At 33.2% G+C, this 72,089-nt stretch overlaps 1 pseudogene; it reads right to left on the minus strand.

The window, feature by feature from the left end:
* Nucleotides 1-7,646: 7,646 nt before the first annotated feature.
* Nucleotides 7,647-33,744, minus strand: LOC149531796 (rop guanine nucleotide exchange factor 5-like; annotated as a pseudogene).
* Between the last annotated feature and the right edge of the window lie 38,345 nt (nucleotides 33,745-72,089).

A 72,089-nucleotide genomic window follows, 5' to 3' on the forward strand; every position in this document is an offset into this window, starting at 1 on the left:
TTTCATCATTCAACTAACTCTACCATTCAATGCAACATCTAGTACTTATATTTTTTTTGAAAGATCTGTAAAATATTAGGGACCAACCTCCCAAAATCAAGAGTAGGAAACCACTTAAACTATAAGAAATAGATTCAAAATAGGAATAGTCTAAAAGGTTTTCAAGTTCTACTATCAATTATAATTTCTCATTTGCTCATATTTGAAATTATTGCACCTAATTTTTAGAGTGAATTGATATTTATTTTTATATGCAATATATCAACTTTTAGTTTCTCAAACACAATGTTAATGATAAATATGTCTCACAATGCTAATGCTAATGATAAATGGTTCATTCTCCCCTGCAAAAAAGAGAAAAAAAAATGATCTCTACCTGAAATCTGAATTTTTGGACAAGAAAATCAATAAAAACTAATTAACTGAGACTCCAAGATGCAAATCCCACCATGAAACAAGGAATTCCAATTAATTTTTCTTCATTTGATTGATTTTCCATTGGACCAATCTTAGATGGCTCAAAACTATTTTGTTGCCTCTTGAATGAGGAAACCAATGATCAACCTCCCAAGCAAGTGGGGAAGCAGGGTTTGCATTTTTGTATAGAACATTTCCATAAGGATCTATCCTAAATAGAGTAGGATCAAATATTGCATTTCCCAAATGATCAAGTTGCTTCTAAAGAGAATATGCAAATCTTTTGGCGCTCAATGGGTCTCTTTCTTTTGATTCAATGATTGGGAATAACTAATTGAAATCCTTCACCTTGGTAATATATTTAGGTTGTAATGCATGTGGTGAAAATCTCTAAGGAGGCCCCTCAATGTATGGTGTGATGAGACCCTGCGTATGAAGATGGGCATTCCTGCAGAGTTTGGCATATCCTCTTCAATAACCCAATTCGAGACCTATTGTTGTCTCTGCTTCTGTCAATGTAATCATAGAATTATTATGTCTCTCATTCTCTAAAAAATATTTTGGTTACCTAAATTCTTTGTTAGCTACTAAATTCTCTAGCATGTAACTTAAAAAAGGTGGATGTCACTTTGCCACATCGATGTTACATTCTAGATGGAAGGGGTACTTTGATTTGTGCTTTGAATATTCTATACATCATTCTTTTCTTTTTGTTTATGTAGTTGATCATTTTATGTCATTAGATGATTCATAATATTATGTTATATGTTACTTCTTAACCATATTTGTAATAATAAATTATATTATTTAATATTATTAACAATATTTTTTTTCTTTACTATAATAATTCGAATGATAATATTTCATAGTGTATTATTATTTATTTGATTACCATGATTATTATTATGATTATGATTATATTTAACTTTTTTTTTGTTTAACTCTGAAAAGGGGACACTATGGTAAGGATATGAAGTTTATGGTTATGATCAACCATCTCAAGATCCATAAATTTATGGTTTTGGGGCTTATCCTATAATTGGGGTTATCAACAAGTGAAGCATAGCCATTGCCTACTAGACTTTACTAGTTCATTATTTTCTTTTGTTATAGGTTTTTAAAAATAATTTATCATAAACACATTAATTAGTTTATTGTTACATTTGTGAATTGGCACCACTTTCCCTATTACTAGGAATAACTTAATTATAGATCATTGGTAATTTTTTTTCATGTGTCTTATTTTTATCAAATTTCTATTTTTATGTTGTTTGTAGACCTAAGGTTCAATAAATGTCAACATCTAGTGTAATGAACACTTTTAGCACCCACCTAAGCATACATAAGAGCAAATATTTGATCCTTTGGCACCTCCATATGTTAAAAAGTGAGTATTTCAATTAATTGTGATTTGTAGTTTTTAATAGATGTGATTTTTTAATGGGCTTTGATGTTTTTATTTAATGCAAAGGTCTATTTGCTTGACATAAATTGCATAATCATTTGTATCTTTTTCTTAGAAGTTAGCACAAGAAACAATACTTTGTGTGGCCAAAGTGCTCCAAATTATATTTCATAAGAGTCTATCATTACAAGAATTTAGAGAAGTTTAATTGACATGAAATATAATTTTAAAATGTTTGAACATAAGAATTTAAAATTGTTGAATTGTTATTGATAAAGATTTAGATTTTTGTTTTTCATAATAACTAAAATTTGTGTTCTCTAAGAAGAGTATATCATGTTACAGTGATCATCATCATGGTAGATCTAATGTTGGGAAGATAACTTTGTCAAAATTTTGCATTATTTTTTAAAGGGTACTAGCTCAATGGAACAACACTTGCTTTATAAGTAGGAGGATGGTGGTTCAATTCCATTGTGCCCTAATATGACTAAATTAATGATTAAATAAACTACCAAATAAACTACCAAATATATTACCAAGTATACTACCAAATATACTACCATATACACTACCTGAAAAACTACCAAATATACTACCAAATCAACTACCAAATATACTACCATATACACTACCCAAAAACTACCAAATATACTACCAAATATATTACCAAATAAAATACCAAAATTACCAAATAAACTACCATATAAACTACCAAGTAACAACAATAAATAACTAAATAAATGACCTAATCAATGATTAAAATAATTTAGTCATAAATTTGGTTGGGAGATAAATGTCCAACAATAAACTACCATTTGTCACATGATCAAAATTAGTCACCTATCTACAATTTTTAGTAGTTTATTTAGTAATATATTGTTATTTTTTCTCTTCATTTTCTATTTTTTTTGGGCTTCTTGTTATTTGGTTTATTCTATTATTAGCATGCTACATGGCTTAAATATCACAAAGTTGAATTGGGGAAAGAAGGATGTGCAAACCCACGAACATTGATTTTCAATTTGGAAGTTCAAATAGGTAAAAAAAACCTATCATTTTATTCATAGTAACTTAATATTTGATTTTTAAGTTATTTCTTACAGGGAGTTTTGGTTAAATCTTGTCCATCTAAGCTTGTTGGTAGTAGGGTTTCTAATAATTGTTACTTTGTTAAGTTGGAACAGGTCAGTTTTTAATTTCTCATTTTGTAAATATTATTTTTTCCTTATTGGATGGTTCTATTGAATGTCTTTGTAATTCTAAAAATTTTATCTCCAATATTTGCAATATTGTAACATGTCACAACCATAGTTACTACAAATCTAAACAACGGGGTCTTACTGATACATTTATCTTGCTTGGCGTGAAGATTAAAACTTGAGATGTTAGACCTTGACATTAAAATTTGCTTCTTAATGACATTACTTTTTACTGTTTGTGTATCATGCATGTTATGACAATGGAGACTTTGTTACCATCATGATATGATTATTTTCTATCATTGGATCTAAATATTTTTTTTGCATTGATGTAGATATATGCACTATGATAGTAAAGCCCTTCTTTCAATAATTCCTTATTATACTTGATAAGATTTCCATTAATGAAAATCCTTTATGGCCATGTGGCTAACCTCCAGCAAAATTCATTGATCTTGAGTACTCTTTGAAGGATTTAAGCCCCATTTAATGTCACTAACTTAGACTATCACCCTTTTTAATTAATTTTGAGAACCCTTTCAATTTAATATCTTAAAAGAAAAGGAATTCATTTGCTCCCTTAGATAATTAATAATTACTTTTATTAATGACATGTAAATCTAATGAAAATGACACAATCTAGGGTAGCCACCCTCCTCAATTTCATTTCTCTAATACAATAACTATTGTCCTCAAGAGATTTAATGGCCTTCATATGACCATGATATTTTCTCTTTATCTTGACCTCCACTACTACAAGGTCTCTTGGATATCTCCTAATCAACACCCTTGACTTTTTTATGCTTATCACACACATTCATTCAAGCACATTTGAACATTGGATTGCAATTTTTGCTAGTGATTATATCACTTAATAAATAATTTATTGGTAAGATCAAAACCTACTATCACTATGCATAACTTCATTTTTTAATGTATTGTATGTCAATTTCTTTAAAGCATATTTAAAACTATCCAATTTATCTTATGTGTCCTCTAATAGTTCTTTCCCATGATCACTATTTCTTTTGTGTAATTATCATTTTAAACCACTACTTAATGCACTTGGAAATGACCAGTCAAAATTTTGAAATAACCTTTCCATCATTGCCTAATTACTTATTCTTGTCTTCTTCACAATCTACTACTCCTCTCTACACTAATATTGATAGTTTTCAATGGGTTCAATAACCATTATTACATATATTACTTGGTTGCTTGCTTCTTAAAGGTTGTCGAGAGGTATTTCCTTAGGATTGCATTTCAAATCTTAGCTCCTTCAACAATGGGTTTATCTCTTAATGTTTAGTTGTGACATTCCTTTTCTTTCCTTACTCTTTGAACTTTCACCGTTTAATTGTCTATTAATTCTACTTTCTCCTTATTTTAGTCACATGAATACCTTTTCTCATAGTAGGATTGATCTATGACTATTTTAACACCATTGGGGAAGCATCAAGCTCTATCATTACTGTAACTTGTAACATAGTTGTACCATTATTTTTGAACCCCATTTAAATTAAAAAATTAATAAGTAACCTTTCATGAAATTAGTGAGTTTATGTTAGTATAGTTAGCTATCTTTGATTATCTTTCATAAAATAGTCACTGATCTTTTTGAAAGAGTACAAAAGAACTTCTTTATAAATATTTCAAAACTATGGATACCCACATTGTAATGCCAAAGAGAATAACAAATGGATGGCCTTTAAAGTCAAGAATCTAATCAAATGAGTTCTTTTTGTTAAAATTTATAAAGAAATCAAAATATCAACGAAGAAAACAATGTGGAAGAAAGTGGGAACTGAGATAACATTATATGGGAACAGGAAATGCATTATGGGAGGATACTATAATGTGATCTTGGATCTTAATAAAATATTGGGAAACCCAAAATGAGTCAATAGGTTGCACAATTTTTTTTGAGTTCACATAAATAAATAGTTTGGTTGATTGCATTACTAAAAATGCTCATTTAATTAGATAATTTAATAATATATTTGAGAGTTCCATAGATTTCTCAACACACATGTAATGATGGAGACTGAGATTTTACTGGTTTTAATCTTTGATTATAATTTGGTCAAAATGGAGCTAATAATGGATGAGGGACCACCTATAAGCTTCTTAAGTTTGATAATATATCATATAGTAAAGAGAGCCTTAAAAGAATTGGTGGAATAATTTCCATAAAAATGAGGTCACGATCATATTCCATTTTTTCTAGAGATTAAAATTCATCGAGTAGCTAAAATAATGAAATAATGATAAGGTCAAGAATATCTTGTAGTAGATTAGACAAGATTGGTAGTATATGGAGATTGAGTCTAGAGAGTCTTAAGTAGTTTAGGCTTAGTACTTGTGAACTCTAAATAAACAATTTCTGTTCTTCCTTATTACATGTTCCTTTCTCTTTTATCTATTATAATCAATCCATATTATATATTAAATCCTCATCAAAAGATTATTTTTCTAAAAAAGTTGGCTACTGCATATGCCTTACCTAGAATATTACATGTATATATCCAAGGATGCTATATATGACTTCTTGAGCAAGAGACAACATCAAAGACACAAGGACACTATCATCACCAATTATAACTTGGTAACTTATTATAATAAAAATTATTGAGAAAGAAAAATAAGACCCATCATTGCCTTGAACAAGAGGGATCTAAAATGATGTATTCTCATTAAGTAGCTAATCTAGGAATAAACTTTAATGAAATATATTTCATATGAATCCATTCTTGTGCATTTCCATGTGCTTTGCAAGACATGGTTATTTCATTAAGTGCAACCTCCATTTATTTTGATAGATAATGGGCCGAAGCCTACATCATTTATTATTTATTTATTATTATGTATTGAGATTAATTATTGTTATGTGTTAGGTTCAATTAGATGCAAACCCAAGGCCTCCCACACGAGAGGCTCACAATTTATCGTTACGTTGTAGGCTCTTTCCTAACAACTTCCAAATTATTTCTATTTAATAGTCTATTAGCAAAAAAATTTATAGAGTTTTATGGATGAAACACGACCTAGAACTTATATTGTTGGAAAGAGGTATGAGCTATCTTTCAAATGAAAGTGGTTTGACTCACTTTCGTTAAGTTTTATCAAATTTACTATATTTTTTTGTGAAAATGGTCAAGCTCAGATTTTAATAGGGTAACAAACAAACAAATTATATATATTTCATTTGTATGGTTATAACCCTCTACATGTTGGTATAATTAAAGGTTTATTAGGTTATTTAGGAGGGGATGGTTAATGTAATAAGTTTCAATATCCACAAAATGGAGTTACCCATATATTTTTATTTTGATAGTTATAATACTTAGTTTGCAACATTTCCTAATGATGTAGATCCTATTATATGGTAGAGAAATTGATTATAGATGTTAGATCACTGAATTCTCTATGTTTTGGCTTTTGAAGCATTTCATTTGGTTAATTTTAGACAAAGATATTGGGTCTTGTATTGAAAATGTTCACACCTTCAATTGGGGTATGCTATGGGTATAGATAATGTAGTTCTTTCTTGTCTCATGTGTACTAAGAATCCATTATTGGCTGGAAGAAGGGGAAGGGTGTGCACTACAATACCTTAAATTTTCAAGGAACCATGCAAGTAGGTAACTTATGTATTGGATTAAGAAAGATGCCAAATATTTGAAGGTGACTATATGAATGTCATAAAATACATAGTCTTCATGCGAAGGCAATATCTCATAAACAATTGGGGATGTAGTTCTTTCTAGTCTCATGTGTACTAAGAATCCATTATTGGCTGGAAGAAGAGGAAGGGTGTGTACTATAGTACCTTAAATTTTTAAGGAACCATGCAAGTAGGTGACTTATTTCTTGGATTAAGAAAGATGCCAAATCTTTGAAGGTGACCATATGAATGTCATAAAATGCATAGTCTTGGTGTGAAGACAATATCTCATAAACAACCAGTTGGATTTTTCTCATTTTTTTAATACGATGTTCAAGACCAAGTTTTTAAGAATCACACTAAAATGATCAAGGAAATTTAATTGGGTTCAAATGTTATGGCTGATTGTATATGGGTCTATCAAAAAGATAAGTAGCCTCTTGTTTTGAAAGGAAAGAATATGAACTATTGCTATGTAGTTGGCCAAATTTGTTGTTTTCCAAGGGAATAGTATATTAAGAAGGTAGAAGGGGGAGTTTTTTCTATCATAGTGTATGGGAAAGATGATGGTTGTAGATGTAATAAATTAAGAGGGCTACATTTAGTCAAGAAAGGAGATGTGATCAGTTTAGGTATGATTAGAGATTTGTGGAACTAAGTGCTTAAGAGGGTTATAAGGGAATGCCTATTACTTGAAGCCTGGCCATTAAAGGTCATTTGGAATAAGCTCAAGAAGTGTGCTTAATCCTATGGACTTGTGAGTTAATCCTATGTTAATGAGACAGGGATTGTGTGAGAGGGTACAAGAGGGTCAAGTTTGTGTTTTTAAGAGTCATAGGAATGAGTTAATGTTACTAAGAGTCATAGGAAAGAATGGATGGAGTTGTGAGTTATTGTGAAAGGCTAGTGAGGAAAGGGTCTTTAATGGTGCATGAGCCTTTTCCCCCAAGGCTTTGCATCAAAGTGGTATTGGAGCTAGAAGATCTAGGATTTTGTGGTTGAGAATCCTAGATAGGGGAAGATGGTTTTGACCAATTCTAAAAAGGAAGTAGCCATATATGATGTCTCCAAGATTAGCACTTCCATTTTTAGAAAGAGGGTCCAAATAGATGCTAGGAACCCCCATCTTAGAAAAAAATTATTGTTGATTTCTATTTCATATTTAATAAGTTGGTTAGTTCAATCACATTGATGTTGCAAATATTTCCTTGCATCATCACATAGACCACATGGAGGGATTGGAGGAATAGGAAACCACCAATTTTCTTCTTGATGTTGAGGAGGGCACCTAAGTAGGCCACAACCATCTACATCTGGCACCAATAGTCCTTGGTCCACATACTAGAACTTAGTATAATTAAAACTTTCTGAAGTTTCAATGAGCATTGCATTGAGTTTATGCAAGGCTGGAAGATTGATATAAAGATCTAATTGAGGTATGCTTACCATTACCTCTAAATTATTACCATCTAGATAAGCCTATAAAGATGGGACTAACTCAACAATATATTCACTAACACATAGTAATGTGTCCATCTCTCTTCACTACATTAGTTTCTTATCTAAAGCCAATGCTACCAACCTCTAGAGTTGTTCCAAAATGGTTTCTAAAAGATTAGTAATGGCATTGGATTGTTAGAATAATAAGATTTTTCCTTATTAATTAAATCATTTTGATTTAATTACTTAGTCACTTATTATCTCTATTTTACTTAAGCTAAACTTTGGGCATATAATAATTAATTATTTTAATAATTGTTATCATGTAACCTTGGATTTATCTGCTAGGGTTTTGATCTCCTTTTATAAGGATTGATCTCTTTGTAATTTTATTCATTCACTTTTGATAATAGAAATCTCTCTTTTTGCTCATCAAGAATGTCTCATCTATGGATTTGGGAATTCTAGCCTCCCTAGCTTTTGCTTCTCTATTTCTGTAATAGATGTTTGCATGCAGGTGATTCCTGGGAGATGTGGGGTTCATCTTTCATCAACTTCAACATGGTATCAGAGCTCCAAATCTTCATGTCCTTGTTCTATTTATGAGAGGTCTGGCTTGGCTTTTAGATATGTGTTTTTCTTTTCAGAGGGTTTCATTTTTTAGAGTTTTTTAGTATTGAATCTAGGGGGTCGCATTTTTTGGTGCACTTTGAGCCCAAACAGACATCATTGTTGAGCTCAGAGTGCCCAAAAACCCCTATTTTCATATAGATTTTTTCCAATTTGGACATAGTTGGAATTTGAGGCTTAAAAATATTGCTCCTAGATTTGGCACGTTTCTTGATGTGGTGATTTTTTGTAAGAAAATCAAGATTTTTGGGTATGCAAATCGAGATGTTTATATGAAAAATTAATTTTTTTCTGAAAATCAAGATTTTTTTTAGCACACGTCCTGAGATTTTTTGGGTGTGAAAATTGAGATTTTGTACACAAATTGAGACAATTTGGTACAATAATAAAAAATGACACAAATCTCGAGGTAATTTTTGGTACTAGTGGGCACACTTCCCAATGTATTCTAGCACAGATCTTGAGGTAGTGATTTAAAAAAAACTTTTCTAATGCTTTTGTGATCTGTCTATGGTTTTTTGGCTATAACTTGCTCATCTAGACTCCACTTTTTCATAAATAAAATATCACCAAAAAGCTGGTTTCAAGCCTGTAATGATGCTACAATTTATTTGAATTTTTGATGTTGTTTGGTTGCCAATTTATGCATTCAAATTAATAGGTTCTATTTTGCACTCTAGGAGACATATTTTGAGACATTCTATTTTCAAGATTCTATCCATCCACATCCCATTTAGTTTTAATCTTTTTTGCATTCTGGTGGATATCTTGGTTGTTTCAAATTAGGAGATCAATTTTTTAAAGATGATTTTTCATGGGTTGTACTATCTATTGTATCAGCTTTATGTCTCTTTTGATGTTTTTTGACATCCTTTTATAGTATTTTTGCAAATGCACTAAGATAAAGTGCCACTCTTTTACATTTTAGGATCTTGGACATCTTTGTGTTTTATTGTACTTGCACTACATTATAAAGTGCCTTGGGGGGTTTCATGTTGGCCATATTCACCATCTTCCTTTGTCAAGTGAGTGTTCCTTCTACAATATTATCTTCATGATGTGTCAATGACATGTGTCATTGTAGGTGTTTGTACTTCTTTTGCACTCTTAATGATCCTAGTTCTTCTTTCTATAGGATATATTACATTCAATTTTAGTGTTCATGTCTTACCTCTCAACATTATAGGGGGGTTACATTGGCTCTATTTCTTTCTTGGTTTGATGGAGTGAGATATGTATTTAGTATTTGATCCTATGTACTAGGCGATTATAGTGGCTGGATACCTATGCATTTCAATGAGATGGATCATTTACCATATAGGCATTCTTTCATTCCTATTTTTGGAGGCCATGAAGATACCTTTCATCTTTGATTGATCAATTTGTCAAAATTAGTCTTCTCTACTTGGTCATATTCTATACATTGGAGGTTCTTTAGATCAACAGTTTGACAGTGTTTGCAACTTCATGCTTTAGTGGTGTTCTTCATGATCATCCTTTTGTTCCTATCTTCTAGAACATTTTATTTCCATCTCTTTTTGGAGTAGGGTTTTTCCCATGTGGTTTTCTCCATTTCTCCTCTTTATAGAGATTTGGTTGTGCTTGGGTACCTCAATAGGGCTTGTTGTCAGGACCCAAATTTTTTTTCAATAGTAGTTTCTAGGTTTTAGCTACTCCCTAAGTTTATCTTAATGGGGGGGAGGGTGTTAGAGTAATAAGATATTGCCCTATTAATTAAATCATTTTGATTTAATTATAAGTCACTTATTATCTCTAGTTTACTTAAGCTAAACTTTGGGCATATAATAATTAATTAATTAATTAATTATTATCATGTAACCTAGGTTTTACCTTTAGGGTTTTGATCTCCTTTTATAAGGGTTGATCTCTTTGTAATTTTATTCATTCACTTTTGATAATAGAAATCCCTCTTTTTGCTCATCAAGGATGTCTCCTCTATGGATTTGAGAATTCCATCTTCCATAGCTTTTGCTTCTCTCTTTTTGCAATAGGTTTTTGAATGCAAGTGATTCTTGGGAGCTGTGGGGTTGATCTTTCATCAACTTCAACATGGATATCACAAGAGTTGTGTGAAATCCTTTACCCCCACCAAACATTTCTTCACCAAGTAGTATCTTTAAAAACCTCTTTTTCATCAATTCAACTTTTGAAAATCTATCTTACTTCTCTTTTTCTCCTCCTATACTACATAGTCCCAACCACCTGCAGTGGCATGAGGAATATTAGAAATACTAGATTTTTCTATTTTTGTTCTTCCTATGGGTAAACCCAAAGTAGATGATCCTATAGAACTACTTGGGATTTCATCTCCTTAACCATGAAAATCTTTCACTTGTCCTATAACAAATCTTAGTGTTTCTGATGTTATTCTATACCACTAACCATTGAGCTTCCACAACTAACACTCTATCTTACAAGGTGAACTCTAATTCTCCAGAAGAATTATTGTCCATTTTACTTCTTTTTATACCTAAATAGGGTACACACAAACCTCTAAAGGAAAAAAAACAAACCAAATGAAGCACAACACTTAACAACATCAACATCCAAATTTCCCATATTAAAATTCAAATTCACCTTACAGAATGGATTTATGTGAATGTAAATAGAATCATTCCCATCTTGCTAAAGTAAAGAGTACTATGAAAATATTTGTGAAGAAAAAACTCATTTATTTTTTCAACAAAGAATCCCTCACAAGTAAGCCTCTTGAGAGACCTTGTACTCTAGTAATCAAACATAGAATGCTGATTGAAAATAGTCCTTTACCTCACTATTATAGCACAAGCATGCAAATTTTCTTCTTCCTTGTCTTCAAATGTATTTTACATTGTAGGATGGAATTTCGATGCCATATATTTGGATTGACTAGTGGAAATACCTATAGTCAATGTCTCACATAAGCTACAAAAGATCAATTTGAAGAATTAACCATGAGGCATTTATTACACCAAAGGATATGTGATTCATACACACACTCAAACTTAAAACTCACAAAACTTCAAAGGAATTAAATAAATTAACTTGGAAATGCATTTATCTTATCAAATTCCTTCAAACTTCCAACTTTTGGGCTCCTAGTTGTTGCAGAGATCATTGATTCTTCAAACCCTTGTTACCATGAGGGTTTCATTGCCATTTATAGAAAATGTCACAAAATCTTCATTATCTCACCTACCTAAATCTTCCAATGGGTTCTTCAACATTATATGAGTGCATGCAAGGTCCCTAACATGCATGTAGACCTGAAAAAAACCTCTATCATGTTTTCTTTAACTCTGTCCTACTATTCAGTGATATTTCTAGCAAGACACATAAGGGATGTCTTGCTTGACACTTGGTTTGGGAAATGGTTATGGTGCAATATTGAGGGAAGTAAAATAAAAATAAAAATAGACCATCTATCTAATACTACTCTAATTTAAAACTCATGAGAAACACAGTCAAGGTGGGTTGAAGACAAAACAATGCATTAAAAGTTCTACTATCTAATCAAAGAATACAGACCCGTGGGTTATTGTAATGTTTAGTTGCCTAAACCAAAATTAACATGGGACTATTTTATATGTACACTACTCTACAAAATATTTAGACAAGTTACATTCATGAGATTAAAAAGGAAAGCACCGTTTTGTAGTCAAAAGGACATTGGTTTACACCATACCCAAAACTGTCAACTTGCCATTAAACATCAAATCACCATCGTACCTCCTCCCCATTCCATTACAATGGATTGAATAATATATTCAATAGAAAATGAGTTTTTAACTTCCTAAAGAATCCTATCCAAGTGTACAAGCTTGATGACCCTTCATATTCTAAAGTTGTCATTTTGCAACAAAGTGTTGTCAGCAACATTTTTAACAACTTAGCAACATTTTGCAACTTAGCAACATTTTTGAAATTTTATGCCTTCTTGGTACCTCAAATGGGTCCAATGGCTCACAATGAGTTATATCCAATACAAATTTGATGCATTTGTGACCTTGTATAGCATTTTATACCTTAGGGGTATTTGACTCACTTTAACATTAACCTTGCACTACATGACCCTGATTGAACACAAAATTACATGAATTGAAATAATCTTTGACTCTAATCCATTGAGACAAAAAAAAACTAAATATGATCCAAAATCCACTGTAGATGGTCAAGGTGCTCCTACAGAATACTCCCTTTGTTGAAAAAACTCAAGTCCCTTGAGTTTGTTGTAGGGACTTTGTTTGATGTTGATGCTACCTCCTTGTTCACCCTTGGAAACTTTGTCCATCCATTATCCTTTTTCTTCTTCATATTCAAAATGTTCCAAATGACTCTAATCTTTTCTATTCTACTTGGAGGCCAAACTATGATTTTTTTCCAACCCTGTCTTGGACTATAGAGATAATCAGAATTGTACCAATATCTGGTGGCTCTTTTGTCTCCACATGAACCAATCTTTTTAAAAAATATTTACACAATATTTACCTTTTCTTGGTGAAATGAACACAACATATTGATTAGTCACCATACTGATTGCCAACAATGGTGGCTTATCCCAATTCATCATCGATTTCTTCTCATTTACTTGAATTTTGCTTATTGCCCACAAAGAATTTATTTCTTCTTCATAAAAGGACTTCATAATTGCATTGCCTAAGGTCATACACTAACCTATCATCATCATTTTGTTACTCTTAACCTCTTTCTCATAGGTTACTAATGTGAATGTAGTCCAACCTGTTTGAGTATAGTTCAATTTTTCTGAAAAATTATCCCTTTCATTGGTGAAGTCTTCTACCTCTATCTGAATTGAGGATTTTAGTCACTCTTCAATTATTTCTCCTTCTTGATACCATTCCCCTTCATACTTATCATCAGTTCCTTTAGCCACTGCTACCTTGGAGTTCATTGACTACACCATGTTGCTTTCCAACTACAGGAGATACACTAAAACTACTTCATCATGGTCAAGTTTTTCTTGACTATCCTTTTCACCATCACTATCCTCTATCTTGGACATTTATTCTTCCTTTTGCTCTAATTCTTGGTCTAATTTAGTGACCATTCCTTCTTCAACTACTTGATACTCTATCTTAATAGGTTCATCAACATCTTAGGATTAGCTTAGGATGACTCCTATTACACATGCAAACAATGTTGAAATAGTAAAGCTCTAACATTGTAATATTAATGTCCATGAGGTATGAGGGTTGATGTGGAAGAGATGTAATGTTGTTTCTTAAGGTGTTGGGCATATAAGTGGACCCTTCAATACAATCTTTAAGCCTTTCTCAACAATGTATAGTACGAAGCCATGATTTAGTCTCCTTCTCAAAGGGCGGTGCAATGCACTAAGGTTAATGAAGCATGCCTTGTAGAACGTAAAGTTGGGCACAAATTACAAAGTATAAAGTGACACCTACAAAATATGTTTCAATTATTTTCCTTGCAAAGTTAAAATTGGAGAGAGTTGTAGTTTATGACCCAAACACCATCTCTCTATCTTCAACACACCTCTATATATGGAGGCTATTATCTAGAGGGGGCGGGGGGCTTTGTTGGGACAGTGTAGAAGATTAACTAGTTCTAAGTAAAATTGAAAACTTGTAGTGATTATGAATTATGGAATGGACATATTCAAATGACTGCCTTGATGGTGCCTTATAATCTATGACTAGTTGGAGTTATAAATAAGACCTTTCATTGTTGAAAAGGACATCTTGGAATTTTGTGTTTCTTGGAATTTGTTTTTTGGAGGTAATTCTAGAATTCTTTTGGCTTTTGAGGATGGAAACCCTCATTTGTTACATTTCTTACACCTATGAAAGACTAGGCCTGAGAGACTAGTATATTTGAATCAAAGTATAGGAGAGATCTGATTTCTATATTGGCACTACAACTATAGTACATGTGCTACACTGTCGTTGTATGCAAAAGATTTTCAAATGCTAGAGATTATTTTGGAAACATAGAAAATCACTGAAAGCTTGGTTTTTGAGGGCTTTGAGGAGGTTACCCCTCCAAGTTTGCATCTTATTTGTTATTGAGATAAATATTTACAAAGATCAAGCACTACATAGATAATTTTTTTGATTATATGAGAACTCTCAAGTCACTTTTACTTGAGTTGTAAGAGAAGTTCAATTTCCAAGAAAGAAGGATTGTGGAAGGTTTAATATTGGTTGAGATCATTGCTAGAGTGGATAAGGTCTACCCTATTATACTTGATGTACTGTTATTATCACTATACAACTACTATAGTTTGTAGAAGAGCATATAAGAGTTCTAGCTAGGTGTTATTGGAACTAAGTTCTTTAGAAATGCTACTTACTCAAATATGAAAGGACTGGGATAGAGTGTGCAAATTTAGAATAATAGATGAAGCCAAACAAGTGTGAGAATTAAAGGATGCAAGTGTAGTTGGTGACATTTGTTGAGCTATTTCTTTTAAGAACTATTTGGTAGTGAGTTTTGGTAGGCTCTCTTACTGTTCCTATTAAGAAAAAGTTAGATATATGTTGTTAGTTAGCTACAGTTGGGCATGAGTGTTGTTGGTGATATCTATAGGGCTGTCTAGTCTGCTAATAACTATTTGGAAATGAGTTTTGGTAGGATTTCTTTCTATTACTATCAAGAGGAAGATGTAATTGGAATGATCTCTTGTACTCTAGTGGGCTCCATACACCAACTACTATATAGAACTAGTGAGGGCTCTCTCTCTAGTAGCCCCATTTTTTGGGGCTTTCAGGAAAGAACTCAAAATCTTTCAAAATCACCTTAATACCTAAAGGAGAGATCGAGATGCCTATTAACAAACTATCTTGAATCTTCAACTCTTCATTAAGGTAGTTAACCAGTAGGCCCTAGTTATGCGCTAATAGGTCTAATTGACACACTCAAACTTCAAACTCACAAACATTTAAAGGACTTAAAGAAATGAACTTAGAAATGCATTTACCTTATAAAATGCCTTCAAAATTCCAACTTTTGGGCTCTTAGTTGCTGTGGAGATCATTGATTCTTCAAACCCTTGCTGTCATGAGGGTTTCATTTCCATTTATAGAAAATGTCACAAAATATTCATTATCTCGCTTATCCAATTCTTCCAATGGGTTCTTAAACCTTATATGAGTGTGTGAAAGGTCCCTAACACACATACAGACCTAAAATAACCCTCTATCACATTTTCTTTAACTCTGTCCTACTGTTTAGTGATATTTCCAGCAAGACACATTTTCTTTAACCTAGTTAATTTGATTGTTACATAAGAATTGTCTATTATGATTTGAAACCAGGAGTTATTGCCTCAAGAAACTAGAATTAGGGTTAAAAGAGAAGTTTCTCTTCACATGTTTCAACCATTTTCTATATTTCATTGTTTGATAAGGATCTAGATAATCTTGATAAGCTTTTTGGGTTAGTATTTAAATGGGAAAAATATACATTCACATGCCAAGGGGCCAATTATGTTAATGTCAAACAATATACACTAAGTTGGAAATTTGAATCTAATGAAAACATAGTCCAACTCATTCTGGTACCATTCCAACTAAAATACATTTAACCATGGAGTTTCCATCCATTTATTCTCATGTGAGATAGGTTCTTGTGAGCTATTCATGAAAATAGGTCAATGAGTTTTACTCAATAACTACACTGTTGAATCTTGATATAAATATCATAATTTGACTTGATGTGGATAATAACACCTATTTATTAATATATCTCATTTGTTATCACAATATTTTGATATTTTGAATTTAATTTGAAATGTTTGAGGTCTCAAAGACTATTTGTGTTCCTATTCAAGGTTTCAATAGCACAAACATGCTTGTAGTGCTTGTAAAATAAGGCATTTGAACTATTTTCCCCATAAAGAGTTAGGTAGACTATAACAGTTTCCCTCTACTTCAAGAGAACTTTTAGACATAAAATCCACCACTGCAAGGAATGATGCACAAGTGAATTCATATTTGATTGGGGAGACTACTTTGCTAGTTCATTAAAAGCTTGCTTTGAGCTCTAGTATACTAACAGGACCAACCATGGTAGATTTTATTATGGTTACATTTTTAGAAAAGATACATTATTACCCACCAACATTGACTAGAATGCCTCAACAAATATCATCATTTCTAGGGCATGCTGTAAGCACTCCTAGTTAGGGGGTAAGGTGGGGAAAATTCTCACCATGGAAAGACCTCTGGGGAAAATGCTAAGGAATCATCAATCTGCAATGAATATAGTTCTATCAAGGTTAACTCTGGATTCATCCATTTCTTCTTCTAGTGTTATGCCCTTATCTCCTCTCTTACCATTTCCAAGTAGTGTTGTTGCCACTAAAAGTGTTATTTTAATAAAAGATTCCCTCTCACCAAAGTATTTGTCAGAAAGAAACTCAAGGAAAAAGACCTCATTGTTAAGTCAAATTAATGGGACAATAATGTTGAGATCCAACTATTTGGCTCACAATGTGCCTATAAAACAAACTTCTGAAATCAATTTGATATTCATCAACACATGCCCTATCCATTTTTTTAGTAGCTTGCTCAATCAGTGGAGTGTGTGTAGAAGAAATCAACGGTACCTCAATAGTATCGTTTCTCCACTAATCAGAAATAAGTAGTTCAACTTTAGAAATAATGTTTGATGCCTCAACAAAATATACAACTTTGGCAACAACTTTTTACTCAAAAAAATCCATAATATTTCAAGACAGTCTCACCAACCTCTAGAAATTTCATCACAACCCCAAACCACACCTTCATAGCACGTGGCAAGGAAAATGAAGCCATAATCTATATAGATGACTTGTCATCTCCAAAATTTTGTGTTGAATCTACAATTAAAGTGGCATGAGATAACATATCTAGATAAGGTGATGAAATTGTACAATTACTATTAACCCACTGCTAAGTTGAAGCCACACAATTCAATGGACCATATTGACTGGTAGAACTATAGGTTCAATCCCACTAGCCTTTTGAAAACAAGAGGATGATTTATTAATATTAGTAGTTAACTTTGTAGGTGTTAATGATCCTACTGCAGTGTCACGTGGTAGTGCAACTCCATTCAAACATTCTTGTTAGAGAAATATCTTTTGAAGTCCCCATGCATAAAGAAAAAGTCATATCATTAGTTGTTACAATACCAAAAGAAGTGTCAAAAATTCTCAACATCTCCTTTTGAGGGATACTTCCATGCTGCTCAAAATAATTTGGATCCACTCTTCAATCAATATGATTCACATTCCCCATCATCAATTATTCTTCAAAGGCACATGGCATTGAGGGGCTAAATAACTATATATATATTTCATATAATAGGGAGCAACTTAATCAACATAAAGAAGGGAAATATTGATGTCAACATAACTATCCCTATCTGATAATGGTGGGACCACAATGGAAACTTTAGTGGTACATTTTCTATTATCACCATAAATTTGAAACTTTGAATGCACATATAAGTGACAAATATGCCAGATTGCATATTCCATATTGTGATGATGTGATCATCATATACATTGTGAAAAACCAATGATATCTTTCTATTCCTAAAGGTGAGATGAGAATTTCTTCCATGGAGGAACAACTATGATGGTTGATACCCTAACGATGTATGATTAATTGTCGATGATGAAAGTTGTAGAAAACCATTATCATCCATGGCTAACAAGGTACATCTTTTTTTACCATCCACTCCATCACCCTTAGATCTTCCATTGAGTGTGAGGTTGCTTGACCACAACTTTGATACCGTGTTAAGTATAGTTTCTCATTTACCATGGGTAATGATTTTCCCTCCCAACCATAGACAACCTCTTCTTGTCAACCCTAAGCATTGCATCTACATGAGAAAGCAGACCGTAGATAATGCTTATGGTTTTTACCAATTTTCTAGTTCACCAATTTGCATACTCCTTATAGGTCAAGTTTCCAACTTTGGCTATGATCTACCTGCATAATAACTTTTACAAATCTACCTTACATTTATCCATCAACTCTTCTACTTCAACCTCTTGAATTGTTGCTCCTTCATCATCACTTATTTCTTCAACATGGATTCCTTTGGTTTATGTTTTTTGCATGAATGATTGGATCATTTTTTACAATAATCAAACTCCAATCAACCATTTTCCAAAATAGTTCTATCTTATTGATGAGACAATAAAAAATAGATTAACAAATATTCAACTTCCAAATCTATAGGTGTTTTAAACTCACAATCAAATATTGATGGGGCTTTTATGCATGCTAATTATTTTATGAAAATCCTACACAAATAAAATGTAACCAAGAAATCATGTGGCCCATGATGACAAATTGGAAGCACTAGGACAAATGACATTTTCTAGTGTCACAATGAGTTGATTATGCTAGCTTAAACAAGCTGGTGGAATTATGTAACAACTTATCTATAGGTATTCTCTAGAGTTAGGGAAACTACAAGCATAGTGAGGAGTTTGTTGTTGCTTCCATAATCAACTGGAATGATCACTTCACTTCCATGATTTGTCTTCTCTTAATACAAAATCTTCTCAGCCGTGTCTATTCTATAGTTTCTAATGATGCAAGATTGCTTGCCTAGATCACAATGACAAGATTTAGGATAATTTTTTTGCAAGGGCCTTCTATTGCCCAACTATGGCCAAGAGATGAAATTCTCATGAGCTTACATATGGTCATAGTTACTCATATTGTTTTGGTATATTTTGAATTGACTAAGGCTTTAGAGTTCATTAAATCCATAAGGAAACAAATGATTGTAGGCATAGTGATTATTTTAAAATTAGAAATATAAATAAAAAATACATATAAAAAGATCTTTAATAAGCCAAAAGGAAATCCATCTCATAGAGGTATCAATGCCACAATAGCAGATACAAATGATAACTCATTCTAGTTAGCTCCTATTACTCATTACTCAAATGAGAAGAACATGATATATGCTAATTAATAATATACTAGTATTCTATATCCTATGAATGTAGTATTTAGATACACTATTCTCTTCAACTTTAATAGATAAATGTTTGTGCATATATAAAAAACAATAAGAAACTAGAGTTCCTCAAAGACAATGGGGATGCTCTAATTATAAAGAAAGCTCAGAAAAGTATGAAATTAGGCCCAATGAATACAAAAACTAATCAAATGGATAATACAGCCTCTTAAGAAACAATATATAAGGGCAATTCCAATTGGGCCACAAAAGAGAGTTAAACAAGGTGGTCATACAAAAACAATGAAAGATCAAAGCATTTTGAGATGCAAAACTTTCGACATTATTTTTCAATTTTAACTCTCTAGTATTTTAAAAAAATGTATCTCTTTGGAGCAATCATCTAGGAGTAAATGAAAACCAATTCTATCATATTTATGATTTTTACTTGATGTTGGACCTCATGACTTATATATAATTGTGATTTTAATGATGCTATGAGATCTCATAGTTATTGTAAATTAAGAAGGTAGCATTACATAAGATCTTATACTAAAAAAAAACTCAATGAGTAATTCCTGCCAAACACTATTGTTGAGTGAACCTTGTTTTGTTAGCCGAATGTGGTAATTAGAATTAAAAATATAGAATCCTATAATTTAACAAAATTTTCCCCGTACATATATCAAGAAGATTGTAAAATTAATGTGTAATAGAGGTAACAAACATCACTGAAATTTGAAAACACTCAAACACCAAATTTTTGGAATCTTTTTAGCTTGAAAATAACATCTTCTAACTTTTAGGAGCTAATTAATAAATATGTACTATCAAGAATGTCCATGATCTTCAATCCATCTATGTCAACAAGTCCATGAATACTTAGTCTCTATTTGTATCATGTTTTTTAATGTTCTCCAATATAATTTGTCCAAGCACAATAAGAAGAGAAGATGTGGTTCAACTGCCTATATAATCAATGTTACTAGAAAAACATGACAGTTTTGGGAAGGTTTTTTTGCAAATTCTTAGATTAATTCAACATTTTGAAGGGTTAAAAAATAAAAGACAATCAACTACACAATTAAATTTAAATGTTATATAGACCAATATTTCTTCTTTTGGAACTTTATTATTTTAAAGATGATAGTAGAGAATTGTATGGTATATTTAAACCCAAAAAAAAACCTTTTTTAATTTCATTCTTTACTACCATTTAGGAAAACTATGTTTCATTTAGTGTTAAGTAAATTGAATTTTATAGCCTTATACTCACGAAAAGTATCTGGAAAAAATAATTAAATAAGAGCAATTATTAAATTAGAAGTAGCAAAAGTGGTTATTTCAACATGTAATTGCTTTCTATTTTATTGCAAAATGTATCATTCTTTCTCCAAAACTTTTCATTGATTTCATAGTTTGAGCATTCCTCTTCTCTAATTGTATGTGTGTGTTCTAATCAACTTTCTGTTGAGACTAATAACCATAGTTTGTAAAGTTTGTGCTAAGAACCAAGACAATGTAGAAAGTTACACATTGTTTGATCATTATTTAAAGGGTGATAGCTTAATGCAAGAGCACCTGTTGTACATGCATATGGATGGTGCTTCGATTCCATTTTGCCCTATTATGACCAAATACACTATTAAATATACTATTAAATATTTGATCAAATATACTACTAGATATACTACTAAATATACCACTAAACATGTGACTATATACTAAATGTGTGACCAAGTATATGATTAAATATGCTACTAAATATATGACTAAAGAAACTATCAAATATACAACTAAATATGTGATTAAATATACTACTAAATAAGTGACTAGCAACATGATTAAAGATACTACTAAATAAACTACTAAATATACCACTATATATACTACTAAATATACCACTAAATCAATGATCAAAATCAATGATCAAATAAATGACTAAAATTGTTTAGTAGTAAATTTAGTAGTGTTATAAATGACTAGATATTAAGTACTATTAGTCACGTGACTAAGTTTAGTCACATATATACAAATTTTAGTAGTTTTTTTAGTCACATATTATTATTTTTGTACTAGTGTTGGCTCCCCTAAGGTTCTTCCTAAATGAAGAACTCCCTAACCCTGCTCGAGAAGCCTAGCAACCTGACATTGGTGGATCAGATTAAATGGTGCAAATGTGCATCTAACTACTTAAATGAATATTTAGCCTACACAGGGTGACAAATAGTAAATGAAAATAACTAACAAAGAATATTTAAGAAACATATGCAATCTAAGCTTTGGCCAGAGTATCTTTTTAATAACTAGATAAAACTGACTGGTAAATACACATCTATTTACCCTTCTCTGTCTTCCACATTACAAAACTATTTCCAATGAAAATTTCTCTTTATTTGATAAACAAAAGTGAAATGTAAGAATAACATCTAATATAATAAATTTTAAAATTTTCTATTTTGAATAATTCCCAACAAATACAAAAATAATTTAAAAAAATTTACAAATCCCCCAGACATTTTTCTCCAAAATGTATAATTTTATTCATTCATAATTCAAAGAATGAATAATAGAGATGATACCAACTCTTCATTTCATTAGCAATCTATATTTTTATGTTACTGAAATTTGGTTTCAAGTTGAATCACTCTTATCAAATAATAAGAGCACATGGTAAAAAAAATGTTAATATGATTTATGTAGGGCAATCTGCAATTCTACTTTCATATTGTTAAAATAAATAAAGAAAAGCTACTCATCTTCAATGTTTCCATTTTTCAAAGAAAAACCTTAATCATCATTTAACTCAATTTAAAATAAATCCAACACATTTACACAACCAATTTGAGGAAAAATATTAGCATGAGTTTATTTCCAAAGTGTATGCTTGAAGGACAAAAAAAATAGTAACTCATTACTTTAAAAATACTAAATTTTGCATTTAAATAATTCTTCTAATTGAGGCTATTTTAGAAATCTGAAAACATTTGTCAGAGTTGAATCATATAAATATATTTTAAAAGAGAACAATGAGGAAAAATAAAAATGGAGCTTGTGCTTTGGTTTTCTTTTAATATCAAGATGAACTTCTGTCTAAATATAATTTGTCTATGATATGCAAACATACCGATCCTTGGTTATTTCCATATCTAATTCATTTTCCATAAAGAAAAAATGTAACACCTGTCAAAATTTATAAATATAAAGAGTCACACATAATGATTTTAAGATGGCTAAAAACTTCTATGCCTCGACAAATAAAAAGAGAGGTCAAGAGAAATTTTAATATTTCTCCATTGTTTCTCATTTTCTACTCAAATATTCTTCCAAAAAAATGCTAATCAACCTATAAGATTGAGCATCAACAGAGATTTAAGATAGTCACAATTGTTGATGCTGATTTATGATAAAAGGAAAAGAAGTAGTAATTTTAGTTTCATAGATTTTCCCAGTTAGCATAAGAAATCAATCCTAGGCCTGTATTTCATTTGCATCTAAAAAGGAAGCCTCTATTTGAACAACCTAACTCACAACCTTTCATACTTTTCTACTAGGGATGAATTATGTGATTATATTTTTCTATCATATATAGATATCAAATATATAGAAAATGGATATGCCATGTTTTTAATGATAAAGAGTGAGGAGTAATCCTCAAGCTTCCAAAAGAGTGAGTAAATTACTTGCTTGGTATAATCAATGATGAAAGTTTCCTCAAAGTGAAAAGAAAGACCATTGACAAGTAGGGGCAGTAGATAAAAAAAATCTAGATGTAATGAGATATGAAGAAGGGAATTCAACATAGGAAAGAGTGTTGGCCATCTTAGAAAAATCAAAGGAGTACTACCTACCAAAAATCATAGATCATCTAGTGACTTATTTCTATAGAGATGTCACTCATTTTGAAGTCCAAACACAAAGGTCGACAATTATAGCATTTTAATTTTTACTATAAGAAGATAACTTGAATGTGGATATCTAACTTAACTCAAAACAAATGTAAGACCCAAGAAAAAAAGGTCTTAAAACTAGATCAGACGATTTTTCATAAACATATACAACTCAAATTGGTGTATCAAATTAGAAGGATATTCAAATTTAATTAAAATTAAAACCTAGAGGCTTCACCAAGATGCTCTAGTCCATGATTAAATCTCCACAACTGTGTATGTATTCTAATTCTCTTCCTCTTTTTTTTTTTGTTACTAAACTTCTTTTTAAAAAGACTACTCCCTCCAATGATCTATTGTTCATGCCTGATTTTTTAGCATCCCAAACCCTAGTTTTATTTAATTGATTGCCTTAGATTAATGACCACTCTATATTTCATTTCAAAAGTTTTAACCTTAAATTCTTGACCTCCCACTTCTCATTAAACTAACTAGTTATTGTTGTTCTATGTTGAGTTTGATATGAATTCTGAGTCTGGTGTCATTAATTAATAGGTAGCTAAAAAATTTGCCAAGAAATTATAAAATCTCCAACACTACTATTTCAACCACCTGTAACATGGTTACAAGGATATCATTATGAAAAATGAAAAATGAAAAATGAAAAATGTATGAGTGTTTAGTAAAGTGAACTGAATTGTTCCTAATAAATCTACTGAGATTACTCTAGTTTATCATTTAAAAAAAAAAAATATTGAATTTGTTTAAAATCTTGTGTCTATTCAAGCAACAACATGAGACTTACAATCTTATTCAAGTTCCCTACAAGAAACCACAATAGAAATAACAATTGGAAGACCAAGAGTCACAACTTAGAATCCACCTTTTACAATGAGATAAATACAAATTATAGAAGACCAAGAGTCACAACTTAGAGTTCCACAAAGATGTCCCTCTTGGGGTTTAAACCATGGTCTCCACATTGAGAACTCATTGCTTCAACCAACTAAGCTAAACCCCTTGGCAATTTTAAAATTTATTCAAAAACTATTGATGAAACATTCAAATAAGTATAAGCAATCAATACTAACAATAGCTTTAGAATGATAATAAATTAGATAGATTTGGTAATTTTCAGTTTATTTTTCTATTTAATTACATATACACACACATATTATTTGCAAAAAAAAATAAAAAATTAGTTAACCTCTACCATAAAAGTAATAAAACTATGTGGTGTGTGCATCACCCATAACTATTTTGATCTCACCCTTATTGAGGAGCTAGCCTCCCCTACCTCAACCACATCCCCTCCCTTTAATTTCCTATCTCACCATTAGAAACTAAAAGTGCCATCAGTAGGTTAGTCCCAAAAATCCAAATTGAAATGAAATATGCACATATATTTAATCATCATTTACACTTTCAATTTCATTCATAAATTTTTATTTTTTTAATGAACTTTTTAATTACATTTTCTAACATGAAAGAATGATAAAATATGGTAATAATAATGTGATATAAGATGTAAAATTATTCAATCAAATGTCTAAATAAACAAACAAAATGGTTTATAAGATGGACATAATGATTTGGGTCGACACATTTGACCAAGTCAAAAGGAGTCAAAACAATGTCTCACTAATAGATACTAACATTATGGAGTCAACAAAGTGAGTTGTGAAAAATCTATGTAGTCAATCATTTTGTAGGAATCTTGTTACATGATTGAAGTCAATCCTAACAACTTGGAGCCATTCCCATTAAAGATGAAGAGCTGATAAATGAAAATTCATGATAGTTATGAGTGCATGTGCTATAATAAAGATGACAATTACACAAAAGATGGCATTAAGAATTATATTAACTATAAAAGAGTTGATCATGATATATAATAAAATATAGAAATATGATAGATTGAACATAAATATTTATTGTCATTTTTATAAACAATCAATGTTCATTTTGATGTGGATAGACTTCATGTGATATTCATACACACAAATATATGGTTTCACATTGATGAGGGATCAAAGAAGTGCTTGATTAGGAAGTGAAATAGTTCAACCCAAGGAGATTCAACAAGATGAAGAAATAAATGTTACCTCGATTAGATATTTGAACATCAAGAAGAAAATTTGTCTTGATAGAGTATCCAAAACACTAAATTTCCTACAACTCTTGCAATAAGATTAAAATAGATTAACCTTGAGAATAAATTTTATTTGAAATGGCCAAGAAGAAGAAGGCATGACCTCAATTAGTAGTATTTCATCAGCCATCCAGACCAATCCCAAAAATAAGCAAGTAATGTACCTTACTGTATCACAATTTTAATAGAGGGAAAATAAGAATCATGACAACCTTACTTTACAATAGTAATCTCAACACTATATCCTATAAATACTTCAAGAATAATCACAAGAACCCTCAAATGTTGTTCTCTAAACTTGGGCTCTGATACCATGTTAAATATTTGCCCATAAATTAAGATAAACAAAAATTAAGAAAAGACAAATCAAATAAAATAAACACACAAAAATACCCTAGGGAAACCCTTCCAAAATGAAGGGAAAAACCCAGATACACAACAAAAGATCACATAATTGATAATAAAATTGAAGTGTGCAATGCCTTCCACATTAAGCGATGTAAAAAACACATGTAAGGCTCTTCACATTACAACTAAAGGTCTCTTGAAATTCTAAAACATGAATATTTATATTTTCATGCTCAATTCATGTTGTATGAAACATGTCTTAAATATTTAAGATTACAATTTATCATGAATTTGTTTTTCAGTTGAAGGTGACCATAATAGTACTCACTTCTAGAGATACAAATATACATGACAGCTACAAAATCCAATAAAAAGAAGCCTAGGAACCTCATTTTTACATCCATCACAATACATAATTACACATACAAGGACACTTAAGCAAGAATATTTTCCTAAGGCATTTCAAGCATCCATCAACCATTCAAAATTTAAGGATTCTTTGTGAGCATTTCCTCTTTGAGATCTAGCATTTTGTTGGTCATCAAGGGAGGAGATCTACATTGTGACATATATAATCTTATTTATTGATGCACATTTACATCCATAGATCCATGATGGTTTTGATAGATCCATTAAATTTTTGGATATTTTCTATATCCTTCATTAAAAATTCAACATTTATAGCACACATGCATTGCAAAATCCTTAATTACAAGGGTTTCATCAAGAACGGTGAATATTTATATTTACCTTGCTTTCTTTCAATATTTACATTAAATTTTATTTCAAGGTTGATTCCTCAATATATTGCTTAACTAAAGCAAGCCCTCCGCCAAGAAATAAAACCAAAATTTCTTGTGTGCATGAGTAGGATAGGCAAATTTTGATTATAAATCTAAAAACTACTCATTGAGACCTTTCTAGAGAAGCTGGGTATATATTGGTTATAGTTCCAGTGGAACATGTCCATCTTGTTGTTATGTGGAGCTTGATCAAACTTAGAGGTTAATGTTTTCTCCTCTTCGTTCGGTGTAGTTTCCCCCTGTTTCTCTTATGGGGGTTTGGGGGCAACATCCCATACTAGGGGTCAAGTGGAAATACCCCTTGCAAATTCTAAGGACAGTTCCCAAGGTGGGGCCTTGGGGTAGCATCCTAAGTATGCTCCCAATCATGATATAAGGTAGGGTTGAGGAGAAACACCCCTAAAACCAAAAATGAATTTAGTATTGGAAAAAGCATTGGGAGTTATTTTTTCATATTCGATGACTTATTCTAGCCCTAATTTTTCAAGTGACATAAGTCTTATATAAAATGGATTAGGGTTAGAGATTTTATGATGTATGATGATTTAGTAGCTACTTGTGATAAAATTGAGTTGTAAGGGATTGGATATTGTAATGAGGTTGAAATTATTGGATAATAATATTCGACTTGTTATTTTGTGGATGTAGTCTAGGGATTGGGTGAATCACATTAAATATTTGTATCTTTTGTTCACTTATGTGTGCTTTGTTCAATTATGATATTAATTATGTTTTTATGTAATTGTTATTTTTTTCTCTTGAATCCCAAAAAGTGATATCAGAGAGACATTGTTCTAGTTATCCTCTACAAAAGGTCTCATAGTTTAGTGGGAGCCTCATGATTGAGTAGGAGCAATGTCAAACAAGGGTAGGATGAAGGTTGATAATTTTAATGGGTATAATTTTTAGCTATGGAAAATTTAAATGGAGGACTAACTTTATCAAAAGGATTTATAGTGACCATTGAGAGTAAAATCCAAGAAGAACCAAAACATGATAGATGAGGGTTGGGATATTTTGAATAGGAAGGCAATCATTTCTTATTATAGGTAGGAAAGTTTAAGTACTAAGACTGATGGGGTGGGGGTGGTGAATCAATACTTAGGTAACATTTTCATTTTTACTATTTAACCTATAGTTTGTTTCAACATTATTTTGATAACCTAGTTCTAACTGATAACATGAGCATTTAATCATTAATAATCCATATGCATGAAAATAAATTAAAAATTCATGAAAGAAATTCACATACATACATAACACATAGTTTTTGATATCGCACAAAAACCTTGGTCAAAGGGAAAAACTATTGTGGTGATGAAACCCACAACTTTTTCACTATAGTAAGAAAGGTTTTCCGATTAGGCATACAATAGTGTTTCCTTCTGAGAAACTCACTTTGTCAGGAGAGATGGACCCTAGATTTTTTTTTCTAGTAGACAATGATTTGAGAATTTTTTTTTTCAATTCAGAGAAAAGAAATTAAGACATCAACAAAAACTTGAAATATCGACATTTTGAAGGTTTCAAAGTATAAGGATTGCAAAAAAGTGATAACTTTGTTATTTTGAATTACAACTTTTCAAAGGTTTGCAAAATCATGATTTTGCTGACAACTAAAAAGACAAGCTCCAAAATCACAATTTTGGAAAAGAATTTGTAGAGGCTTTGTGAAGTTGTAAAAATCACAACTTCAGAATTGATCTAGAGATGAAGTGCGAAAAGGGTTTCATTTAAGTTTTTTAAAGAGACAAATCATTAAATAGTTTAAAGTACTTGAATGCTGTGACAAGTTGGGAAATTTACAAAGTGAATGTATGTGGGAAAAGTTATGGATCATAAATACAAAATGAAAATGAATTAATGGGTTTTGGCAAAAATGAGAATTTTCATGCAAGCAAAGCTGAGATATGAGTTGGTGACAAAAGTTTGGAGGAATCCTATAGAAGTTGCAGAAAATAGTAAGTTCTAATTTCTCTTGCTCTAGGTATAATTTATTTGATAAAATACCTGTAAAGAAGGATACTAGTGCTAAGGAAACAAAGGAAGTACCCATTGAGAAATTGATTCAAAAGATGTTGTTGGAAATGTTTCTTGGTTCTTGTTTTGGAGGTCAAATGATTTTTTTTTCTTATGAATTTGTTTTTGTTATGATATTTATATGAAAATAGAGATTAAAAGGAACCTAGGGAAAATCCATGGAGATTAGATCTAGGAAAAACTATAGTCCAAAATGTGTTTGTAGATACAAAGCTGATAGACATAATAGCTAATCATTATGAACCAACCACTAGGACTATAAGGAAAATGGATGGTATGCCACTACTAGTTATCATGAAATATTGTGTAGAAGAATGCTTTGGATTGAGAACCAAATCCCTCACAAAAATTGATAGGGATTACTTTAGGAATTATTATCAAAGAACCTTGAAGTTTGATAGATACAGGGAAATTGCACATTTCATGTACAAGGGCCACAATATCAAAATAATGTATGTTGATCATATGGGTCCACATTTTGTTGAATCCTTTATGGATTTTTTCAAGTACAACTTGGGTGATTCTCAAACCAAAATATTCATTGATAAGGTTATATGGGTGTAGACAACCACCTCATAGACTTCCTTTGTTTGTCTCTGAAAGATTAGATTTCTTGGAATTTATATGGTAGTTATTTTGGGTTGAGAATATATAGTCTGATGGATATATAGTCTGATACAGTAAGATCCAAGATGTTCAAGAAGTCATCATGAATAAATTTTGGTTGATCAATGATAAAAGAAGAGATTATGATCCTAAAGGGGCACATTAAAACCATAAAATTTAGGTATGCTCATCAGTTGAAAATTAAAGATGACATTATTAGAAATTATGATGACTTACAAGAAGCATACCAAAGGTTGAAGAAATGGAATGTTTTGAATAAGATAGAGAATTAGAGGTTAAGTAAAGGTCTACCTTATTTTATTTTTGAAGAAGATATTGAAATCCTTAGGATTGAGAAGTGTATTAAAGATTTTGAGAATTTATACCATGAATATGTTGAGCAAGAAAAGGTAAGAAAGTTGAGCAAGCATCTCTTCCACCCTCTTAAACCAAAAGAAGAAAATTGAGTTTGATATGTTCAAGTTTGGGTTCTCTTGCTCCTAAATCTCATGAAGAAGGGCTAGAACCCCTTTGGTAGCCTATGATGACTCAGATAATAAGGGATCATTAGAAATTGTCAATATTCTTAAAGACGTGAAAGAAAGAAAGAATGTTGAGGCATCAGAGCCACCTCCAAAATTTTTAGAGAAAAAAAATGGCTACTATGCTCAAACTATGGAGAATGATAGCCTCATTGATGCTGAAGATGAGAGGGAAGCAATTTTTGTCAAGTTCATTGAACAAGATAATTTCACTCAAACACATGAAGTCAAGGACTTTTGGATTAAATATAAGATGAGGGACTTTGAAGATAAAAATGTTGGAATTACAAGAGGAAATGTCAACTCTGAGGAGGGTGAATCAAAGCTTCAAAATTTTACTTATAAAAACATTAACCATACATCCATCTCACAATTTAACAACTAAAATACAATATAAAGAATATACATCTAAAGTATGTAAATAAGTAAGCATTTACACATGTATGAAACAAGATATGATGACCTAGAAACTGTCCAATGAGAAGGTAAAATTGGGGTGGGGATGACACCCACAAATCTTCACTATTGTAGTAACAAAGTGTATCTAATGAAGGTTACAATGTTTGATCATGAAATGTGATCTACCCTATGAAAGGTCTACCCTATTAAAAGCTAACAAAGACTATTAGGTCTTACCCTATTAAAGGATTTCAACACCCTATTAGAAGTGTGCTTGATTAAAGGACTTTAACTCACAATTAAGTAAGCACCTTGTTAGAGGATTGTAATATAGCCTATTAGGACTACTTTGTTAAGAGATTTAGCTAATTTATCTATTAGAATGTCTTAGCAATGATCCTGAGATTAACACTCTATTGTGTGATCTCAAATCACCTCTATACTAATGTGGACTTGAATCTTTCTGATCTAATGTCTCTCTATTGTCCACTGTTTCCTTCCTTTTTTCTCCTTTAACTCATTCTAAAATATAACTCAAATAATAATACCTTGGTCACCATGAATGTCTTGTTTGTGCATGCAAACTCTCCTTCTCTCCTTAATCATTCATAAAAAGTTTAGGGTTTATCCTTTTTAAGAAGACCTAGGTGACTTAGGATTAGGTATGAATCAATGGCTGTGATTCATCCATATTGCCACTAAAACCTTCCCTTTATTTGTTTGGATGCATGCAATACATAGGGATTCACACTTAAGATTCATCCTTATCAATAAAAGATCATAAATCAATCCTTAAGTCAGCTCAAAAATGGTTTACATAGTAGTTTTTGCCAATACAAACAACTATGTCAAAATTGTGTTACTCAACATTTGAAGTCCTTGGTGCTCAGCACTAACTATGACTTCAATGCTGTCACTTGACATCTAAATGACTCGACATGCAGTGCTTGATTGACACCTGAATCACTCAGCACATACTATCTGCACAACACTTGAATGACTTAGCACATGAGTGACTTGACAAATATTACTTGTTCAACATGAACTAAGTAAATGTCTTAAGTGTATAGACACTCACTTGTCAAAACCAATCTAAGATTAACAATCTCCCCCTTTGACATGAGTGTCAAAAACACTTGGTCATGCATTAATGATCTTATCCTTATGAGCATAACATAGATATTTGTTTAGCTTCTATAAAAAATTGCAAAATATCAAAATTTTGCAACACATGACTTGTACCTCAAAATTTCATAACTCCCCTCGAGTTGAATGTTCATTTTTGTTCTGTATTCTATATCAAAATCTTTCTCCTACTAAGTATATTTGCATCAACTAATACTCTTTCTCTGTGCTTGTCTGAACTGATGTTTGCATCTTGTTGTTCTCTTACTCTCCTTTTTTCTTTGTCTCTTACTCCCCCTTGGGTATGGATATATTTTTGCTCTGCTTTCTTGTTCCCCCATTGCTCTTACTCCCCCTTTTTGATACTTATGTCAATAGATTATACACTAATAGCATATTTATCCAGAAAAGGTTTATGGACCTCAAGTATAATCTTTACAACTGCATCCCAATTATCACAAGCTACCTCCAAAGACTTGATTTGGATGGCCAACTTGGTAGCAAGGTGTACTAAGCCATCCAATGTAGAAATATTGGGGTCTTTCTTCATAAGTGTTTCTACATAACCTAGTTCCTTGTGTAATATCTCCATGTGAGGAGTCAATATTGATTGGATGCTAATTATTTTAGCCCTTATGTTGGCTTCATCTACTTGTAATGATGCTAACTGACTCTGGGATTGCAAGAGGTACCTAAAATGTTTCTTACTTTGAGGTGGAGACTTGGGTAAAGTAGCACCAGATGATTGCATATGGTTCTCCAAACTCAGGATGTGATTCCTTACTTGTTGTGTGAAGAGTGTAGGATTACATAGTTTGGTGTACAAAGATAAAATGTTCTCTAGTACCTTCTTCACACTCTCTATCTTCATTGCTAGCTCAACCTATGTCAGTGCAATATCACTTTATATCTTCTCATTTACCTTGTTTTGAAACTTCCTTTTAAACCATTCTAGTAATTTTAAATTAGTATCAAGGTTTGTGTCACTAACCATTTCCACTATATTGGTTAATTTTTTAATGATGGGCTTGTTTTCATCTGGAGTCGATAGACTAAATGCATCTAGGAAAATCTCTTTGATTTCAATCAAAGCTTGCTTCTGCCTATGCTCCCTTCTAAGTAGTTCTTGATTTTTCTTCTCAGCTAGGGCCTCTTGTAATATACCCATCTATTTAATTGTGATTGCTACATAGTCAAATTTAGGCAATACAATTTCTTCATCTAGGCTAACATCTCCATAAGATATTACCTGTCCTACCTTAGATGAGCTAGGACTCAACCTTAATAATTGTAATGGTGTAGCATTTGTTCTTGGCCTTTGAAGAGTTTTACTAGAAGGAGTACCAAATTTTGGTAATGTCAGTAGTGCTTGAATAGCTAGTAGCTCCTTTGACTTGGGTGTCAAACTTGATTCTTTAGTCTTGTCCTTTTCTTCCCCTATAGTTCCAATTGCACCCTAATCTTGTGTTGGAGTTGTAGGTGTATCTACCTAACTTGTTTGGCCTTGAGTTCCATCATTGTCTAGTCTTTCTATATTGTCTTCTCCAAGTGTCTCATCTTTTTATTTTTTAGTTACTAGTATACTTATTGAGACTGGATTGTCTTGCATAAGTGTACTGATAGTGAAACTTGTTGTCTCCTTCCTTTGATATACCACTATAGGTTGTGAAGGTTGTACACTTGTGACTTAAGGAGTGATTATAGATGTTTCTTGTGTTTTCACTTCCTCCCCTATAATTATTATTTCTATTTTCTAAATTTCATTGACACTCACTAGTACAGGGTTGTCACATAGTTTTCCCTAGAGAGTGGAATGAAAAAGTATCCTTTTCAAATCATCCTCTGTAAGGGGATTGATATTTTGAGCAATAGTCTCAAAAACATCCTTTACTTTGACAATTTCAATATTTTCACTTGTCTCCTATGGAGGGCTAGAAATCAACATTTGTGTGTCTTGTACACTCTGTTCTATTTGCTGCTCTTCCTCAGCTGGTACCTGCTTCTCAATATTCATACCTATGCCTCCCTCAATTGTGCCTTGTTCAGTATTATCTTCTTCATCTTCTCCTACCTTAATATGTGTCTTCTCGGCTACCCTAGATGTTGATAGTCCATAAGTTATCTTCCACATTTTCTTGGACTTCTATACAACATCCTCTATGTTGTTTGTAATATATTGAATGCCCTATATTTTGGCACAAATCTTACAACATACTTCTTCATGGCTTTTGACATTTCAGCATTACTAAGTTCTGGCATAACTTGAGCAAGGGTGTCTCCCTAATTTATCTTTTAGTGTCTAAACAGTAATGCCATTTTGCTCAACTCTATCATATAAAATTTTAGGTATGGAGTTGGCAAGTTCTAGAGGAGTCTTTTTGAATATAGCCATCATGGCATATACTACCTCTTCTACTTGGTTCTTTTCAATCTTCTCAAGATTGTCAAGCTCAATGGAGAGAAACCTAATAAATCAACATTGTTCCTAATGTTCTCACATAAATTGTGTAAATCTAAAGATGGACTATGAGTTACCACTTGAAATTAGCTGTTGTCATCCAATTCAGTCTTCTCTTCATTAGATTTAACTTGAGCAACATACTTCCTATTTGATCTCTTCTATGCTTCAACTTCTTTCTCCTTAGGCTTGGCTACTTCTTTAGCCTTTTATGCAGTGACTCTATGCTAGCCCTTGTGGTAGGTGTTTTAGATTTGGGCTGATTAGGCTTAGCAACCTTCTTTGGTTTGTTCACTACTTGTTTCTTTTCTTTCCTCTTTTTCTCAGTAGCTATAGGTGCTTTACCAACTTCTTCTTCCTTGAAACCTTCTGCAGTTTCTACTTTATCTTCTTGTTAGTCTTCTCCCTGACCTTGTGTCAATGTCAATGGTGCTTGAGCTTGTGTTTCCTCTTCTTCATCATCATCTTCCTCTTCTACTTTCTTGACTCCTTCACCAAATCTTTCTTTCAATTTCTTTACTGGTGTGTTCTTCTTTTTGATCACTGAAGTAGTTTTCAACTCCATACTGATCTTTGATTTGGCCAAGTCATAATTTCCAAATGTTGTGGATTCTTTATCCACTTCTTCTGTAAGTAATGTTGTGATTGTTATAGAGGCCTCATCAACATTTATTTCATATCCTAATGGCCTTAGCAATCTCACCCTGGAAATTTCTGCTTGAACATATGTGAAATCAATATCAACTAGGAAGCAAACATCATGAAAATGTTTCTCCACTAGTGAAACTAGTATCCTCAGCCTTTTCTTCATAGATTGCTTGAAATATTCAAAATAACTTGTCATGATAGATTCAAAGTTATCACCTAGTTGCTCAATAAATTCACCTATTTGAACAGTAATAGGTCTGTTCACCTTCCATGCAACTTACCAAATGTAGGAAATGTATTATGCACATATAAGAAAATACATACAAGAATAGATCCGAATTTACATTGTGCACTTTTGGTCTTCCTTATAGCTCCCAAATTCTCAATCAATTATTGCAACTGTAACTTGGCAAGATCATAAGTATGATCCTTCTTCACTATTTTATAACCCATATCAACTGTAATGCATGGCACATTGTTTAATCTGCTAGATTAATAAAACTTGTGTGCTATAACCCTTACTACAAAAGCTATCAGAGGATCTGCGATAGTATCAATTGTCATTCCTCTTTTATTCCACACAGCCCCTATTCTCTTTTCAATTATTTCCTTTTCTTCACTTCTCATGGTCTTTGGCCAATCTAGGGTTGCATACCATGTCACTCTATGAACAATCTTCTTAGTGATTTTTACGAGCCCATTTTCTAATAATATAGAGTTATCATGAACTCTAATCAAAACAATTTTTATCCATTTTGTCTTAAATATGTTGGGAAAACTTAGGGCATGAGTTAACCCTTTCTTCTCAACAATCTTAAAATCTTGCTTCAATGCTCTATTCTCACATAGTTTCCCATACATTTCCTTGATTTCCATATCACCTATGCTTCCAATTTTGCATGTGTAATAATTTTTGACATCTTGAATCATCAAGACTTGTGGTGGTATCATTGATAGCACACCAGAGGGATCCTGTTTATAAGCTATACTTGGGATAGCCCTAAAAGTGGGTTGTTTAATTTCATTACTTATCAAATGAACATTTATAACCTCTTTTCCCTCTACTCCTTTGGATGCTAAAGAACTAGATGCCATTACATGAAACTAGGGTTTGCAAAATTTAAAACCATGTAGCTTGGCACACGTTAAATACCTTGTGAATCCTATTGGAATGATGTCGAATAATCTTTTAAATCTCCTACAAATTCTTAGATCAAATTCTCCAAATCACCTTTAGCTCTTCATTCTCTTCTTCAAATTTTAATGATGTTAAATGAGAAAAAATTGATCAAATAGCCCTTAAAACATTGCAACTAATGCTAAGTTCTTACATAGTTGTAAGCTCAACTTCAATTGAATTTCTGGCTCACTTAGCATCCATGTGTTTTTCCATAAACTCAGCTACCACTATGATCTCATCCTTAACTAAATTTTTTTGTTAGCTCGGCATCCACTTACATTTTACTCTGCAACCAAATGAAACTTTTCACGCTCGACAGTAACATGCAAACTGACAAAACTTAAAGATTTATTCTTGATCCATAACAACACTTTGCATCTTTATTCATGCATATGTATTCTTTTCAAAGCTAAATTCTTTGAAATAATGTATGGTATATCATTTAAATATCACTCCCACATACCTCTTGATTGCTTAATTTGATGAGGTGTGATCACCTGACCCATTAGGTGAAGTGATCCCATCTACACTTGATGTGCTGTAATCTTCCTTTCTCTTCCATGTCTTGTTCATCTCATATATGGAATTTTCAACATTTTCCTTTCCTTTTCCTTTGTTGAACTCATAACTTATTGCTTTTGCCATGCCCAAATTTTCTTGAACAAGACACACACATACACACGTACAATAATAATATTCAATTTTAGTTCTCAGAAATAATTTTAAAAATATTTAAACTAAAATATATTCACAGTATTGAAAAGTCCTTTCAAATATTACAATCATAATTGGATCCTTACATCAATTTACATATTACATGAAGATCTACTTTTGATCTTTTACAATACATAACTTTTACAAATGTTCATAATAAATCATCTCCAAATCTCCAACAAAAAGTGAAAATCTTCCAAGATTTTCTTCAACACATATCCATTTAGAAAATCTGTACAAAAAACCCTATAAACCATGGAGAGCTCACCTCCCAACCTAGGTCTCTAAGAGACTACCCACTAAGCTTGGTGAACCAAGACCAATCGAGTAACAATCAATCACAAATATATAAATCAACAATAAAAGATACAACATTTAACAATATTTTTGAGCTTACACATTAGGTTACTAGATAAACCAATAGAATTGGTGAATGTGTGCCTAAAAGCTTCGAGGAGAAGCCAAATATAGAAAACCAAATTTGCCTTCATAAGGCATAAAAAATAAATACCAACTCTCACAAATTTTCTCCTCTTATCACCCCCATAGTGTATAACAAAGTACTAGCACATGCAACCCATACTACATGCTTATCCCTATTCCTTCTAGGGAAGAGACTCTGCACTTAGGGGATAGGCCCAACTAACCCCTTCACCTAAAGCCCACTTCTTCCCTCCCAAGGGTGAGTGATGTCCTTCCACACCCATAACATCATACTCTCAAAAATCAAAATGAAAATAAGGCAATAGAAATTCATCCACACCCATCAATATGACAAGGACAATGAACAACACACATGCATTTTTAGCAAAATTTACACATCTTTTATTCAAATAAACAATACAACACATAGTTTCCAAAACATGGAAAAAGCTCCAACCTTTCTCCAAGCTATGGAAAATGAACCGAATTGAGAAGAGCCCTCTATCCTTCCTTAATCCAATCTCCAAAACCAAAAAAAATTCTCTAAAACTAGAGAGTGGGTGAATATCAACTCTATTTTCTAATTTCCCTCTAAAAGAAAAACATTCCTAATTTTTCTTGGACAATATCTACTTGTGTGACTAGTCTTCAAACAACCAAAACATGTGGTTTGACTAAACCACCTTTTGTAATCACTTCTAAATTGTGTTCTAATACAATTCTTAGGAATATGTCCCTACTCTTGATAGTAGTGACAACTATACCTTGTATTATAATCCTAATTATAAAAGTTACCATTGTTCTTTACCTTTGTCTACTTTTTTGATGACCACTTAGGTTTGGATCTACATTAAAAAGCTCTATGTCCATACTTCTGATAGTTATAATAGTATCCTTCAAATTTTTGAGTGTGCATGGTCTTGGTTCTACATTCATGTGTCTGATGACCTTGTTTGTTGCACTTATGGCAGTGACCCGTGTTCTTTTGCTTAACATTCTAATTTACAGTCTTGCTCCTACAAACATTAGCAATATGTCCTATCTTACCATAATTATTACAAGTGGTTTTGGAGTTCTTACATTTGTTACTTCTTTCTTCAACACTTTTGGATGATTATCCTTCTTTAGTACTAGTGTATCCTAGTTGAGATGTATCATTGTTAGATCTAGGGGATTCATCAATTGTTCAAAATGGCTTCACTAGGTTTATTGGAACTTTTAGCAAACTCCTTTTCCCTTTCAAGATCATTTCTCAACTATTCATTTTGCTACTTCAGTGTTGTGATCTCAATGTCTTTACTATTTATTTCATGATTAGCAATCATGACTTGATTCATTATTTCCAATTGACTTGGGGGAGTTGATGAGTCTCAACTTTCCTCAATTATTTAGTAGATGATGGATGAACTGCACTTGGATAATATTTCATGTACTAAGGAAGAGGCTAGAGAAATGGTTAGAAAGAGTGACATCTTGATTCTACTTGGTTTAAAATTAAAGGAATTGTTTCTATGATCAAGTAAGGAAGCAAGAAGATTCCACATTTGTATTAGATTTTGAATCTTTGGACAAAGTAGAAGGGATAGGTTATGACCCTATAATAGAAACCCTTGCCACCTAGGTTACATTCAAGGGAAATAAACCTAAAATAATTGACATATCTAAAGGAGAAGAGATGGCCCTAGTAAAAACCATGGACAACACATACCCTATGCTTATTGCATAACATTTGACACATACGTGTATGTTTAATTAAGCCCAAATTAAACATATGAAAAAAAAATCATAGAATTGCAAAGGAGATAAATAGACATGAATTCTATGATAAATAAAATGCATGTGAAAAATAGGGGGTTAGCAAAAGAACTACATGATTTAAATTTTTTTGGAAATACTTAGGCAATTGTGGCTCACAAAGCAATAGAAATTGATGTTAAAGAAAGTCAAGACAAAGAGGTAGCCTCAGAGGTTGATCATAAAGATTTCACTTTTAAGGAATTAGAAGAGATCCTCATTTATAGGGTGAATCATATATTTCCCAAATGTGATGAGGTGTTTGAAGGATTTAATAGTATATGCAATATGATGGATTTCTTTGCTAAAGGAAAAGACATACTTTCTAAGATACATAGGAAGTGGGGTCCCTTAAGGTATGAATTGAAAAAACTCTTTGAAGTTACAAAAAGGGATCTAGATGCTCTTGTATAGATTAAAGCCACCATTGATTTCATTGAAACTATTATAAAGAATCTAAGTTATATAAATATGGAATATCCAAAGTTGGAAGAAAAGTTAAAGGTAATTTCTTTCGCTGATCATACATGTTTTCCTATCATCAAGAACAAAGAAGGTATAATCAAACAAATACAAGAATGGAGACATGGATTTTTAATGTTTCCCTAGGCATTAATAACCAAGCTTAGAGAAAAATAAAGTTTTCAAATGGATTTGTTCCATAGGGTATTGAACAAGATGATTTTTGTGGAGACCAAATTCACAAAGTTTATAATAGGTGTCAAAATTGCTCGAGGAAAGAGATGGGTTGATCTACAGGCTATTGCCCCAACAATTCAAAAGTATGTGTGGCTTATGCATACCCAAATTTCCAAGAGGATTGAGGTCTACTTGAATTCTCCTAAAGAGGTCGTGGCTGTTGAAGAGATGGAAGAGGCTTAAACAAATTTTCATGTTTCAAGTATTATGTAGTTATACTTTTATTTAGTAGTTAGTTATATTTGTGAATGAGTCTAAAGCTATTTTGCACCTTTTCATTTTTATAAGAAAAGGTGCCAAAACCCATATTTAAGAAGAAACATTTTTCAAGACAATAGATATAAGATATATAGATTATATCTTTTTGCTTTAAAAAGAATAAACTATATGAAGTAATTTTCTATTCTATATAGTTACTTGTTTTGGATATGCAATGAGACTACTTTTTTGTATTTCCTTATAAATGAAGTTAATATAATGATGATTCCTTTATATCTATGATGACATATGGTTTCTTTATTACCCATGTTCTTCATTGTCCCTTGGGATTATACTATTGTTTTGATGGATCAGAGTAATGCATAAATTTTATTTATTAGATATTTTCATATTGAGTTATGGTATTTTTCTAATTGGTCTCCTTTGATTGGGATTAAATGCATTTAGAGTAAGGATTGAATTTATTTCTTATATGTCCAATGCTTGATGGGGTCCACACTGTCTTTTCAAGTTTGATGATAAGATTATGTGGGGATTGATTCTATACTACCCAAATGGAATAAAGTATGGTCATTGTATACTCATTATAAGTTGATATGTACATTTGTAGATTGGTGAAATTCTATCCACAAGTATTGCATAGGTTTATTCTTAGTATTTCATTCACACTTAAAACATATACACATTTTGATATCTCCTTGAGAAACACTTTTCATTTAAAGATTATCTATTATAAGTGTATGTTATTAAATCTTTAAGCTTACCTTAAGGAATAGTGATTTAGGTACAACCACCTAGGTTTTGTAGAGCCTAAACTATGGAGATTGAATAGTTTTCATTTAGTCTTCTTCGTTGACCAAAATTGTATTGTTTTCCTAGCATCAAGCAAGTAGGGCTTGTAGGAATTCAACCAATAATTTTGATAACCAACAAGGAGTAAGGATGTAGAAACCTAAATATGATCACATTATTTAAGTAATCTTATTTAGTTATCTTCTGGGGAATTATTGATTAAGTTATTAATAGTTAATTAATTTATGTCATCCCCTAGTTAATTAATTTAATTAATTGACTATAGTCCAATTAATAATAAAATGACAACCTATAGTCCAACTTATTAATTAATTCATTTCCTCTATTAATTTGAATAGTTGAACTAATCTATTTAATTTAATTCCATTTTCTTCTTTTGATTTAATAAATCAATTAAATAAAATCTCTCAACTATAGATTAAACCCTTAAACCAATTCTAACCCAAGAGCTCAAACCAAACCCAACCCATTCACCCATGCTAATCCATCCATTTTCCTAATTAACCTTAATTACCCAACCCACTTAATACCCTCACTTATCTCCTAAGAAACCCTCTAATCTCATCTTAAAGATTTGCACAATTTCAAGAATGAATTAAGACTTCCTAATCCAAGCCGAAGTTTCTCCTCATGTTACATCCTCACCCAAATGAATTAAATGCTCTTATAGATCATTTAAGGCCTCTTATACATCCATTAAAAGAGAACATCCCTCATAACTCCACCTTGTCCGTCACATTCCTCCATCCCCTCTCACTTATTCTCCTTGTGACAAGTGGCACACTCTCATTGTCTCTAAACAAGCACAATCCATGTTCTTCCCTCTCCTTGCATCCTAGCCCTACCTCATCAAATCCTCCATCTTACATCTTGTCCCTCCATTCCTCTACCCCTTGGCCTATAAATTTGACCCTTACCCTCTCACAATTCATGCACCTTCCATTAAAAATGTATCATGATCTTTTGATGAACAAATACCATAATAATGCCCAATTTCACCCATAAACTCATAGTTAATCATCCATCCATCCTACATTATTGAACCAATTGAATCTTGAGCACACTTGAGTGTACATTCCTCCATCACTTGGACAAATCTTCTTCATCTTGGAGCTACTTGAAGGAGCGAGGTTTTCATCTCCTTTATTTGTTCTTTGTTCTATTTTGAAGGTCTTCTCATAAGTGTTAACGTAGTTGTCATTGTTGAATGCTTTGATTAGTCTTGTATTCTTTAAAAAACTACATCTTAGGTGATGCATTTTGGCATGCCTGGCGAGACCCCATTTTCAGGTCATTCTACCATCCTTTATCATTTTTTTCATCATTTTAAAAGTAACTAAGTATCTAACATTTTGTGCTTTTGGACCTTTGTGTTAGGTTTTTTTATATTGCTTGTAGGTCACGTGCTTGAAGGATATAAATGTTCCATCAACCATCTAATCAGTTTTCACACATCAAACCCTAAAATCACCCAAAATTTGTGATCTTGTGGCTATGAGACTAAAGGCACAAATTGACATGATCGTTATCTTGTAGCGATGAGAAAAAAACCAAGAGGCCACCTTGTTTTGGCTCATGACCATTTACTCTTCTCTCTTCCTCCCTCTTTTTATCATTCTTGACCTCACAAGAATTCTTGTGTTACCTTGCAAGAATACACGTATAGACCGCGAGAACACACTTTGTAAGTCTTCAAGTATTTTATTAAGAATTATTTTTACCAATCAAACTTGCAAACATATACCCCTACAAAAATGTGTGCAACACCCGTGGGATCATCATTTGAGCAGAATTTGTCTATGATAATCCACTCACTAATTGTTGTTTGTTAGTTTCAAATTTTTTTTTTTCACTAGTTTTGACCACATTCCCATGATCATTGATCCTATGGGACTACAATTTTTGTGCTAACCATTTTATTTGAAGTGCACAGGGTAGGTGCTTGTAGTATCTATTTGTTTTTCTTTGAATAGTTAAAACTCACGCTTCATATTTGGGCACTTATAATCAACCAAAACTCAATCTCAAAAGATTTAAAGGGAATCTACTATTTCTTTAATCAAAATACTTCATTTTGGGTACTTCAAATTAACCAACGCAATCTTGAAAGATCTTAAATTTTCAATGCTTTGATCAAACATTTTGAATTGGGCACAAGGTTAAGTTGTCGAGTCTTGAATGCTTATAGATTAAAAATAACAAATGCAATGAACATTTGATTTTGGGCTATCAAATAACATTTCAAATCAAACACTTCATATTGGTACTTAAAACGAACTCATCAAATCTTGAATGCCTTAATGTCAAATCATTCTTATTTCCATCTCTTTTAAAGATTTCATGATTGATTTCTTAAGTTGATGAAAGTTGTGAAGTTGGAATATACAAATACATGTTAATCACAAGTGTCTTAAATTTGTTTAGTGGTAAAATGGAAGCAACTTAACAAGATGTAAGACTCCACTTTATGGGGTCACTAATCCATTCAAATATATGTGTGAGGGAAAGAGGGGAATTTCCAAATATGATCCACTTATGATTCAAATTAGATTATCTAGGGCACAAAGGAAGAAGAGAGCTAATACTATATTTGAATGATAAAGAATAATGAAATATAAGGAAATGTATTGTTTGGCCCTTGATAGGATAATGTGAATGTGGAATTGAACTAACTACTTAAATAATGTAAATCTAGATGCTATGTGAAGACAATTATCCTAATTAAGATGTCAATCTAGGGTAAAGATATGAAAGAAACTTAAATATGAAAGACCCACCTTGAAATGTGTAGAGGAAGATGTATTTTCACTCCAAAATGGGTAGATCTGAACTGTATCTAAATATATGTTTGTAGATCTTAGAATAAAATGACAAAAGGAACAAACTCAGATATCTCCTTAGAATCAGAGATTGGAGAACTAGGTCAACTTGGGAAGATGTCTTGTGATCGAGATAATGTAGTTCGACAATCTACAACTGATGACTCTAGAAAGCTTCCAGATTTGTAATCATTTTCACTCCCAACCTACAAATCAACACATAAAAGAAAGGTTTTGGGGTTGGGATTTGATGAGGGCTTGAGTTTTTCAAGCCCTAGGTTAAGTAATTAAATATAATTTAGAAATATAAATATAAATGAATGGAAGATAAGATAAATGTTAGGATTCACCTTGCTTGTATGTATGCAAATGTAGTGTAGATCTTGAATTAGGAATGTAGGGTATCTCTACACTTTGCAATGGATCTACCATAATATCATCATGGTGTCATGGATATAAAAGTGCATCAATGAAGAAGATGATGAATGCTTCAATGTAGATATCTTCTCTTGATAGCTAACAATAAGCTAGATCTTGAAGAGGAAATGCTCACAAAGGATCCTTCAACACTAGATAGAAATCTCCTTTCTTCTATGCTTGTAACTATTGAATACTTGAACTTCTTGAATGAAAAAGGCATAAATATTCAATTGAGAGAAAGAGCTTGAGTGCATGAATGAATCAGATGAGATATTTATGAAAATGAAGCCCAAAAGTCTCCTTATATATGAGTTTTTAGGTGAGAAAACAATGTAGATGAACTGGATAATAGTTAAAAACTAATTAAACCCTCGAGGCCTTTTGGGCCCTAAGCTCCAAAACTATCGAGGATGAGGTCAACCTAGGTTGACCTGGGAGGACTAGGTTGACTTGAGTTGAACTAGTCTTGGAGGTCAAGACCTGGGTGCCATAGAGAGAAGTGGTAGGTGCCAAAAAAAAAAGCGTGGAAAGAGGAAGAAGATAGGAGAAAAATGAGATTGAGCACAGGCATATCCATGGTCCATAAAGGGAATTATGAAGAGGGAGTTAAAAGGTCTTAAAAGGAAAGTGTGTCCATTTTAAGATGGTATATTTAACCCCCACTTTAGTGAAATTTTCTTTACACTCTTAAGATATAGTACTCCTATAATATGAGAATGATTTGTGTAACTTGAATAGGTCAAATGACCTAGAAAGTGTCGATGGTGTGGTAGTCAACCAATCTAAGACATGTATAAAAAGAGAGAGTAGTTGGCCCTAGCAAGTTGTGTCATGATAGTATACTATAATGGTGTGCTCTGAAAAATGAAAATAGGGGACCATGTATGCCCCCCCCCCCCCCCCCCCCCCCCCCGCACACCTTAAGATGGAAAAATAATTTCTTTTGGCATCTTAAGGAAGTGTTTAAGAAGGATAAAGAAATTTCAACATCAAGATAGTATCTACAAGCAACACTATGTCTAAACCAAAGAGGTCATGACTCCTATACGGTTATTGAAGGGTAGAATGTAGAGACACCATGCAAGAAGTAAAAATGGAAATTGTTAAAAAAGAGGATATACTATTGTGACTCTTCAAGGTAAGTGATCTATCTACCATGAAAACCCACTTTCTAATAATATAAAATTGGATGTGACATGATAAACAAATAACACTTACCTAAAGGATATAATGGATTCATAAGAGGGTGAAAAAGAAGGAAATGATTCCCTTGCCCCCCAAGTATAGGAACATGAGAAGAGAAAAAAAACCTATTATGCTACTCACAAAGGAAACCATGTACGAGAATGAGCCTCCCAGAAAGAAGGCCAACAATGTTACACGGAATGAAGAAACACAAAAGGGACTGAAATGTTATTCAAAGAAATTAGTAGTAAAAGAGAGCTCATTATAAGGAGATATGTGAATAGCCCCATTATTAATGATTTGTTGGATCTTAAAATGTAAATTTTGACAATCATTAGTTGCATGATAATGATAATAATGATATATACAAAATGGAAGATTCATGAGTTTTTTACTATGTTTCTTTCTACATGTTTAGGCCTAGTAATCACCTTAGCACAAATAATTTTAGGTAAGAGAAGTTCTTGATCAATATGAGAAGATATGTGAGATGATGTGGACAAAGAATGAGATTCAATACTTTGTTGCACACATCTTAAATTATGATCGAAAATAGTGTCAAAAGAGTTCTTATTCCCCCCATTTCCTAAGGGCATATGGTTTTTATCACTATATCTAATAGATTCATAATGAGTGGAAGTAAAAACAAAGTTGGTGAAAAGAGGAGTTGCATGATCTCTCATGAATGGAAAGTCCTTAACTCTATATTCCCCAAGAATGGTTGGTGTGAAATCTAAGGATCCTCAATCATCACCTAGAAGGGTAATTGTAAAAGGAGGATCATCATTTGATTCTTGATTTTTTTTTCCTCAACCTTTAGGCAACTATTTGGTTTAGTTACTGCATGAAGAGTATACATGACATTATTATAGATAAACTTGACTTTTTGATGAAGAGTTCAAGGAACAACATGCGTAGAATGTAACCAAGGTTTACCCAAAAGAAGATTATAATTGAGAGGACCAAGAATAACATGAATACAAGTATTCAAACAAACTAGACCTACTTTGATAGGTAAAGTGATGGTGCCTAAAGTTTTCTTAGAAATATTATCAAAGCCATGAATAGAGGTATTATGAGGTTTGATATTTGAAAGACTTATATTAATTGATTTGAGCATATCCATGCTACAAACATTAATCCTGAATCGATTATCAACTAGATTTCAACAAATAAGATTACCATTAACTAGTAAAACCACCATAAGAGCATCATAACAATATTGAATCTACATAGGAGGTAAGTCATCATGTGTAAACACAAATTGAGGTGGTAGAAATGTACTATTCATGCTTTGCAAAAAGGCATTGATATTATCTTGACTAGGAGATGGAGTCGAAAGAGAAAATAAAGCTTGTTTCAAGGCTTCATAATATGTTGGGGATGTTTGAAGAAGTTACCAAATGGAAATATTGGTAGTGGTAATACGTAACTATGATACCAATGTTAGAGTAATTAGATATTTCCTAATTAACTCTAGTCCACTTAAGGTAAACTTTAGGCATATAATAGTTAATTATTTTATTAATTATTATTATGCAACCTAGGTTAAACCTTTTTTGAGTTTTGATCTCTTTTATAAGGATGACTTCTCTTTGTAATTATTGAGATTAATTCACTTTTGATAATAGAAATTTATCTTTTTGCTCATCAAGAATGTCTCATCTATGGATCTAAAAATTATAGCCTCCATAGATTTTGCTTCTCTCTTTCTATGATAGGTGTTTGCAAATAGGTGATTCTTGGGAGGTATTGGATTGATCTTTCATCAACTTCAACATGGTATCAAATCTCAAGATCTTCATGCCCCTATTCTATTCTTGAGAGGTTCAGCATCATTTTTTAGATCTATGCCTTGTAGAGGGTTTTGTATTGGATTGGGGGGGGTGGGGGGCACGTGGGGCACCTATTTTTTGGAGCATTTTGAGCCTAAAAAAGCATCATCCTTGAGCTCAAAGTGCTTAAAAACCCCCATTTCCATATAAAACATGTCCTATTTGGATGCTGTTGAAATCTGAGGCAATTTTTTTTTGCACCTAGGTCATTTTGACCTAGACATGCAAATCAAGGCAAAGGCATTTTTGTGTGTGTGAAATTTCCAATCTTGGAGGGATCATTAATCAAACTTTTATTTGGTTAAAATCTCAAAAGCGACGTGATGGGATGACACCTTGGAAATTGAGATGCACCCCCCCTGCCCCCAAAAGAAAGTAGCATAAGCTTTTATGGGGTCAAGCCTTTACTAGGTCAGCACTTGACTTTTACTTCCTTGGAGCATTGTGAGCCTAAACAAACATCATCCTTGAGCTCAAAGTGCTTAAAAACCCCCATTTCCATATAAAATATGTCCTATTTGGATGCTGTTGAAATCTAAGGCAATTTTTTTTTGCACCTAGGTCATTTTGACCTAGACATGCAAATCAAGGCAAAAGCATTTTTGTGTGTGTGAAATTTCCAATCTTGGAGGGATCATTAATCAAACTTTTATTTGGTTAAAATCTCAAAAGGGACGTGATGGGATGACACCTTGGAAATTGAGATGCACCACACCCCCACCCCCCCATCCCCCCACCCCCCCCCCCCCCCCCCCCCCCCCCCCCCCTCCCTTTCCCCCCCTGCCCCCAAAAGAAAGTAGAATAAGCTTTTATGGGGTCAAGCCTTTGCTAGGTCAGCGCTTGACTTGTACTTCCTTTGCCAATGTTGGCACTCCTTTCTTTCTTGAGTCTTTTATCACATGCAGGCAACACTTTTGTGGTAGAGGTTAATTAATTAATTTTTTTTTATAATTGACCATCTACATTGGGGATCTACACATTTTTTGGACCTTTTGATTTCCATTTGGCATGTCCTCCCTTTTGAGTGTAGTCCTCCATTGGAGACAGTGCCATCAAATTTGGAGCTCCTATGATTTTGGCCTTGTTTATGGCACCCACATCAGTAATTTTTTGGATATTTCCCTACATTCAATGAATAGCACATGAGTTTTGCAAACATTATTGGGAGAAGACCCTTTGTACAAACCCAACATCTAATCAACCCATTCATCCACTTGGCCTTGGAGTTGTGCTGGTTCTCAGGTTGTTGCATATTTTCATGGGCCCCTGGTGGTATTTTATTGGTGGTTACCATGCCATGATTTGTGGCATTAGAAAATCATTTTAAATGAAGGAAAGAGAGATTTTTTGTGGTCTTTATGTTCAACAATGTTTACTCACATTCAATGATGGAAGCTGATGCTCTTCTCTTGTCCTTGCTCAAATATGTGCTAGCCTTTTTGGCTCCCATCACATGTGCATGCCCATTTGGTGTGGTTATTAGTGATACTGGTGGTTTCTTTTTTAAAGGGTAATTTTTTAGTTATTCAGAGGTCTGTGCCATTTATTGGGATTTCCTTCCATTGACTTTGGTAGTAACCATGTGGCCTCCATACTAGTGGTGGTTTTTTTTTAGAAGTATTTATTGGTCTTCACTATTTCCCATGAGCTTTTTTTACCACCGTGATGCATGATTTGGCACTTGAATCCACATTTGTTTTGGTCAATCATGATGCACTTTAGCCAACATGCATGCCACATCAATATAGATTTTATGTTTTATGGTTTTCTAGATGACTGAGCATTAAACTAGGCCCTGTTTGCAACTTATGGCACATTTTCAATGCCACAAATTTTTCTTGGTAGATATTTGGAGTTGTATGGAGGGCGGTTGATGTGTATGAGCCTCTCAACCTTACACTACATGGAACCTTTTTCATTCATGCTTCGATGATGTGACCATGTGATTGTGAATGAGAACTCCTTTCCTTTTTGTAGCGTGCTTAGTCTATATTGACACTCATTTTTTGGCACATGTGGAATTTTTGGCTATTGGTTTTTAATCCGGAAATGACCCTTTGTTTTTTGGGGAACTTTTTTCTAGCAAATTGGATGTTTTTTCCAACATTAGGGGTCATTTTATGGAATTTTTTTGCTTCGATGGTCTTTTTGACCATCAAATTTGGGCTCATCACTTGCTGATGTTAGCACCATGTCAGCATTGTATCAACATTCCTGTCATCTCCTCAGGCTTTGTTTGGACCTACCTTCACTTTTTTGCTAATATCTTGGGCATACAAACTTTGTTTTCTACAAATGAGATATCACCAAAAAGCTAGTTCCAAGGCCGTCATAGTGGTATAGTTCATTTTTAATTTGATATTTTTTTGATGCCTTTTTTTCTATCAAAGTTAGAGTATAATTTTTCACTTTGAGAGACATATCTTGAGAATTCAATCTCCAATTTGGGAATTCTTTATAATGTTGGAAAGGTCTTTTCAAGATCATTCCATTGATGTTGGTTGTTTTTCTAGATTTTTCTCGAGGCACTTTCTATTCAATTGCTTGCATTTTTTCATTCTAGTGGATATCTTGGTTGTTTTAAGTTTGAGGATCAATTTCATTTCTTAAGATGATTAGTCATGACTTCTACTATCTATAGCATTCTAGTGGATATCTTGGTTGCTTTAGTTTTGAGGATCAATTTCATTGCTTAAGATGATTAGTCATGACTTACACTATCTACTACATTAGTCTTATGTCTCTTCTAGTCTAGTAGACATCATTTGTATGCATTCTTGCAAATGCACTGAGATAAAGTGCCATACTACATCTGTATTTTTTGTTTCAGTTGTTTTGCCTTGGTTTGTCTTCTAATTTGAGCAATCTCATCTAAGAAAACTCATGAAAATTATTGTATTCTTGGGATTCACCATATCTTGTGCCTTATTGTACATGCACTACTGAAGATTAAAGTGCCATGGGGGGTTGATGTTTTTCCTTGTTTTCCATCTTCCTTTGTCCAATGAGTGTCCCTTCCATGAAAATAGCCTCATGACATGTTTGAAATTGATCACCTTAGTACACACATATGTACTCTTTTGTGCATCTTGATCATGGTTCCTAGACATAAAATTCTTTTGGCCCACTTTTCTAGTTGCTTGTACCTCACCCTTATTTGCATTACTGGGGGTTAATCTGTTGTTTCTCATGCTTTCTTGGTTTGATTGATAAGATCTTTAGGCTTTGGTGTTTCATGTCATATGTATCTTCAAGTTCAATTATTTTTCTTTGTGTGCTTACTGATTTTATGCAAATTATAGTATTCTCCACCTAGTCAAGTTTTATTTTAGTGGAGGTTCTTTAGATCAAAAGTTACTTTTGATAGAGTTTTGCAGCTTCTACATGCTTCAATGGTGTTCTTTATGATCATCTTTTGTTCCTATCTTCTAGGACATTCCCTAGTTTGGAGGCTTCTTCAGTCCTTCACTAGTTTCTTTCAAAATGTTTTCCATCTCTTTTTGGAGTAGGGTTTTTCCCATGTGGTTTTCTCTATTTCTCCTCTTTGCAGAGCTTTGGTTGTGCTTGGGTACCTCATCAGGCCTTGTCTACTAGGACCCAAATCTACTTTTTGTAGTAGTTTCTAGGTTTTTAGCTACTCGCTAAGTTTATCTTAAGGGGGGGGGGGGGGGTGTTAGAGTAATTAGATATTTCTAAATTAACTCTAGTCTACTTAAGTTAAACTTTAGACATATAATAATTAATTCTTTTATTAATTATTATTATGCAACCTAGGTTAAACCTTTTTTGGGTTTTGATCTCCTTTATAAGGATGATCTGTCTTTGTAATTATTAAGATTAATTCAATTTTGATAATAGAAATTTATCTTTTTGCTCATCAAGAATGTCTCATCTATGGATCTAGCAATTTCATCCTCCATAGCTTTTGCTTCTCTTTTTTAGTGACAGGTGTTTGCACATAGGTGATTCTTGGGAGCTGCAAGGTTGATCTTTCATCAACTTCAAAAACCAAATCATAGTCCAATCCAAGATTTTGAGAATGATGAGGTTGTGGGGGAAGGACAGGTTGATAAGGTGGAAGAGAGGTAGTAGGTTGAGGATTATTCCTTGTACAATAGGTGTGAGACACCACATGATAATCCTTAGAATTGGTAGGTTCCCCTTTAAGAGTTATGAGAGGAAAACCCTTAAGGGTGATAAGAGGTTTATTTGATGAAGGGTATGTTAGGGATTGACAGATCTAGAACAATATAAGAATAAATAGTTATATGTAGAAACATAAGAAGAAAATACAAAGAACATAGATAATAAATAGATTTAATGTGGTTCACCCAAAACTTGGGCTATGTCCACCTACATAGCCTTCAACCTTTCTATTATCCAGCAAAAATTTACACCAATATTACAATGCATTATGCATCTTAGCCATTTATACTAGTGTTTTCGGGCAACCTCTAAAATTGACCATTTTAGGGTTTTACAATGAGCATTCACCACAACATCAACACCCACTACATGATTAGTCATCACAATATAAATAATCTCCTACTTGGAGACTAATTAGGCTCCACACTAAACAATCTCCCACTTAGAGACTAAAACCAAATGACAATGTAGTACATGCAACTCCCACTAGATAAAAGACTTTGTTGTGTATTACCTCCACGATCATTAGTCAAGAAGCCTAATAGAAGATGAGCAAGAAACCAACTTCTCCTTGGGGATTGCCTTCATGAACATGTCTATAGGATTTTCACTTGTGTGAATATTTTCAAGTTGCAATTGGCCATCCTCCAAAATAGACCTTATAAAATGGTACCTGAGCTGTATGTGCTTTGTCCTTGAATGAAAAGCAAAATTATTTGCAAGATGAATGACACTCTAGGTATCACTATACAATGGGTGATCTTTCTATTTCTAACCCAATTCTTCTAGAAAATATTATAACCAAATCATCTCCTTGCTAGCTTTCATAGTAGCTACATATTCTACTTTAGTGGTTGAAAGTGCATTAACCTTCCACAATCTAGAAATCCAACTAACTATAGTGCCTCCTACAGTGAAAACATACCCTATAATCCTCCTCCTTGTATCAATATCTCCTACCAGATTAGAGTCAATAAATCCACTCAAAGTAGAAGTGGATCTTGTGAAACATTATGCCTTTGTAGTAATACCTTTCAAATATTGAAGAATCCATTTGACAACATTCCAATGTTCTAACCCAGATTGCTCATACACCTATTGAAAACTCCCATTGGATGAGTAATATCTAGTTGTGTGCATTCAATTGATGAATATGGGGTGTTAGACATTTTATTTACCTCTTCATATGCTTTTAAGTACATTTCCTTAGTCAATTTTAAATAACTAGCCAAAGGTGTGCTGACTACTTTTGCATCCTACATATTAAATCTTTTCAACACCTTTATATACTCACTTTGGGGAAAATTTAAGGTTATATTTTTCCTATAATGTATAATCCTAATACCAAGTATTTGCTTATTAGCACCTAAATCCTTCATAGAAAATGACCTTGCTAATTTCTGTTTAAGTTCATTTATTTACTGCATATTAGACCCAGTAAAAAGTATGCCATCAACATAGAGTACCAAGATAATCCAAATCCCATTATATAATCTCTTAAAATATACATAGTGATTAGAATGAAATCTATGGTAACCTTATTCAGCCATGAAGTTGTCAAATTTTAAATACCATTGTCGAGGTACCTACTTTAGGCCATACAAACTCTTCCTTATCCTGCACACCAAATTCTTCTTACCCTTGACCTCATATCCCTCTGGTTGCTGCATGTAAATTTCTTCCTCCAAATATCCATGGAGAAAAGATGTCTTTGTTGACATTAAGATCAATTTTTATATTAGTGACTCACACTTAGTCAATATAGAGTTTCTACTATGTTTCTTAGTTGCTACCGAGCTTGAGAACCTACGTACAGTTCATGCCAAGTGTAGTAGTGTCTACTGAGTTGTTTAGTGCAAGTGATAGAAACTCTAGTGTTAATTGAGCTCCATAGTATCAATCAAGTTGCATAGTGTTAACCATGTTCTCCAGTGTCTAGGAAGCTTGTAGTGATGTGAATCTAGTGTTGACTAACTATGAAGTGTCAACTGAGTGATTCAATATATACCGAGTTTCATAGTGTTCATCAAGTCACACAGTGCTGATTGAGTTCAAGCTACTTGGAAGTGATTAGTATGAACCAAGACTCTTCATCAAATGAGTGCTAGATGATGTTGAGTGATGAAAGTGGTTGTCATGTATCAGAGCATCACTAAGTTTGTCTTCAAAACCTGAGTTATAGTAGTTGGGCTAAGTTTGTGGATTTTGGTGAAACTTGTATTGTAGCTGGCTTCAATAAGTTATGATTTGGATTGGTATATATGCAAAGCATTTGATCATATCCAAAAAAATATGTGATGAGTATATGATGAGAAAAAGTGAAAATTAAAGAAGGCTCTAAGTAGTATAGGGAACAACAAAGCATTATCTATCATAGTCTTGTGATCATTGTAATTCAAGGAATCTCAACCAAAAAATTAGAGTTATAGATCATAGATCAGCCACTAGTTCATTCTAATAGGTGTATCAATTAAATCATTTAACAAGGTATACTTAACAATCTTATGTAAAATATCTTTACCAAGTGCATACTTCATTGTATGTTTTGTAAATCTTTTTACAAGGTGGACCTCACAACCCTTATTGCTCCTAATTGAGAAAATCATCAAAAGTGATCAATTGTAAGCCTAAATAGGTTAACTTTATACTGTAGTACTAAAGCTTGTGGGTATCATCCCCAACCCAATTTTACTTTCTATTTGGAAGGTTTTTGGGTTACCATATCTTGTGTCAAATTTCTATGAATGGTTATTTTCTTTCATTCTTTCATGCATTTAACTAGATCAGATATTATATGAAGGATTAATTGGTGAAATAAGATTAAGTTTTATTGGCTCCTAATTCACCCCTCCCCTCTTAGTAACCTTACCTACCTCATATTTCCAACAATTGGTATGAGAGTATTATGGTTCTCAAAGAAGAAGTTTAATAACTTGAGAAAATATTAGAGGCAATGGAGGTATATAGGCTAGATAAGGCTATTGAAAATGAAAAATTGGATCGTGAATTGGCTATTGGGCAACTGAAGAAAGCAAAGGAGAAACTCTTTTAATCATTGAAAAGAAGGAAAGATCTTGTAGTACAAATTAATGACAATCTCTACACTGAAAAAAAAATTGAAGATATATATCCTGAAAGAATTTCAGATGAAGTAATCAAAGACCTTTTAGAAAAGAATTACAATCTTTAAGAAGAAGTTAGAAAGCTAAAAAGAGAACAAGAAATTCAATCCATTAGATTATGTGAAGTCATGGAAGAAAAAGACAAAGCCAAAGAAGAGATAGAAGAAAATAATAGTGAAATTCAACATCTATCCCTTCAGGAAGCAAACTTCATTGATCAACTCATTAGTATTAATCTAAGGTTAGAAAATGAAAGACTACAAAATGATTTAAACAATGAAAAGAAAACCAATGAAAGGATGATAAAATCTCAATAAATCATGAATCTATTGAATAAAAAAAGTTTGTACAGACACAAAGGCAAAGTTGGAATGGGATACACAGAAGTAGGTGAATCATCCAAGAAAGGAGCTCAAAAGAATCAAAGGCCTACTTGCAATCATTGTGGTAAGATAGGTCATACATCAAAAAAATGTTGGAGTGATGGTAAATAAAAATTCAATGGAAAATGCTACAACTACTATAAGCATGGACATAGAGAAAGTGAATGCAAGGAGAAATATAAGTTTAAAGGAAAATGCCATAGTTGTTATAAACAAGGACACAAATATTCTAAATGAAAAACCAAGAAATTGAATCCAACACAATAAATTGTGAAATAAATATTTGGATGGGATTACAATACATCGTCTAGATGCCATTACTATGGTGAATTTGTGCACATTGGAGAAATTTGTATGAAACATCACACAAGGAAAAGAGATACCACTAAATCATGTTTCATTTGTATAGAACTTGGCCATCTTTCCAAGAACTATATGAACATAGGAAGAATTGAAGATGAAAAGAAAGCCAAGGCTGACAATATTAGAAATCAGATGAAGCAGCAATGGATAACAAAATCTCCTGAGAATGCAAGCCCAAGTCATGAAGTAGATATCACTCAAGAGTTGGGTGACTCAAGCATTCAACTTGAATCCCTATGGGAATAAATGGAACTATGATTCTAAAGAAGACATCCCTCATTAGTTCCAGATAGTAAGAAAAAAAAGATCCATATCATCATTCATGATGCACAAGGACCACCAAGTGGTTATGGAAATTCAAGACCTTACTGAGCTAGATCGGGTTGCAAGACTCTACCAAGAAAGGTCAGGATACACTAAAATATTATATGTAGACACCAAATTATTGAAGACCCTACCGAGTGATTATGATTCTATCAAGCTATGAATATCTACAAAGAATTAAAGGCTAAAACTGAGTGGAAGATATCCTGTTACCAAGCGAGTAAATGTACCAAGCATTGATGGTGATTGAGAAGAGGAAATTCATTAAAAGAGAGAAACAAAAGGCATTTTTTCATCGCAAATTTCCAAAGCTATTAGTGCAAAATGATTTCAGAGCCCCTAAGTGAATTAAGCATTTTTTGTTGAAGGACTTTCAATGTTTTAAGAAACCTTATCGAGCATGGCATTTTCTAGCAGCAAAAACAAGAAAGGGTCTAAAATGTTGGTTTGAGGAGCCGATTGTAAGGCACCAAACTTCAAGTTGAGTCCAACAATTGCATAAGTGCTTGACCTAGCTGGTGCACAATCATAGATTCTACCCAAGGTATTGCTCATGCATGATATCCATTCATATTATCACTATTCTATTCAAGATTTGGACACTCATGAGATGAACAAAGCATTGAAAGAGTCATGTATGAAAGACATTCTAAAACTTGAGTATCAACATTTGGAAGCAAAGGGCTTTACATACATATCACATATGCCAAGAGACTTCTAGGTCAAATTGATAAGATTTATCCTAAGTTGTGTGCATAATGGATAGTTAAGGTTGGAGAAACCTATTCAATTAATGAATAAAATGATTCACAGAATCAGTGGTCATCCAATGTTAAACAAAGCCAAAACAACCAAAACCCTAGGTTAGGTTGAGCTGGTGAAGTGAACTCTTGCTGAGTGGGATGGTAGAGGAATGAAGATAAGTAAAATCATAGACATGGAACTAAATTTTGGAATTCATGTGATCTCTCATAAGATCTACAACTCCAGCTGTCTCAATAGTGTGTCATGTGAGGCAGTTGATCTAGCTCTCAAAGTAGTGAAGGATAACATGGAATTCAACCTTGCTAAGTTTTTATTGAATTAGTCCAATAAGAACAGAGCATCAGAGGTTCCAAGAACAATCTGTGTAATTTTGGTTCACTCTTGACTTGTTTATTCTTCTTTGTGTAAAATTGCTTCCCTTCTAAAGGTAAAATAGTATGGAGAAAAGATGTCCCTATTTTATATCGAATAAATGAGTATATAGTAGAAATGGGTGAAAACTTTGATAGCATCATCGACAACTACTTTGAATCATTCATAGAGAATATGCAAAATAGATATAAGATACTTAAGAAGCTTGTAGAATACTACAAGGATGATATCTATTTCATGGTGGACTATGAAAAAGTGTATATTCAAGCAGTCAAACCAAGAGTGGCATGGGTTAAGCCTTTGGAGTATGAGGTTAACATTTATGACACCAAAGATATCCTTAAGGCATTACTGAATGAGCCTATGGATCCTAAATCACCTTATTTTGGGACTTATGAAGAAGCCAAGGCAAGGATAGAAATTGAATTAAGCTTCCTCAAGTAGTTGACAAAAGAAGAAAGAGGATAGAAAAAATAAGACAAGCAGTGCTACTCTCTTTCTAATAGAAGGAAAAGGTGATAATGTGGAAGAAGATGATGTAGAGGATGAAGATGAGGAAACTAAATCCAAGGAAAAAGAGCCTATAAGGAAGAAAGGTAAGATCATCATAACCAAACCCAACAAGTCATCCCTTGCTATATTCATAAGAAGGGCACAAAAGTCCAGGAAGAAATTGAAGTTGGGTGAAGAGGATGTCAAGCAGATTATCTTCAAAAAGCTTACACCTACACTTCAAGAAAGGTTAAAGAAATTGGAAGAAGGAACTGGCATGGCATGTTTCAAATTCTTCAAATATGAATCAAGGAATGCAGATGAGAGAAGATAGATTGAAGCTACTATTATGATCTAACTGGGAAAATGGAAGTATTCTCTTGATGAGTTTACTCAGCAAATTCCTAATGATCTTATGCAAGCAATCAAGTCTAGATGGGAGCATGCAAAGAAGATAGCAAAAGACATCTTTGAATAGACTCTAAGGTAAATCATGTTGAGTCTTAGTGAAAAGAAGGGAAAAGAATATTTGAAGGAGAATGAAAAAAAGTTCACTCTCAAGATGAACACATGCATGATATTGTTAAAAGACATAGAATATGTAGTGAAGGCAGCTATAAACACATGGAAGAACATCTACAAACTACATCAACCTAGTGATTTTGTTGTTCATGTTAATGAAAAAGATGATGATGATGATGAGGAAGAGGATATGAAATAAAAGATGATGAAGTAGATGATGTAAATTTGGATGATGAGGAGGAAGAGCATGAAGCTATTGGAGGAAGTCTTCTAGATATTTAAAGCATTGAGGAAATTGATGCAGAGAAGATTGCAACAGCAGTAATGGCCTCATTTCCTCATTCTCTGAGAAAAGCCTTAGTGCAATCTGGCTTAGAGAAAGCTTCTACTGAGTTAGTTGTAGGTACCATTGCAACACCAAGCACCTAGCCAAGCTCAAGACCTATTCAACTGAGTATACCACTAATTGAAGTCACCAATACTTCATCCACTAAGCAATAAGTGCCTCCATCATTAGGTTTAATCATGCAACAATAAGGTATTTTTACTATTAGTGCCATATGTTCATCATTTGCTAGCCCCTCAATTTCTATTATTGTTTCTATTCCACATGTATCCATAGCTAGTATAATGACAATTGATAACAAGTCTCAACCTAGTACTAAAGTTTCAGATAAGGGTAAGAGTAAATAACAAGAAATTGATGTAGATGAGGATATAATTATTCCAAATTGGGATATCTCTACTCTCACTCCTAATCAAATGAATACCATGGGTAAATTATTGCAAAAGAGAGCTAAGAAACATAATATTAGAGAAGAGAAGAGAAAGGAAACCTAAGTTCTTGAAGATATCAAGGACATATTTTAAAATGCACTAAGTATTAAGGTTGATAGTACTCAACCTATTATGGACAGGTTAGTAGAAGTTATACAAAAATTCAATGAAGACTTGAATGGATAGGATATGTTAGTACAAAGAGTAGAAAAAAAAATTTGAGAACAAGGTATTGGAACAAGTGGCACAAAAAATTGTAATAAAACAAGTAGAATTGTCTACTATTCTTATTTCATTGGAGACATCTATAAATAATGTCACATTATTATTTGTTAAGTTGTGTGATACATTTATCTTCACTAAGGATATCAAGGAGAATTGTCAAATATGGATGATGACATGAAGGAAAGTGTACACCAATTGTCACTTGACCCAAGTTACAGCTTTACTCATTATTCAAAGATCAAAATTTTGACAAATTTGAAAGAATAATTAATAAAGGAAGAAGCTAGGATTAGGGCCACACTTGCATAAATCGAAGGCATGATTCTTCCAAATATGGATGCATTGTAGATACACATTGCACATGCTAAGACACTCACCCATGACAATAAATTCTCCATAGCTGATCACATGATGGAATTATCAATAGAAATTTAGATTACATTGCATACAAGTAAGGTGTTACAGGAAAATTGGGACAAGACAATGACATTAATTTTGAAGGCACACTTTGAATTCTTGTCACATTTTGGTATTAAAATATAGTTTACACCTTTGGCATTTATCTCAAAAAGGGGAAGACATATAAGATAAATGTATATATGTATAAAAAGGGGAGAAGTATATGTAAAGACATGTAAAGAATATATGTATGTGGGAGTAGTACTCCAGATATATAAGGTTTATTTTTTGGGGGAGTAGTATAATATTATACAAATCTAAGAATAGATATGCATAAAACATATTTTACAAAAGAAATTTTTAAAAATATCAAAAACAAAGTATGTTACCAAGTTGTAGACATAGAATAGTGATAATAGAATATTTTGACTTGTAATTTTGAGTATTCAATTTTTGGGATGATAAGTGTTTTGTCACTAATGTGAAAGGGGGAGATGTTGAAATTAAGGTCAATTTGTCTATTAGTGACTCACACTTAGTCAGTATATAATTGCTATTGAGTTTCTTAGTTTCTACTGAGCTTCAAAACCTATGTATAGTTCATGCCAAGTGTAGTAGTATCTACCGAGTTGTTCAATGCAAGTGATGGAAACTCTAGTGTTAACCAAGCTCCATATTATCAATTGAGTTAGAAAGTGTTAACCATTTTATCCAGTGTCTATCAAGCTTGTAGTGTTAGCGATGTGAATCTAGTGTTGACCGAGCCATGAAGTGTCAATCAAGTGATTCAGTATATACGAAGTTTTGTAGTCTTCATTGAGTCACATAGTGCTGACCGCATTCAAGCTACTTGGAAGTGATTAGTATGAAACAAGCCTCTTTGTCAACTAAATGCTAGATGATGCCAAGTGTTAATAGTGGTTTCTGTGTATCAGAACATTGTCAAGTTTGTCTTTAGAACTCGAGTTATAGTAGTTGGGCCAACTTTGTGGATTTTGGTGAAACTTGTATTATAATTGACTTTAATATGTTATGATTTAGATTGGTATATATGTAAATAATTGTATCATATAAAAATATATATATGTGATGAGTATATGATGAGAAGAAGTGTGAATTAAAGAAGGCTACAAGAAGTATAGGGGACAACAAAGCATTATCGATCATAGTTAGGTGATCATTGTAATTCAAGGAATCTCAACCAACAAATCAGAGTTGCAATTAGAAATCGGCCACTAGTTCATCTTGACAGGTGTATCAGTTAAATCCTTTAACAAGGTAGACTTAATAGTCTTATGTAAAATCTCTTTACCAAGTGCATACTTCATTGTATGTTTTGTAAATCCTTTCACAAGGTGGACCTCACAACCCTTATTGCTCCTAACATGGAAGATCATCAAAAGTGATCAATTATACACCTTAACAAGTTAAATTTATATTGTAGTACTAAATTAGATTGTGGATATCATCCCCACCCTAGGTTTACTTTCTATTTGGAAGGTTTATGGGTTACCATATCTTGTGTCAAATTGCTATGAATGGTTATTTTATTTCATTCTTTCAATTATGCAATTATATTAGAATATTATATGAAGGATTAATTGGTGAAATAAGATTAAGTTTTATTGGTACCTAATTCATCCCTCCTCTCTCAGTAACCTTGCCTACCTCATATTTCCAATAGTCTTGAAATGTAGTTCTTCAAGATGAAAATCATCTACAACCACAAGACTTAGTACAATTCTAATTGAATTCATTTTTATAACAGGGGAGAATATTTCATCAAAATATATACCCATTTTTTGTGCAAAACCCTTTACCACAAGTCTGGCTTTATATCTTTTATTTTCTCCATCTTCCTCCTTCAGCCTATAAAACCATTTGTTAGGAAAGGCTCTTTTTTCCTTCAAGTAGAGGGACTAAGTCCCAAGTCTTATTTTTCAACAAGGAGTCCATCTCCTCTTTCATGCCCAAGCTTCCACTATTGTTTGGCATCCACCTACATTGCTTCTTCATATTCTTCTAGTTCACTAGAATCAGTCAATAAAATGGAATACAAAGAAGGAGAAAACCTTTCAAGAGGTCTACTTGACCTTGTAGAATGTCTAAAAATTATAGGAGTTTGTGGGATATCCTATTCTTATTGAGCATTAGGTACCAGTGGCTTTTCATTTTTATGAGTCTCATCCAAAACCACATATTCTTGTTTGACCTGTTCATGCTTTTTTTCCTAAAATTGTTCTTTATACATGTGCTTCTCATTGAATATAACATCTTTACTTCTAATTATTTTAAGATTTTCAAAATCCTATAATTAATAACCATAGTCATCTACTCCATATCCAATAAAGGTACATTTTAGAGATTTAGCATCAAGCTTGGTTCTATTTTCTTTATCAACATGGGAAAAAGCTTCACAACCAAAAGTTTTTATAAATGAATAATTTACCTTTTTTCTAGTCCACGATTCCTCTAGAATACCACCATGCAAATGGTTTGAAGGTCCTCTATTTATCAAATAGACAACAATATTTACAACATCTTCCCAGAAATGATGAGGCATACCAACATGCAATCTCATGCTCCTTGCACATTCCATGATTATCCTATTCATTCTTTCTGACACCCCATTTTCTTGTAAGGTTACTGGAACTATATTCTTGCTTCAAATTCCATTAATAAAATAGTAATCTTCAATGACTATACTGCAATACTCATCTCCATTATTAGATCTAAGACACTTCAACTTCTTTGCTATCTCATTCTCAACCAAAGTTTTCCATTTCTTAAATGTTTCAAAAACATCAAATTTTTGTTTCAGGTAATATACTCACATTTTCCCTAGTTGAATCATCTATAAAAATAACATAATAATGAGATCCACCAAGAGATGATACCTGAGCTAGTCCCCATACATCTGAATGCACTAGCTCTAACTTCTCACTCTTCTTTTCTTTCCCAACCCTGAGAAATATGACTCTTTTCTATTTGCCATAAACACAATTTTTATAGAATTCTAAATCTATATTTTTCAATCCTAGCAATAGATTTTTAGAGTGAAGGATTCTCATCCCTTTCTAACTCATGTGCCCAAGCCTATGGTGCCACACTTTTTAATATGTTCTTACAACATCTATAGTAGACTTCCCTGCATTAACATTAATATTATCAGTAGTAGCTAAGGTAGAATAAGTGTTACTAGTGTGTGCTAAAATGTTGTCACACTTCTATGAATCATTACATGTAAGAAAATTCAAGAATGAGCCCTCACAAATTGATCCATAGCTCTCTACTCATAGAGTGCAAGGGTTTGCAATGGAGGCCCTCAGTTTGACCTATTTTTGTGCCCATGCAAGTACACCATGAGATGAGAGATTCAAAGAGGAAAAGCAAGAATGCCAGTCTCCATGATCTTCAAATATGCATGAAAATAAGATCTAATCTATGAAAGCAAAATCTAATCTATAAATGCAAGATCTAAGCTAAAAGCCCATGATGGGTGCAAGAGAGAAAAAGACAAGAAAATAGAAGTTCTCCACAAAAAGCTTTTGTATTCAAACTCCTTCAAAAATTGGTCTTCAAACCTGCAGCATAACGATAGCATAATCATGGGTGTCTAACATGAGGAGAGGGCTCTCCCTTATAAAGGAAATTATGGAGGTGAGAGGCTTCTCACAACCAATATGGGATAATAGAGCTTGATCCATGTGAGACAAAATTCCACCAATGAGAAAAGAGGAGTGGTTGAGAAGAAAGTGGTGATCCATGTGAGACAAGATTCCACCAATTAGAAAAGAGGAGTGGTTGAGGAGAAAGTGGAAAGATAAACCCCACTTAGATCACATTTTTAAGTGTAGAGAAATTAAATAAAAAGAATTTATTTTATTTCCTTTTTTCATCAAAAGAGATATTTAATTGGGATTTTTATTTAATTAAAAGGGAGCAAGTTCTTTTTAATTAAATAGAAGATATTTAATTAAATTAAAAGAGAGGTTTTTCTCTTAATTAATTAAATGTGGATGAACTATTTAATTAAAAGAGAGGTTTTCTTTTAATTAAATGGGGATTTTATTTTATTTAATTAAAAGAGAAGATTTTCTTTTAATTAAATAAGACTTGAAATAAAATGATCAATCTTAGAAATGAAATAAATCGAATTTGATCAAGGAAATTGATTTGAATTGATTTAATCAAATATTACAAACCATTGATTTAGAAAATTTGATAAATTGATAAATTGAATAATGGGGGCCCATAGTCTAGGCGACCATTTTTGGGTGCATACATTTGCCCCTCTTTGACTAATGTGTGATTGATTCGGGAACACATGTAGTCAAAGAAAGAAATTGAAGTGTGAGGTCAATTTGGGATCACAAAACAACCCAGATGTGTGGTCGACTCGAGAACACATCAGGACAAAGAATACAAATAAATTTTAACTTGAAAAAGTCGAGGATAAAATTGATAAAACTGAATCAAGGATTGAAATTGATAATTACTGCCCCCTCATGATTGAAATTGAAATGAGATAGAGGAGAAACAACAAATTGATAAATTTGATCAAATCGAACAAAAGATAAGGTTCTTGATGTAAGATGAAAGATATAAGAATCATAGAACCAAGGTAGATCATCAAGCATGAAATATTATGCCCCAAAGATGATTTAGAAGAAAAGAAGCGGGGAAAAAGAAAATGGAAGATAGAAGTTTGAAAGATATGGAAAGAAATAGAAATAAGAAAAGAAAATGCTCCAAAAATCAATCAACTATTTGAGATAGAAATTTTGATTGAGATCACGAAAGAAAATAAGGAAATGAAGATCAAAATGTGACCATAATTGATAAAATGTCCACAATAAAGATGAAAGGAGAACCCTCTCAAACTCATAATGCAGCCTAAAAATTCAAACTAACATGAAGTCTAATAATGCAAGCTACATGAAATGCAATGGTGTACTTGCAAAAGAGCAACTGTAACATAGGATTTTGTGTTCATCATTCATTAGAGAATGTAAAAGAACTTATTTTCATCATTGGGCCATTATTAATGGACATCGAAAAATCACACAATCATCACTAGTTACAAATGCAACTATGAAGATATGAATGCAATTTATATTGGATTGAAATGTGGAAAGATTCTAACATAAGCATCAAAGACATAAAGGTCAAGATGACTTCGATTTTAGCTTACCCAATTTAATATAGAAAAACTATGCTCGCATCAAGGCATAGATGCCAAGATGACTATAAGAATGGTTGTGCAAAAACAATCAAGGATGATGTCTCAAATCTCCTAAGTGTTTCAAGGGGACAACAAAAGACACTCTAGAGTTCAAGACCACACCCACAAGCAAAAATAAATAAATAAATAAATTAAAACATGTCTCATGCCCCAAGTCTTCTAGCGATGCATCATGGAGAGATTTATCAGACAAAGACACTCAACAAAAATCAATAACAGTTAGTACACAGAGAAAAAAAATCATGACATAAGTCAAGCATTAAGTGTTGCATTTAAAAATTTAAGTGTGTTAACTAATACTGAGTTCTGAGGACAAGGATCAAATGCTTGCAGGAAGGTAAGATCACATGATGATACTGGGTAAGACCAAACCAATAAGTGTTGAAAAACACTCGATGTCAATGGGTGTTGAAAAAAACACCATTTGCGAGGTGTCCTAAAGACTCACACATCTAAGAAACCAAAGCTAACATAGTTATGCCCCCTAGACAAAGACCAATTCCAAACCAAGGTAACAAGGACAAGGCATGGTGGAGAAAGGCTAAGTGTCGAGGACATGTGCTAAGAAACAGGGGTGCAAAGGCCTCAAGTAGCGCCCATTTCCAGGTTTTCACCACTTGGATTTTTTTATTTATTTTAAAATTTTTTTTTTTAGTATTTTTGCTACCAAGGCGCTTGTTTCCAGGTTTTCACCAAGGCACTTTTTCTATTTTTTTGAATTTTTGAATTTTTTATTTTTTTTGTATTTTTGAAAAATATAATTTTTTTGAAGATACATCAAAGTGCCTTTTGCTAGGTTGTCACTAAGATGATCATTTTTTTTAGGACATTTTTCAATTTTTAGAATTTTTACAATATATCATTTTTTTGGATTTTTTAAAATATATCAATTTTTTTGGATTTTTTTCAGGATCAATAAATATGTACAAAGATACCCCTAGACAGAATGGGCATTAAACTCTGAAGCAAGATCACATCGTGCAGTCCCAATGTCTAACAAGGTGGAGGACATGATGAAGCAATAAGCTAATGGATATTATGGATAAGCAAGGAGTGTATGAAGCAAGTGAAAGTGATCTTCAAAGGTTGACTCCTCAAGAGTACCCAAGCTAGGGAAAATTTGTCATGTAAAGAACATTTGGACAAGAAATGAAATGCCAGTATAGGATAATTCAAGAAAGCATAATGTAAAAGTGGGAAAGATGCAATCCAAAGAAGTAGACATGTCAAGAGACTTTATAGCATCATATTTTACTCTATTTTATTAGATCAAGACCAAAGGGGTAAATGGGAAAAGGGTAGCGAAAGAATAGAATGAATGGAGAAAAATAGATATGAAGGCTAAACATGAAAGGAATGAAAACAAGATCATCATAAGATATCTCACAAGATAGCCAAATGTTTTTCTATAGGTTACCATTGTCAAGATCAAAGAGAGAAGATAGAATGAATGAAAGATGTAGAAGAACTATGCATGATGCCTAATTGTTAGGTTTTCATCATGGTACTTATTTAGGGCACCACAAGGGAGTGGTTTTCACCATAGGATGAATTTATTTCTCTTTACTTTTGCTACCAAGGTGCCTGATTACTAGGTTTTCACCAAGGCACATTTTCAAATTTTTTTTTTCTTTTTTCTTTTTTTTCCTCAATTTTTCAATTTTTTTCAAATTTTTCTATTGTTTTGAATTTTTTGGAAGAAGTCAAGCTTTTTAGGCAATGCTCCTTGAAAGTTTAAACCTTGATATACAAAGGAATTCAAATGATATGCTCAAAGATGCTGATAGGAAAAAGAGGATGGAAGACAAAAATGGAGAATATGGCTTTATGCAAAGCGAGTGAGATTGGAAGATGGAAATGAAGGCAAGATCAATGGCAACACACACCTTGAAGGATGGTGAGAGGATGGAGAAAAAGTGAATGAAGGAATAAGTGAAGGAATATATTGAGTGAATAGAAGAGGTTTTGGTTTAGGCACATGGAATGGAAGAATTCTTTTGGAAGAAGATGAAGTGGAAGTCTTTGGAAGCTTGAATGCCAACTTCAATTGTTGTTCAACATTAGACTCTCTCAAGAGAGACTTTGGAATCCATATAGCCATAGGCCTCTTTTTATTTATTTTTGATGATTTAGAGATAATATCTTCAATGATTGATTTTGGAACCCATACTTGTCTTATAATTTTTTTCTTAGATATCTCTTTTGACTTTATGCCCCCATGTCGATTAGAGGAGACATGGTGGTCTTCCTTTTTATATGGATTCTTGAATTGCTTCTTTTTCTTGTATTGAACATTCAAGTTACTTCCAAAAGACTTGGGACTTGTGGAAGAAGAAGGATGATATGACTAGTTTAGGTGACTCCCATTTTCAACATGCCATTTCTGACAATAGGCTAACTATAAGGCATGACTCTTCTTCTACTTAAGGCTCTGCTAAACCTAGGCGGGTAGACCTCAGATTCAAATGACACCATACCAGTGCAAAAACATATCCCTGAATCTATTAAGCAGATAAAAACCCTTATATCTCCTAATAACTCATGAAATGACACAGATTTGTGGTAGCTAAATGTAGATCTAGAATATTCACAAGCTAAGTGAGGGTTTGATCATTCTAGCTCTTCAACATAAAATGTAAAGATGATTTGAATTTGATTTGATTTTATGTGGGTGGGGGAAAGTGGATGAAAGCCAAGTATGAATCAACAACTTAATGACCCTATATCTAATCAGTGCCTGATCCATTGGGCAAACTTATGAATCTCCCTCATGCATTTTAGATATCTGATACTGACTTATATATTCAGATATATGATCTATCCATTTACCTTGTAAATAGACATCAATGTTCAACTTAAATCTCATTCTTACCTAAGATCCTTCTCAATAAATCTGCAACCCTGTTGAATCTATGAAGCATTTACACAATTCTTTGAATTATCAGCAACAATGAAACAACATACAACCTTAAAGGATGACAACTATGACCTGGGCTCTTCATTCAAAGATCATAAAACATTACAACTTACTGAGAATGGAGACAAGATTCAAATTGAAACTCACATTTTCTATTCTTTGTATTGATTTCCTTGAAACAATACATGAAAATGCAGGAAATTAACTCACAAGCTACCTAATAAACCAGACTGTATAATAACAAATGTTGTCATACAAGAGAGAAATTGGCGGGAATGAGAAGCTGGTGGGATGGGAAGGGGGCATCATAGCCAAAGCATGGTCTAGAACTAGCAGATCCTAGGTCTTCCATTCAGAATTCATCAATTCCAAGGCCAGTTCTACTAAGAGCTTTCATTCTAGAGAAAACTTTCCAAAATTCCAACCCTTACAAAAGAGAAGAAGAAAGCATAAATAGAGAAGAAGCAATTCTCAGATTCATTTTACAACTGACATGTGTCCCTTCAGAAATCCTTCCCAAGAAGATCAAAAACCTCTTTCTAACTTCTCCTTCTAATTGAAAATCAAATCCCCATCATTCTGGCTCTTAGAACCAAAAAGAATATTAGATATTTGGTAAAAAATATAACTAATTTTTGATGTTGTATTTGAACTCAAAGTAAAATGTGAAAAATCAGTTATATGACCTTTAGAAGCCAAGAAAACATCACAAAATTTTTTTTCTTCATTTTCACCTTTCACCAAGCTTTCATATTTGTCTTTTTACCAGTTCTGATGATCCATGATGAAAATTGCTCATTCTACTACCAATGCCCCTAATTTCACAAATTAACCTATAGAGACAATTGATGAACACCTGTACAAAATCTGACTCCAAAAATGAAAAATTCAACTCTTCCCGGTTCCAACGGTATATTGGAGCATCTATTTTCGATGAAAATAACCTCTGATATGGCCATTTGAAGTTCAGGCTTCTGCTCATAGCTTTGCACACAAAAGGATAAAATTGAAAAATTTAAATATTCTATAGTTTAAACTATAGAAAATTTATAATTTTTAACCAAATTTTACTCTTTTGTATATTGAACGTAAATGTGCACATCAAATATATATTTTCTTTTGAAAAAATCTTCATATCCCTTCAGACCCAATCAACATCACCACTTGTCAATTCATCACTGACTCGAGCTTGCATAGTAACACCACATGCCACTTTGTGATTAGCCAGTGAATTCAACTTTGGTGCCACATTTCATGATCTTAGAAACCCTTGCTATCTCGCTATGGTTATCGGGTGAGCAACTTCGCTAGGCAAGATGGTGAGGATGTGCCATGTGGCACAAACTTGGCTACCCTCACCACCTCGCTATGGCGATTCATTGTGCAAGTCCCATTTGACAAAATGGAAATGACCATCCACGTGTCACATTCTCGTTCCTCCATCTGCAATCAGCATGAATTCGCTAGATTTTTGGATTTCTCGATGACCTCGCTACTTCACTAGCCTGAGTTTCCAAGATTTTTTGGCTAGCGAGGTAGCGACTAGCCAAATTTTCTACCATTTTTTATCGCATGGGATGCTGACATCATCATCAATCTGCATGCTTGTCTGGTCAAAATTTTATTGTTCTTTCCTCCAGCTAGCCGGTCAACCATGGGCTCTTGCGCAACCATGAGCTTCAAAAAGCTCTTTGTCTTAAGACACTACCAAGGTGGTATGCAATAGTATTTAAAGTATTTAAAACTCCCACACCCACTCAATGTGGGATTATACTTTTGAACGTTTTCTTCTTCCATACGTAGGTCACTGTTCTTGGATGCCTCCAACTCCTAATGGTGGCTCCCTTTTAGCTTGGACATAGGCGTTTAGTTGCTCTGTTGTAAGCCGTTGCCTGCAGCTCCTTCCAATGGCATGACTATTTACTGTTGGCATCTTTTTCTTTGACTTGCAAGTGAAAGTGGGTCTCTTATGCATGGCCCCTGATCCTTCTTGGTGTGGGTTTTACTTGCAATGTTTGGGTGCCCTCTGTGTTTGCAGTGGCTTCTATTTTGTCATGGATGTGGACTTTGGAATTTCATGCATGAAGCTTTTTTCAGCGTGGAAGGTCTGTTCTATCGGTTTTGTGTTCTTTTCAAACTGACCCTGTGCTTCATAATGGGTGCCTCCATGTTCTTTGCGTGAGGCTTTATGTTTTTGTATTGCATGAGGATGCATTTTATACTTGTTGCTCACACTTTTCAACAGTGGCATTCGAAGTCTATGGTTTTCATGCAGGGATTCTCCTCTATCAAATTCTGCGCTAAATGCCTTTTCCTTGGCTTACGTGGACTATGGTTTTCTTCTCATGGGAGGGGTGGCTTCATCTATGTTTAGTGCCCTGCAATTCCTCCTTACATAGGCGTCTATCACATCTTTTTTGCCCATTTTCACCTACATGGGCTCCTAGCCGCTTCCAGTGTGGGGGCTTTTTTCTTCTTGCCCCTTTGATTGTGTGAGAGACTCTAACTTGGCTGGCTCCCCTTTTTCTAATCACGTGGAGCTATTTTTTAAACATGTTCTTCCTCTATGAATGACTACGTCTTAGTTCCTCTATTCAAACATGCGGGTTGGAGTCTTTTCTTATTTTACATTGATTGGTACCTCATGCAAATGGCGTGCCTCTTTTGATGTCGTGCTCTGTCTCTTCTTACATGCTGCATGAAGAGCTTATATTTGCATGTCCTGCCTTGTCTTGGCATGTTCTATGCCTTCTTATGACATCTTTTATTGATTGGAGCCTACTATGAAAGGTCTGCTGCTCTTTGTTATGAGGCTTACTCTATAAACGTAGGAACTCCTTTGAGATGGCATAGACACGCTATGCATTGGATGCTTCAAACATTGGCATTTCTTTTAATTTGTGTGCTGTGCTCCATAAAGACCCGTGGGCTCTTTTTTCACTCGGAGACTTTCTTTGTCTGATGCCCTTGACTAGATTTTTAAATTGGTGTGGTCTTTCCTTCTATCTATCATATCTTGGACATGGGTGCTCAACTGTCGTGAACCACTCAAACTATTTCATTCTTGTAGACGCTTCCTAGCTCTTCAAAGCTGTGGGTATCCATGTATACTTAGCAACTTCATGTATAGAGATTGCCTTGGATCTGAATGCCCCCTTGTTTGACATCTCAATAACTCAAGAAAATGCTCTCCTTTACCAATTTTTATGTACATGATAATGGAAATTAACAATATAAAGTCCTTTCTATGTCACTGTGGCCTGATTAACTTATGGCATTTTGTCAGGCAATCTCTATTTCTTCAAAGTCCACTTGGCTTGGAGTATCAATAATATTGATCTTTGCATCCTTGTACATTATTTTTTTGCATATTCATTGAATCCTAATTTAATGAAAAAGATCATAGCATGTTGTTATTTTGATGGAATCAGTCGAGCCCCAAAGTGGGTTCGGCTAAAAGAATTTTCATTTTCGGACACCTAAACCGTCAAACTTACCCACTCATCACCTGATACTGATCCAAAATACATTCAAACTTATGAACAATCAATTTGAAACTCATTTTACCAGCAGTTTGCAAACTGTCAATTTGATGTCAGTGTGGGGCCCATTTACCATTGCACCAAAAGCCATGACTGTTAGTGAACATGGAACACCACATAATTAACCACCTGTGGGCAGGGGAGCGCGTCGCATCACCCAACAATCTCCCCCTCAACGCGCATACCAGGTGCTTACACGAGTCGGGAAGGCACCGGGGAGATTTGAACCCATGACCAGGCCAAAACCAGGCTCTGATACCAATTGTGGGCCCATTTTCCATTGCACCAAAAGCCATGACTATTAGTGAACATGGAACACCACATAATTAACCACCTGTGGGTAGGGGAGCGCATCGCATCACCCAACAATTGATACCACTTGTAAGGAAACTTGGCAACAAAGAATATAACTGTTTCCACATAACCCATAATAGATCTAAAATAAACATGAAATTAAAATCCACATGCAAGAGAATAGACAACATACCCATAAAATGTGACACAAGATATACTCTGGGAAACCCTCATTGAGGGAAAAACCCAGCCTCCAAAAGCATCCATCATCATGTATTATTCAGCAAAAATACCATTGCCATACAACCATGGAAGCCTTCATGGCCATAGCCACAACTGAGCAAACTATGTGAACAAGCATGAATCCACACATCCCATGCCATGCTTTCAACCTTCACAAATGCTCCCTTGGCTAACCTGTCAAGCCTTGTCCCGCTCGACTCTTGCCTTTTGTCTTCTCTTTGTCACTCTTTTACTCTCCTTCATTTTTCTTTCGAGTCCAGCAATCTTTCTTTTTGTGCCCTGGTTTCCCACAGTACCAGCAATCATTAGGTCCTCTCGATTGAGACCTCCTCCCCTTTGACTTTCCTCTTGATTTCCCACAATTTCCAGAGTTACTTCCTCTTTCAGTCGTTCTGCCCCTGCTTTGTGCATTTAAAGCACTTCCTGATGTAGATCCACTTGAGGATTTTCTACGAGTTTCCTCACTTAAAATAACACCGATCACATCATCATATTTTAGGGTACTTGATCCAGGAACAGAATTACTCACCGCCATTACCAAGCCATTCCAGCTTTCAGGAAAAGAACACAAAATCAAGAGAGCCCTAATTTCTTCATCAAAATTGATACCCACAGAAGATAATTGACTAGTAATAGTATTAAACTCATTTAAATGATCTGCAACAGATCCACCTTCTGCCATTTTCATATTAAATAAATGCTTCATGAGAAATACCTTATTTGAAGCGGAGGGCTTTTCATACAGTGTCGCTAGGGTTTTCATCAAATCTTCTGTCGTCTTTTCTTTTGTAATATTAAATGCCACCGATGGTGCCAAGCATAACCGAATGCTTCCGAGTGCCTTTCTGTCCAAAAGATCCCATTCAGCCTCTGACATAGTTCCCTGATTCTTGGCTTTTCCTTCCAACGGCTTCCATATATCCTTCTAATATAAATAGTCTTCCATTTGCATCTTCCATAACTGGAAGTTCTGCCCATTAAACCTATCAACCCTCAGCTTACCATCATCTGCCATTGCTCCCACTCAACCGTGAGACTTTCCTGCAGAGGATAACTGAGAAACAACTAGGCTCTGATACCACTTGTTGTGGGGCCCATTTACCATTCCACCAAAAGCCATGACTGTTAGTGAACATGG

This window comes from Cupressus sempervirens, chromosome 11, assembly GCF_028749045.1.
Source record: "Cupressus sempervirens isolate cs-2001-9-10 chromosome 11, ASM2874904v1, whole genome shotgun sequence".
Classification (NCBI taxonomy): Eukaryota; Viridiplantae; Streptophyta; class Pinopsida; order Cupressales; family Cupressaceae; genus Cupressus; species Cupressus sempervirens.